The sequence below is a fragment of the Mauremys reevesii genome, unplaced genomic scaffold (assembly GCF_016161935.1).
Source record: "Mauremys reevesii isolate NIE-2019 unplaced genomic scaffold, ASM1616193v1 Contig15, whole genome shotgun sequence".
NCBI classification, from domain to species: domain Eukaryota; kingdom Metazoa; phylum Chordata; order Testudines; family Geoemydidae; genus Mauremys; species Mauremys reevesii.
The window spans coordinates 612,212-683,173 of NW_024100771.1; the positions used below are offsets into that span (position 1 = coordinate 612,212).

At 51.9% G+C, this 70,962-nt stretch overlaps 1 protein-coding gene and 1 pseudogene across 1 annotated transcript; both read left to right on the forward strand.

The window, feature by feature from the left end:
- The first annotated feature begins 8,549 nt into the window (after positions 1-8,549).
- LOC120393124 lies at positions 8,550-20,476 on the forward strand (annotated as a pseudogene).
- Positions 20,477-25,218: 4,742 nt separating this feature from the next.
- Positions 25,219-49,757, forward strand: LOC120393125 (E3 ubiquitin-protein ligase TRIM39-like). The gene is made up of 6 exons (XM_039517722.1): positions 25,219-25,692; positions 27,713-27,808; positions 39,732-39,962; positions 40,482-40,504; positions 40,604-40,707; positions 49,213-49,757. Exons 1-6 carry the CDS (start codon positions 25,276-25,278, stop codon positions 49,755-49,757), a joined length of 1,416 nt encoding a protein of 471 aa, XP_039373656.1. The 5' UTR covers positions 25,219-25,275.
- The last annotated feature ends 21,205 nt before the right edge of the window (positions 49,758-70,962 follow it).

The following is a 70,962-nucleotide window of genomic DNA, read 5'->3' on the forward strand; positions in this document are numbered from 1 at the left end:
CCTGGAGCTGGTGTGGGTGGGGCAGGAAGGTCCCTAGCTCACAGGTTCTCTCTCGCTATACCCCACTCTTGGTGGGTACAGGATGAGGGGCAGCAGCTCAGGTTCCTGCAGGGCATCTACCTCGCGTGTCTTGCTGGGCAGGACAGAGGGCAGGACACACTGGAGCTGCGCTGCTGCAAAGTGGTTGTGATGGAGAGGATTGTGGTGAGTGAGACACATCTTCTGGCAGCTGGAGGGAGGAGAGAGACATAGGATTGGCAGGGCTATCGCCGGGCTAATGGGTGGGGGCTGGGTGGTGTTGGAGGGGGCAGCAGAGGGCAGGGATTGCTGGGGCTGAAGGCTGGGGAGAAAGAAGGGAGAAATTGTGAGATTGGGCAGTGGGGGAATTGTGGGGCTGGAGGGCAGCTGAGACTGGGGGACAAAGAATCACATGGTCTCAGCTTGGTAGTTGGGATGGTGCTGAATGGGGGCAGTTTTGACAGGGAGGAGGAAAGAAGGGGATTGGGACTGAGCTGGGCAGGAATCCTGGAAGGGGGACAAGTTTGATGGGCAGGAAGAAATGGGAGGAGCAGGAGGTAGTGGGGGATCCTGCTGGCCATGTGGGGCACTGGCTGTGTAATTTCCTCATTGGGAGGTGTCAGTAGGACCCGAATCTCTCACGCTCCTTTGTCTCCTTCGCGTCTCTCAGGAGCTCACTGAGGAGCTTCCTAAAGACTCTCCACCCAGCGCCATCCTCGCCAACTCCCTGATTGCAGTGGGCAACCTCAGGTACCGAGACAGGCTCCCCCTCCCCCGCTGGCTCCCCTAACCCCAGTGCTGCTCAGGCCCAAGCCTGGGAGACACTGTCCCTCCCACTCCCAGGTCAGTCACCTCCCAGGAGTGGCTCCTCTGGCAGAGCTGGTGGCATGGGAAGGTTCACTCTCTCCTGGCTGGGCCATTCTTTTCACTGTAATAACATTCCAGGGGCCTTGGGGAGGGGCTCACTCCCGGGCTCAGATACAGGAGGGGCAGCAGGCTCCAGGGAACAGGCGCTATTCCTGTCCTGCCACTGTCTGTCTGTGACACCTTGGCCTTGTCATTCCCTAGCTCAGTGCCTCAGTTTCCATTCTTGCCAGCCTGTGCCTACATCCCTGTGGTTTTGTGTCCGTGTTGGCGACAGTCCCACCCCTGTTACTGCACAGTATAATACCAGCACCATGAAACCAGCCCAGAAGGACACCATCAACATCCAGGTACATGCTCATCCTCTTCCTCTTCCAGAGTGGTCCTTGGTCCCTGCTCCCTTGATTCGCTGGAGCTCTAGATTTAGGGGTGGGGTAAGCAGAGATGGAACAAGCTGCAGGGTTGGATCCTTCCCTCCAGAGGATTACCCCTCCCTGGGGGATTTTCTTTCTTTCTTTCTTTCTTTCTTTCATATGCCGTGTTTTGCCCAGCAGCCCAGCTTCCATCCATAGCAACTTGGCTGTTTCATACTCTTCCGTCTACAAGGCCCTCTGCAGAGACCTGCTAAGCTCATGGATCAAAGATCCAGGTGTCATCAATCCTTGCTAATTGCCTGCAGTGGGATGTGAATGAGAGAGGCCAGGATATGTGTTTGGGAGTCTCACCAGTGCTTCCCAGAGACCCCTCTTCCCATCCTGTGGCAGGGGTAGGCCTAGTTTCCCTAACTCTGACCCATGCTTTGCAGGCTCTGCACAAAGTCATGCTAGAGCTCCTGGATGCCATGCTGGGGAGCCTGCTGGCAGAGTCCCCAGACCCAGACAGGCTCCACTACATCTTAGAGGTGAGCCCCATAAGGAGACGTGGGAACCAATTTTACCTTAACTCTTTGGGGGACAGGTAAGGAGAGACTGGGAGATCCATTTTTTACTCTGTCCTCCTAGCTGGGTCCCCAGTGGGTGTCCTTGGTTGGGGAGGTCAGTGCAATGTAGTGTCTGGTCCAGATTTCTTGAGGGACAGAGGAAGGAGCTGGGACTTCAAGCCAGAGCTCTGCCTGCTTCTGTTGAGCACTAACCACATGGCCCCTGGCTGTCTTGGGGAGTAAGAGTCTCAAACCTCCCCTCCCCACCCAAGACACACACCCCATGAGATTCCGGAGCTGGTTCTCAGAGAAGAGGCACACGCTCCTTCCTAGAGAAACAGGAGGACCCCAGGGAATCAGCCCTTCTCTCTGATATGCTCTGAAATTCCTGGGGGGATTGTGCTCTCAGTGACTCCCTACATCCCACCAAGGATTTTAGTAGCAGGGAAGGGCGAAGGTTCAATCTCCTTTCTGGTGAACTGTTGAGGAATCAGGAGTTCTGGGAGGATGGGACCAGCCCCGACACCGAACCTTCTCCCAATCTAGAGAGACCGTGACAAGTTGTGACCTGCAGGATACAAGCTGCGTCCTGGGGGAAAGAATCCCCTTCTAAAGCTCTGTGATCAATGACTCAGCTATTCCCCCCCTGTGCATAATGTCTCAGGCCCCTGGGGCTGGGGGGGTGGGGCTCTTTGCAAAGCACCACCTGCCCATTGATCCTGATCTGCCTCCTTTCCCCACAGCATGTCAACCTCTGGATTGTGTCCAGAGTGTCCATTAGGAGCAGCATGGCCCTGCTCAGATATGCAGTCACCCTCCCTGAGTTTGACGTAAGTGATCTCTGACCCCAGCTTCCTGACTCCAGGCGTAGGCGGGCTGGCTTCAATGGGCTGTAGGATCTGCAGCTGCAGGGGCTGTGGGTTCAGAGTGTTCCTCTTGGGGAGGCAGAGTCAGAGCAGGTAATGAGAGAAGCTTGAGTCAAGTTCTTCTTGTCCTGGTTAACTGTTGTCCCTGGGCCTTTAAGGGGACCATGCTCCAGCCCCTGCTTGGCATCCAAAAGCAGCTCCTGGCTCCCTTGGCAGCAGAACAAATGAAGGGTCTATCTCAGGCTCTTCTCCCCCAGCATCTCCTGCAGAGGGGCTTAGGGGAAGGAACCTTCTGGCCCAGGGGGGACAGGGAGCTGACAGGAAAATGCTGATGGAGTCCCCTCTCCTCTCCCTTCCATTAGATCTCAGCAGAGTTCCCTAGGATGGGTCACCACGTGGCACAGCTGGCTCTGTTTGTCAGTGACCCAGACAAGGACATCAGCTGGCAGGCCAGGGAGGGGACTTACCGGCTCTACCAGCTGCTGCTCCCAGCGGGTTCCTTACCCCTCTGTTGGACACGGAACCCAATAGGGGACTGAGAGTGACCCCAGGTGGATAATGGGACCTCAGACAATTTCTCTCAGCCTGACCCCAACTGGAGGACAAGTCTCTCTCTGCCCTGTTCTTCTCCACTCCACTGTGGAGCCACCAATGGGATTGGAAGGATACAGAAACTGTAACCAGAATGATCAAGGTCTCTCTCTTTCTCTCTTCCAGGCCTGACCATACATAAGGCAGAAGATCTGTGGTGCCACGACTGGCACCAGGAGAGCTCCTGGACTATAAGAACACAGCCAGGGTGGGGGAGGTAAGGACACTATGGCAGGGCATGACACAGCTCAGGGTGTGGAGCTGGCTGGGGTCCCTGCAGTGGATGCCTCCTGGAGACAGGAGAAGAGCCCACTCCTTATTTCCAGCTCAGAATTCCTCATCCAGCTCCCAGTGGGACAGGCTGGTGCTAAAGGTCCCACATCGGAACCTCGCTAGTTGCCGTGATTTGAGTGTCTTACATGGAGCCATTGCTATGTGGCATGAGGAGAATCCCCAGGTGGGTGAGTTAATAGAGGATTATGGCTCTGGGTGTCTCTCTGCTCCTTGTCCCCTTGGCTGATCCCCAAGTGTCTGAGAGGAGAGCACTGGGTCAGTCAGTCACTATTGCTTGATCAGACCCTTGTTTAATTCCCTGCACTCTGTAGAAGCAGAGAAAGGAGGTGGGGTTTGCCCAATTCCATTGCCAGTCAAGAAGCAGAATGCCCCAACCTGGGAACAGAGTAGAGGACACAGTGAGCTCCAGAGCTAATATGGACCACATGCGCCCCCCTCATGTCTCCAGACCCGGCCAGGGAATGGCAGAGTATCTGGACCTCAGCCACTGTTCCACAGAAGCACATTGTCACTGCTGCACAAGTAGAAAATCAAAGACACTCCCCCCACCCCCTGTCTCACAACTGTGGTGAAAACATCGAAACCTTGGAACACACCATAACCCAGTGCCCCGAGATTGTAGTTAAAGGTGAAATGGGTGATTTCCACAACATCACAGAGGAGGCCTTGGAATGGCTCCTGGATCTACAAGTGCATCTACAGAATGCTGCTCTATAGACACCACATGAGAGAGACTGTGTGAGCTTGTCCTGCCTCTCACAAGCTGAATTGCTGCAGCAGAAGGAAAGTTTCTTAGGAGTGTCCATGGTGGGGACAGGGACATGAGTCTCCTTATCCTGGTCAGGTTGCAGATTGGATTCCCTTTGGAAGAAACCAAGGAGCTGCAGAGGCCTTACCCAGCTACTAGAGAAATCACTAATTTGGGGGGAATAGACCTTTGGTCTGTCAGCCCCAACCCCCTTCCGCCCATGCACACTCCTCTAGCCACTGAGGTGCAGGAGATCTCTCTGCTGGAAGCAATACATGGTCCCCTATCATCTCTGGGCGCTGAACAGCAGAGTGGGCCCTGGTCACCCACATTAGAGATCCATTTCCAGCCCATCATGACCCCTGCAATAAATTGTCCTCCAGAAAGAGCCACTGGAGGCGTTGATCCCTAAGCAGCTGCCACCTTTTAATAAAGGGGCTTCCCTGAGCCATGGGACCCTGAAAGCCTCCTGGGGAATGAACTGCCTTGGCTACAGCAGCTCTCTCACCCTCCCTTTGAGTAAGGCGCTGAGGCCATTCTATCTCCAGGACTTGGAGGCTGGCTCTGGGCAATCTGCTACAGCCTCGTGACCTGTTGGTTTTAGATCTTTGGAAAATTCTTCTCTAAGAAGCAGAGAAAATACTTCCTCCAGACAGCAATGCTGGCGATCCATGACCCCCTGCTGCATGTCAGCCAGGCTGGGCTGCTCCTCACATACTCCATCCTGGGGGGAAGCCCAGCAGCTGCTGGGGGACAAGGTGAGCAGCTGCATTAGACTCAGGAGCTTGGGGCAGGGCCCAGGCCTCATTCCCATCCTATCACCATTGACTGGCCTGGGAGCAAGGAGCCTAGTGGGGACTTCTGGATTTCATGGACTTGTGTTCTTCGGATGTGATGCTCTGCTATCACTCCTGGGAAGGGCAGGAGAGTCCCCTAAGTGCTCTCTGTGAACGTTTCCTGCCTCACAGAGCTGCACCCATTTCCCCATGACCTAGTGTCCATGTCACCCCAGCCACCACCCGGAGTTACTCCCAACACTGGCCACCTGGGAGGCCAAGGACTGATGGGTGATGGTGATTGGCCAGGCAGTTCTGAGGCACATGGGTGGGGGAAGCTTGTCCTGCTGCTGGCAGGGCTGGACCCTCTCTCGAGAGAGAACGGGAGGATTCAGTCAGCAGGGGCTGCTGACTTGCCCCATTCACCAGGGCTGCCATCCTGTGGCTTCAGCATTTGTCAGTGGAGTGACTTGGGGAAAGGTCTCAACCTCCCCGCATCCCACCTCACTGCTGCCAGAATCCCTCTTGCCCCCCATCCCTGCCCTACCTGGGTGGGGATGGAGGTCGGGGTGGAGAAGAGGGTTCTACGAACTTGAGCAGTGTCCCCAGGTGGGTTGGAGGTGGAACAGCTCTCAGGGGCACTGAGGGGAGGTGGCAGGAGCTAACCCTACAAGGAGGGTGGTTGGCACTGGAGGTCACTAGAGAGGACAAGAAGCCTCCATCCTGGGGATCAGGAGGGTGAATCCACCACTCAGACATGAGCAGCTGCTGGGTGGAAATGGTGCTGGTTCCAGGTGCCCTTAATCCTCCCTGATTCCTGGGCAGTGTCTCGGTCTCTGACATGTTCTCATTCCCCTGCAGCTGGAGGATGTCACAGCCAAGGTGATGTGCCAGCTCCGCATCATCAAGCACTTGCACCAGGTGCCTGAGGCGCTACAAGGGCTGCGCCTCATCTGATGCCCTTAAAGGTTCCCCTCCTATGTTCAGCAACTCCCACTCCCTGCTGCAGGTACTGCTCTGTCTCACTGTAAATGGGGGGCTAGTGGAAGGGGAAATGGAGGCCCCTGTCACTGACAAAAACCCTCTCCCCTCTCTGTAGACCAGGTTCCTTCCCTCTGACCCCAAGTTTCCTTCATCTGGGGCATGAGCTCTTCCCCTCACTCCCATACCCCTCCCCTCTTTCCTTGCTCTGACCCCCATCCCATTCCCTGTGCTCCCAGGCAGAGATCTCCCTGCCCCATATGGTGCAGAAGGACCTTTGTGTCAGGGCTACAGACTGTCTGCCCAACTGAAGCTCAGGAAGCTCCACATTTGGGGAGGTGAGGATGGGACAGAGGCTCAGGGCCTGCTTCACCTTCTGCTCTTTATTCTTCCTTTGGCCCTTCTATGGGCTCTCAGAGGGTAACATGAATAGGAACCTCCTCCCCACCTGTCTGCTAGGCCCTGGGGGGTGTGACAGCCTCCCAGATGGGTGCAGTCAGCAGCTGAGCCACCTCAGGGAGCAGTGGGGACAGGTCACCTTGTCCTATGAAACCAAGCAGGGCTAGTTCCCAAAGAGGCTGAGAGGGAAAACCCTGCTCCCCCATGGAGGTAAGAGCCATTTACTTCTTTGGGCATATGGGTCTCCTGGGAGAGAAATGGAAACCAAGCCCCTCTGGAAACCAGGTCTGAACTGGAGAGGTCTGAACTCATGGACTCCTAGACTTTAAGGTCAGAAGGGACCATTATGATCCTCTAGTCTGACCACCTGCACAATGCAGGCCACAGAATCTCACCCACCCACTCTTGTAATAAACCCCTAACCTATGTCTGGACTATTGAAGTTCTCAAATAATGCTTTAAAGACTTTAAGGTGCAGAGAATCCTCCAGCAAGTGAACCACATGTGCCCTATACTGCAGAGGAAGGTGAAAACCCCCAGGGACTCTGCCAATGTGCCCTGGAGGAAAAATTCTTCCCGAGCCCAAATATGGTGATCAGCTAAACCCTGAGCATGTGGGCAAGACTCACCTCAACCCCATAAGAGCAGGACTGGGCAGTGCAGGTCTGTAACAGGGAAAGGAGAGTGCTTTCCCCTGGGCTGCAGAGCCTGGGGCTTAGCCAAACTGATTACAGAATGAGTCCTACCTCAGAGGGACCATGTACTGGCCCTGAAAGAACCAGACTTCAGCAGTGATAAAGCCCAGCTGGGCTATGAACTGGAATGAGAACTAGGTAGGAAGTTGAAAGCAACAAGGAAAGCCTAGAAGGGAACTTGAGAAGAGAGGTAGGATGTGCCCAGGGAAACCTGCAGCAAAGAGAAAAGAGCAGCCCTAGCTGTTGAGTACAGAGCCCTGGGCTGCTACCAGTGTCAGAGTGGGACCGTGTTCCTCTACTGGCCCCAAAGTAGGGGACATACACACACCCAGAGAGGGTTACCAAGCCCAGCAAGCGAGCGGCAGGCTGAGCCAGAGACCCAGCCAGAGCAGAAGAACTTTTTTCTCTGGGAAGACCTCTTTGGACTGTCAGTGTGTGACAAGCTGAGCCTCAGAATCATGAACTAAAGGTGGTGAGCCGGCCAGAGGGCCGAATTACCAGGCAGAGAGACTGCCATGGTGCTGCAGTGACCATCGATGGAGGACCAGAGGGCACCTAACAATGAGTAGATTCATTGATTATTGGCATAGTCAGCAGGACTGAATACCCCCCGTCATCTATGAGGGCTCATGGAAGTCGTGGTTACTGAAAGGAAGGTCTGTCCCCCCCAAGTGGGATTTCCCATTTGAGTTCCAGGAACTCGTTAAGCAGCCAAAGCAGGGCTCGGGTTTCTCCAGCAGCTCCTAGAAACCCAACAGAAGCAGAAGGACGTGCAGGCAGATCTACAGATGAAGCTGGTAATCTTGAGGGAGCAGCAACAATACCTGTGAGAGATCCTGCAAAGGGAAATCAACCTGCTATGCCCACGGACAAAATGAGCCGACTCGGAGAGCATTCTGGGGCTGTGCTGAGAAGGTTAGCCCTGGAAAGCAGGGCACAAGAAAGTGTACAAGCATAGCATGGCAAGATGGGAACAAAAGTTCTTTGGTTTGGGTGCAGAGAAGCAGGACATATCGAAAGACCCGGCCTGCATAGGAAATTCCTGAGTGGCAAACGGAGGGGCCAGGGCCCCAAGAAGGTAGAAAGAAAGGAGAAAGCGTCCTCTTGGACAAACACACATGAGGCAGGCTAGGTGGAGATGGCAGGGATGGCCATGGAGCTTGCAGACCCTCCTCCAACACACCTGTTGGGTGCTGCAGGGAGGTGAAGGATTAAATGGTTGGCACAGAGATGAATCAGGCACAAGAGTTGAGCAGTGGTGTGTGCTCAGACCCTGATGGAAAAGGTTTTGGGGGATGCAGTGGGAGTAGAAAAAAGGCTACAGAAGAAGCTAGTGGCTTCAGAACAAGGCTCTGCAAGCAGTTGTTAATGAGAATGAGTGGCTGCAGGAAGAGAAGGATGGCCTCTGAGTTCTGGTGAGTACGAGGCTGTACGAGTGCATAGCTGGTGACAGCGATGAGATGGTGAGGGATGAAAATTGGGCAAGAGTAGAACTTGCCCCCGGGATGGGCCGGATTTTAAGGAGAAGGGTATTTCACAGGGTGGCTTGGCCTGTGGCTGCAAAGCCTGGAACTAGGCCAAATTGATGACCAAGTGAGCCCCATCTGAGAGGAAACAAGGGAAAACAGCAGCAAAAGTACAGAAGCAGCCCTAGCTGTTCAGTATACGGCCTTGGGCCAAAACCTAGAGTCCAGGGCAGGACTGGGTTCTCCCACCGTCCCTAAGGAAGGGGACATAGAAGACCATAGAAACCCAAGAAAGGCAGATCAAGCCGAAATCAGGCTGAGGAAGAGCTCCCCACGAGGGTGGAAGGCCTTGTTTCTGTTCAAGACATTTTTGGACTTTGTTTGGAAGGAGTGTGACCCAGGAAGGAGTGGACTAAAGGACAGTCCCCTGGCTGGAGGGCTGAGTTCCCAGCCAACAAACTGCAAGAGTGACTATCAACAGGGTTGCTAGCCCAGCTAGAAAGCTGTGAGACGAGGGCTGGCCAGGATCTAGCGGTGAGTGAACTCTGGTACAAAGCTGCTTCCATTATGGAAACAGCCTGGTATTGGAGCGTGGGTGGGGACACCAGGGAGATGGGAGGGGTTACTGAGGCTGGGGTGGGGAAGAAGCTGTGGGGTTGGGAGGGGAAGGACATGGCCCAGCTTGTGGGAGGGATCCTGCTGGCTGTGTCTGGAGCACTGTGTAGCCTCTTCTTTGGGAAGTTCCCATGGGTCAGTGGGGCCTGAATCTCTCCTGCTCCTTTGTTCTCTTTGGGCTTCACAGGAGATGTCTGGTGACCTGCCCGTCGACTCTGTGCCCAGCACCACTCACAAATTATTCGCTACCTTCAAAGAAAAAGGGCACAGCTCAGCCTGTTAGGTAGGCTGGAGACTCACACTTCACTCAAACATACAACACTGAGGTGCTTTGGGAAGCATAGTAACAAAGAAGAGATTTAAGTGATACTAAGCAAGAGAGAGACAAATTTCAAACAGACAAAGAAAACAAAACACACTTTTAGTGCCTAAAACTGAATCTTAAGAGTCACAATCTTGGCCTTAGCAGTTTCCAGACTAACATCTCAGCTTTCCTAACAGACCTTATTTGATGTCCCTGTACGGTACAAAAATTCTCTGTCGAATCCGCCGCTTTGATTGCTTTGCCATTCGGTTTCAGACCCTCTGTTCTACTTCTGGGGTGCCTGGACCCTGATTTGTAACATCTCTCTTCCAGTCTCTGGCCCAGCCTCTTACACAGATGTATGCTGCAGCCAGCCCAGCTCAGAGAGCAGTGGGGAGAGATGATCTCATCCCGTCAAACCAAGCACCATGGGTCCCATTGAGGCTTAGATGGAAGATCCCATGCATCTCCTGGAGGTGAGAACCGTTTGCTCTTCTGGGCACTTGAGGCTATTGCAACAAAGAGGGGGCTCCTGTTACGTAGCCTAGTTGTCATCATGACTTTGTTTTTTTATTCTCAGAGCATGTATCCGGGATCCTGGAGACTGTTTCCTGCCGGAGGTTTGAGCGGGGAGAGATCAGTCACTGTCATGACCCATGGGTCATTAACCCAGGTCTGCAGGGTTCATGGGAGCAGCCACACTCCAGCAAGCCACCTGGAAACCTACTAAAAACTGCTTACCTAGGACTTACGAAGTCCAGACCCAGTTTGAGGCTCCATTCCTGAGGCCTTATTGGCAGAGTCCCAGAGCAGCTAATCAGCCCCCGGGACCTCCTTAAACCAACAGCAGGAACGAGAAGCTGTCTGAACACCCGAGCTCCCCTGTCTTCTGGACCATGTGTTAGCTGTTCCTGCTCCCACTCCCCAGGCTTGATTTCCTGGCATCCTGACTTGCTGTGACTCATCTGATTTGAGGGTCTGAACACAATTTGGTCTTTTGCTTCTGCTCTTCCAGTATCCTGACCCAGCTGACTCTCGACTCCTGCCTTCTGAGTGTGGATTCTGCCTCTGACCACTAGTCTGGCTGCCCATGACCCGGCAGCATGGTAAGGAGGCCGGCAGGTTGGAGAAGGGGCATGGGGTCCCAAGGGACAGTCTGGGGACAGGGAGCAGGGTAGATTGGATAGGTCAGGGGCTGTGGAGGGAGCCTGTCAGGGGGCAAGGGTATGGAGAGGGGTCGGGGGGTGGTTGGATGGGGTGGAGGTTCAGGAGGGTAATCAGGGACAGGGAGTAGGTGGGGTTAGATCTGTTGGGGGTTCTGTGGGGGCAGTCAGGGGACAGGGCGCGGTTGGATAGGTGTGGGAGTCCTGGGGGTCTGTTGGGGGCAGGGGTGTGGATAGGGGTTGGGGCAGTCAGGGGACAGGTAGGGGGTAGAGTTCTAGGGGGGGCAGTTAGGGTGGGGGGGTCTAAGGAGGGGGGAGTCAGGGACAAGGAGAAGGGAAGCTTAGATAGGAGGTGGGGTCCCGGGGGGGCGGTTAGGCGCAGGGGTCCTGGGAGGGGGCGATCAGGGGACAAGGAGCAGGATGAGGGGTTGGATGGTTTGGGGGTTCTGTGGGGGGCAATCAGGGGGCGGGAAGTGGGAGGGTGTGGATAGGGGGCAGGACTACCACTCCCCCCACCCCATGAATTGTCTTCTTTTTTGAAAGTTCAAATATGGTAACCCTGCCCTATGGGCCAAGCCTCCACTCCTGACAGCTCAGGCTAACCTCCCCCTGGCTGCTTGGCCTACCTGCCAAGACAGAGGACTCAGGTATTTCCATCAGGCTGCTCAGTTGCAAATGCAGCACCCAAAGAAGTGAAGAATGGAAGTAAAAGAGCAAAGCTGGACCATCCGCTGAGCTGCTGCAATCAAGTGAGCAGAGCCTAGGAGAGAAGAGGGAAACCTCAAAGGTGGCTGGTGGCTGTAGGGAGCCTGGGGAGGAGAAATAAATAGTTAATGAGGAATCCTACCGGCTTTGTCTTGTGTAGTGAAGGGTTTCAAATGGGTCTATTTACTATCACATTAAACTTTAAAACAGCTGGGTATGACTGAAGGGCAGGTCTATAAAGGTAAGAGGTCACTCTAGGAGCTTCAAGTCTCAGATTCTGTCCCTATTGCCTGCTTCGACCAGCTGATCTCAACCCAACACATCCCTCAGGTGGGAGCAGTGGGGAGCTCTTTTTCTGGATTAGACACCAGAATACGGACAAGATATATGTGGCCAAGGAACTCGAGAGGCCTGGGGGTCACTTGCAGAGTTGCCTGTTAATGCAGCTCTTATGGGGGAGCACGGTAGGGCACTGTGCACTCAGGGGCACCATTTCAAATGGTGGTGGTGGCGGGGAGGGTAATTTAACCATGATTCCAGGGGCTATTTCAGCACCTGAAAACTCTAGTGTTTTGGCAGATAATTTAGCAATTAGCTGACAGGAGCCCTGTATCTAATTCCTTTATAAAAGAAAGAAAATTAAATCAGTATTAGACCCACTGCGCTGTAATACTAACGTGGTCTGACATCTTGTGGAAAATCACTTTAGGGACACCGCTTACAATGTTAATGTATATTCTTACTTTGTTACTAACTCTGTAGAGAGAGAGAGAGAGACCCTGCCAGGACTCCTGGGTTCTATCCCAGCTCTAGGAGGGGAATGGGGTCTCATGGGTTACAGTGGGGGGCAGATACAGCTCGGTTATATATAAGAACATCAGAGTGGTCAGATCAATGGTCCGTATAGTCCAGTATCCTGTCTTCAAACAGTACCAATACTGGGTGCTTCAGAGGGAATGAACAAAACACGCAATCACCAAGGGTATGTCTACACTACAAGACTATTTCGAATCAACTTAAGTCGAATTTGTGGAATCGACCTTATGAAGTCGAATTTGTGTATCCACACTAAAAACACTAATTCGACTGTGTGAGTCCACAGTAATGGGGCCAGCGTCGAATTTGGAAGCAGTGCACTGTGGGAAGCTATCCCACAGTTCCCGCACTCCCCGCTGCCCATTGGAATTCTGGGATTTCCCCCCAATGCCTGCTGGGGGAAAAAATGTGTCGAGGGTGGTTTTGGGTAACTGTCATCATTGAACCGTCAATCACGCCCTCCCTCCCTCCCAGAAAGCGCCTGCAGGCAATCTGTTCGTGCACTTTTCTGCTCAGTGACAGCACGGGCACCACAGCAGTGCGAGCACGGAGCCCGCGGCAGTTATGGTCGTTGTCAACTCCTCGCACTTTATCGTCCACCTCTTCCACAGTCAGCTGCTGAGATATCGGGCTACTTTTCAATGGTGCTGCAAGCACTGGTGGACCATGGGGGATGTTTTACCAACATCAACGTCGGGTGGCCAGGCAAAGTTCATGACGCGCGTGTTTTCAGGAACTCTGCTCTGTTTAGACGCTTGCAGGAAGGTAGTTTCTTCCCAGACCACAAAATAACTCTTGGGGATGTGCAAATGTCTATAGTGATCCTCGGGGACCCAGCCTACCCGCTAATGCCCTGCCTCGTGAAGCCCTATGCAGGCGCCTTGCACAGCGACAAGGAACTCTTCAAGTACCAGCGAGCAGCGTGACCTGTGACTGTTCAGTTTCTTTACAGAGAAGCTGAACCTGCCCCTGTTTCTTTACCAAGTTACTGTTGACCAGCATCTGCAGTTACATACCCCGTCCACCCCGCTTCCCCAACTTTTAAAAATAAAATACATGTTCCACTGTAACTTTACAAAGGTTTCTTTATTGATGACTTTGCATTAAAGGGTTGAAACTGGGACACAGACTGTGCTGGGTAGGGTGTGCAGTGATGTAAAGACCACCTCTAAACTCGAGGAATGACAGGCTCCTGCTCCCAGAGCGGTCTGCAGTGCTGGACTGATTGTTTCAACGGAGCCTGCCATCCCTCCTTTTTGGGACTCTGTGTGCGGGGGCTATGTGGCCTTGTGGCGGGGGAGGACGGATACAGATTCCTCTGCTGTGAGGCTCTGTGGTCCAGGACAGGGACCGTTGAATGAGATCTGTAACCCCCCTCCCCCGCTACAAAGTCACGTACCCCCCCACCCACACAGAACCTGCAAACCACCTCCCATACCGACCAGGGTGCCTACTGACTGCAGTGTGTGTGTGACCTGTTGCTGATCCTCCCCCATGTCTGTAGCCTGGTAAAGGTGACTGTCCTATGCAATACCCTACCCCCTTCCCCACCCACCCCTTCAAACACAGCGTTGTGTAAAAAAGCATGAGGGAAACAGTAATTAACAGCAAAGTATTTTTAATAATTAACCAGACAGTCAGGGGATGAAACTGGGATTGGGGCTAGGGTGAGTCAGGAAGGGAAGGAATTCTCAAAAATTACGGTATGAGAGCTTTTGGTTACTTGAGCACTCTGCTGGGGTGCAGTGACCGTTTTCACGGCCCCTGGCGCCACTCCTTCTGATTACTTTGGGTGACGGGAGGTATGGGACTTTGTGGCGGGGGAGGGCGGTTGCAGATACACTGTAGGGGGGCTCTGTCCTCCTGGCTGCGGTCCTGCAGAACATCCACAAGGCACCGGAGTGTGTCCGTTTGCTCCCTCATTAGTCCAAGCAGCGTTTGAGTCGCCTGCTTGTCTTCCTCACGCCACCTCTCCTCCCGTTCGCTGTGTGAGCGCTGCTGCTGAGAGAGGGTCTCCCTCCACTGGCTCTGCTGGTCCGCCTCGGCTCGGAAGCACCCCATAACTTCAGCGATCATCTCGTCCCGTGTCTTTCTCTTTCGCCGCCTAATCTTTGCCAGCCTCTGTGAGGGGGATGCTGTGGCAGGTCTGGAGACAGTCGAAGCTGTGTGATGGGAAAGAGGGAGTGAATTCCTTGCAAAGATACATTTCTGTGAACAATGAACACAGTCTAGTCTGTGTCTGTGAACAAGACCATCCACAGCACCTATCTCGTCCGCACTCCTGCAGCAGGCAATCTGGAAAGCATAAACTCTGCCCCTGTTCTACCCCATCGCAGTGTCCCCCGACCCTTGCACTTCTGGGTTGAGATCCCAGTGCGTGATGGTGCAAATTTCATTGTCGCAGGTGGTTCTGGGTAAATGTAGTCAGTCATTCCTTCCTCCGGGAAAGCAATGCCAGACAATCATTTCAAGCCCGTTTTCCCTGGATTGCCCTGGCATACGCCATAGCGTGGCAACCATGGAGCCTGTTTTGCCTTTTGTCACTGTCACCGTATGTGTACTAGACGCCACGGACAGAGGCGATTCAGCAGCGCTACACAGCAGCATTCATTTGCTTTTGCATGACAGCAGAGATGGTTATCAGCCATATTGCACCATCAACCATGCCAATGTAAATTGGCAAGGTGATGACGGGTAGTTGTCCTATTGCACTACACCTTCTGCTGCTGTCATAGGTACCCCTGGCCAAGATCGGCCGGGGGCGCAAAAGACAAAACTGGGAATGACTCCCCGAGTCAATCCCTCCTTTATGGTATCTAAAAATAGTAACAGTCCTGCCTAGAATATGGGGCAACTGTACTAGGGTTTATAGTGTATCAGAGAACTACAGAGCACAGCCGCTCTGTGTCAGATCCCACAGGAATGATGAGCTGCGTGCCATTCACAGGGGGTGCCCCTGCAACAACCCTACCTGTTGCTTCCCTTCTCCTCCAGCCTTCCTGGGCTACTGTTGTAGTGTCCCCCCATTTGTATGCTGAAGTAATAAGGAATGCAGGAATAAGAAACAGTGACTTGTTAGGGAAATGAAATGAGGGTAAGGCAGCCTCCAGCTGCTATGATAGTCCAGGCATTACAGAATCTTTTCTTTACACATAAAGGGCGGGGGCTGATGGAGCTCAGCCACCTGTTGCTATGATGAAGACGGTTAGCAGGCCATCTACTTATGGGCTGATGATGAGAACAGGTAGCAGTCCTATTGCACTACATCATCTACCGCAAGGCTGATGATGAGAACGGGTACTAGTCATTTGCACCATCAGTCACCCATGAGCCAGGGGAGGGGGGGGGCGAGGATGCTACCGTAGTGTGCCGCAGCATCGCGTCTACCAGCAGCATTCAGTACACATAGGGTGACATTTACAAGAGTCAAGACACGATTTCTTTCCCTTTTCCTTCTGGGGGTGGGGGGTGGCTGTACATTGATGAGCTATGCCCTGAACCACCGCGGACCCTGTGTTTGACCCTAGAAGCATTTGGAGCTCAGCCAAGAATGCAAATGATTTTCGGACACAGCGGGAACTGTGGGATAGCTTGCGTCCTCAGCCCCCGCCCCCCTCCTTCCCTCCATGAGCGTCCATTTGATTCTTTGGCTTCCCATTACGCTTGTGACGCAGCAGCGTGCTGACTCTCTGCTACGCCGTCTGTCCGGAGATTTTCTTAAAATACTTTGGACCGGCGTAACATTATGGTAATTTTCCTAATTAGATGCAGGAGTCACCAAGCGAGATCGCCCTGAGGAGGGTCACTGAAGGAGATAGAGAGCGCATGCTGCGTGAAAGCCAGCACAAACCAGGGGCCTATGCAGCCATGCTCGGGGAGGCAATGCTCCCTGAGTACCTCATGAAAGCCAGGCGCGGAAAAGTGTGCTACCACGGAGCACCCAATAAGGCAGCTCTCCCCAGGAACCTCCTGCGGAGGCTTTTCAATTACCTCCAGGAGAGCTTCGTGGAGATCTCCCAGGAGGATTTCTGATTTATCCCCATATATATAGAGACCTCCTTTTCACATACTTCAGATTCCTGTTATATTAAGAATAAAAGTTTACATGTTTAAAGCACTTACCAAGTGATCCTTCCCCTGATTCAGGGTCTGGGTTAACGGCCGGGGAGGGTTGGTAGGGGCTCTCCGTGAGGGTGATGAAGAGATCCTGGCTGTCAGGGAAACCAGCGTTGTAAGCGCTGTCGCCTGCCTCGTCCTCCACAAACCCTTCCTCATCTTCCCCGTCCGCGAACATCGCCGAGGAACTGGCCGTCGACACTGTCCCATCGTCAGAGTCCATGGTCACTGGTGGGGCAGTGGTGGCAGGCTCCGTAGCGTCCGTTTGCCGCTTTGATTTTTTGGTAGCCTTGTCTGGGGTCCTTGATTTTCACGCGGCGCTGCGTTGCATCCCGCCTGTATCCTCTGTCTCTCATGGCTTTGGAGACCTTCTCGTAGGTCTTTGCATTCCGTTTTTTGGAGCGCAGCTCCGAAAGCACAGACTCCTCGCCCCACACACCGATCAGATCCAAGACTTCCTGGTCAGTCCATGTTGGGGCCCTCTTTCTATTCAGAGATTACATGGACTCCTCTGCTGGAGAGCTCTGCATTGCTGCCGGTGCTGCTGAGCTCGCCCCGATGTCCAACCACGAAATGAGATTCAAACTGTCCAGACAGGAAAAGGAATTCAAATTTTCTCAGGGCTTTTCCTGTGTGGCTGGTCAGAACATCGAAGCTCAGACTGCTGTCCAGAGCGTCAACAGAGTGGTGCAGTGTGGGATAGCTCCCGGAGCTACTAAGTTCGATTTGCATCCACACCTAGCCTAATTCGACATAGCCATGTCGAATTTAGCGCTACTCCCCTCGTCGGGGAGGAGTACAGAATTCGAACTAAAGAGCCCTCTATGTCGAATTAAATGGCTTCCTGGTGTGGACGGGTGCACGGTTAATTCGAATTAACGCTGCTAAATTCGAATTAAAGTCCTAGTGTAGACCAGGCCCAAGTTGTCCAATCCTAGCTTCTGGCAAACAGAGGCGAGGGACATGCAGGACATGGTGTTCCATCCCTGCCCATCCTGGCTAATAGCCATTGAGGGACCTATTCTCCAGGAATTTCTCTATTTCTTTGAACCCTCTTACAGTTTGGGCCTTCACAACATCCCCTGGCAAAGAGTATCATGGCTTGATTGTGAGGAAATACCTTCTTTTGCTTGTTTTAAATCTGCTGCCTATTAATTTCATTGGGTCACCCTTAGTTCTTCTCTTATATGAATAACTAACATTTCCTAATTACTTTCTCCACACAATTCATGATTTCACAGACCTCTATCATATCCCCCCTTAGTCATATCTTTTCCAATATGAAAAGTCCCAGTCTTTTTAATCTCTCCTCATACAGAAGCTATTCCATACGCCTAATCATTTCTGTTGCCCTTCTCTGTACTTTTTTGACATAGGGTGACCAGATCTTCACGCAGTATTCAAGATGTGGGTGTACCATGGATTTATAGAGGGACAATGTGGTATTTTCTGACTTATTATCTATCCCTTTCCTAATAATTCCCAACATGTTGTTCAGGTTTTTTATTACCACTGCACATTAAGCAGGTGTTTTCACAGAACTATCCAAAATGACTCCAAGATCCCTTTCTTGGTGGCTAACAGCTAATTTAGATCCTGTCATTTTGTATGTATAATTGGGATTATATTTTGCCATTTGCATGACTTCGTATTTATCAACACTGAATTTCATTGGCCATTGTGTTGCCCAGTCACACATTTTTGTGAGATCCCTTTGTAACTCTTTGCAGTCAGTTTTGGACTTTATCTTGTGTAATTTCATATCATCTGCAAGTATTGCCACCTCACTCTTTATCCCTTTTCCAGATCATTGCTGAATATGCTGAACAGCAGCGGTTCCAGTACAGACCTTTGGGAGACAATACTATTTACCTCTCTCCATTCTGAAAACAGACTATTTATTCCTACCCTTTGTTTCTTATCTTTTAACTGGTGTGCCTGGCAATGCTTTCAGGATCAGCCAATGATCCTTAATGTAACTGAATGACAAGCCTTTTGTTATCTTAATCCCCCTGCCTCTGTTTATAAACAAACTCCCAGGCTCAAAAGGGGAAGCTGGGAGCAGCACAGACAGAACTTATCACATTCCACACTCAAGCTGTGCTGAAGCTAGGAGCTTCATCTGGGCCCAGGGCATGCGCTGTGAGCAGACCTCTGGTCCAAAACACGGAGGGGAGCAAGAGCCCTCTCCTGCTCCCCCCCCCCCAAACAGTGCCCCTATGTGGAGTAGGCAGGAGCCACATGTCTCCTAACCTGTACATCCTGAGGATCCAGAGACCTCTCTCCAGATCTCAGAGCTTCCAAAGAGGCAGATGGCCTCTCTCCCTCCACCTCTTGCCAGGTCTACCCACAAGTGAGCTTTCCTGTTCCCTTTTAAATCCTCCCCCCAGTCTGCTTCCCCTGCCCCCAGGTGTGCTGGGGTGGGGCCATCTGAGGCCAGAGCAGCTCCTTAACCCCTTGTTGCCCTGTTACAAGAGGTAAGAAATAAGGTCCTGACTTTCCCAACTGCTCGGGGGAATCCTCTCAGAGCAATCAGTGTAGGGCTTTGTGCCTCCCTACAAACTGATCACTTTACATGGTGTGTCAAGAAGCTGCACACCCTTTGGCAGCTTTGTTTAGAGCAACATTAACTGCCACAGAGATTTCTGCTCTCAATGCATCAGCCCTAGGGTGACCAGATAGCAACTGTGAAAAAACGGGATGGGGGTGGGGGTAATTGGCGCCTATATAAGAAGAAGTCCCCAAAACGGGACTGTCCCTATAAAAACAGGGACAGGGACATCTGGTCACCCTAGCCAGCCCTGAGGGAAGGATTCTGTGGAAAACGGGAGTTTCCTTTGCTCTAATCTGGGCTCTGCAGTTCTGATGCTGCAAAGCTGATATGGAAGGCTGGAGGGTTCCTGGAGAACACGCTGCAGCACCAGCAATCCCATGCGGCCATGGCCATGGGGACAGGGGTAGCAAGTTGTATGGGCCCGTGATATCTGGGCTCCAGTAATCTTGAGGGCCTGGGGTCCAGGATCCCGCAATGTTTGGGGCCGGGTCTCTCTCTTGGCCCTGCCTGCTGCCCCCATGTGCCTCCCCTGGCCCCCACTTGCTGCCCCCACACACCTCCCCTGAGTGTCCCCTGACCCCCACTTGCTGCTTCTGCGCACCTCCCCCTGGGCCAGAGCATCCCTGTCTCTCTCATGAAGCTCCATGCTGCTTTCCTGCATCAACTGCCACCGCAGGGTCCTAGTGCCCCCCAGTTCACTACTGCCATGGCAGACTGACCCTGAGCCTGCCCTTCCCTCTCAGCCTCTTTCATTTTCTGGCGGGACACTCCCCCAGCACAGGGGACCCCCCCACCCCACCTGCAGTCACCGCTTTTGCCCCACACTGGCAATACAATTAATAGAGTCTCTGTTTCCTTCCATTGTAAATGGAATTGGATTTTTAATTAAGATCACCGGTGAGGCTTCTCCCCCTCCATGACACCCACCACGGGGGAGATAGACCTGGGCTACCCAGCGGCTGGATTAGAACTGACACCCCTGGAGAGGAAAGGCCCCATGCCCCATTCCTTACCCCACTGAGCCAACCATTGTCCCTCCCTGGGGCTGGATTGCAGCCAGTGCCCCCTAGAGGGGATAGGCCCTGTGCTCCTTTCCCTCTCCTGAGCCAGCCAGTCCCCTCCAGCTTGGGCTGGAGGGGAGCTGTGCCACAGGCTGTGCCCTCCCTTTATGGCTCTGTGTCTCCAGCTGTTCCCAGGGCCAGGCCCGGGTGCTGATGCTGAAGGGGAAGGATCTGAACATCACACTTGACTACGGGCCCCAGGCTGAGGAGCTGCTGGCCAAGGCTGTGAAGCTAGACCCAGCGGTGATGAGGCCTGGAACCAGCTGGGCGAGCTGAGGGGGCTGAACTGAAGGCAGAAGAGGTGTGGGTGGGGAGGCAGAAGGTCAGGCTGAGGTGCTGACCCTGGCTCCATGTCTTCCCCCACAGTGGAAGAACAAGGTCTCGCTGCAGAACCTGTCCATGGTTCTGCGGCAGCTGCAAGCCGAGAGCGCAGAGCAGCATGCCCAGAAGGTCATGGACAGCCTCCAGCAGGCCAAGCTGGCTGTCCAGATGGACATGCGGGACAGCCACTCATGGTGTGAGTGACAGCCCCTTTCCCTTCCCTAGGCAACACTCCCGCCCACTCCCTGCCCCAAGGGACACTGGGACCCCACGTGGTGCCACCAGGGAAGGTCTCAGGCTTCCCAGCATGCTCTGCAACTTCCTGACCTTCACCTGGGTCTGGGGGGAGGCAGACACAGAGCCAGGGTCAGCACCTCAGCCTGACCTTCTGCCTCCCCACCCAGACCTCTTCTGCCCTCAGTTCAGGCACAGGGTTTTCCGGAAAGGCAGACGTGGAGTTCTGAGTAAGGAAACTGCCGACTGCTGTTTGTTTGTACCGTGTTCAGGGCACAGGAATGTCTGGACATTGTTTGTAACTAATAAAGATTGCACCAGATAAATACCTGACTCCTATAATCAATTTCTCCTGCCAATGGAAGAACCTAGCAAGGCCCCAAACACCGGCTAACTGTTGAGGTCAAAGGAGCAATGGTACAACCCGAGTCAGAATCTAGACCTGTGGCGGCAAATGCATTGGTGGGAAAGATTTGTGGGGAGCTCCAGCAGCAAAGAGCCCGTGCAGAGGAGCAGATTACTGCTAACTGTGGACTTCAGCATGTCCAGCTTTGTGTGCCGAGCAGTCCCCATTGTCCCTTCTCTCAGGCCTGACACTCCTCTGCTCAGAGTCAGACAAAGCCCAAACTGGCTCGTATTTCCCCTCAGCAGAACCGGTCCACACAGTGATTATGGGGTCAGTATTGGGCCAAGGAGAAAGACCACATCGAGGACTGGTGACATCACCATTATCACCTGACATTGCAGAGACTGGCCTAGGGAGTGTGGGGAGGGTCAGTGATGATTATCAGACAAATTCTGTGTCTGGGCGTGTCCATCCGTCTCCTTATCCTCTTTTCCCTGGTTCTGGCTGAAGAGGGAAAGGTTTGCCCAGTAGCGAAGGTGCTAAGTTACCCTGAGCAAACCCAGGTTCTGTTCCCTGCCCTGTGTGAAGTCAGGTAAGTCACTTATTCTGTCTGGGCCTGAATTTCCCCTCTTCTAAAATGCAGAAAACAGCCCTTCCCCATCTCACAGCAGAAGAAGCAGTGTGTGTGTGTGGTGGGGGGGAGGCACATGGGGTCATGTGTCCCCCAGATTTAATGCTTGGTTTGTAATAACCATGTTCACACAGACTGAGTATGTTTAGCAACATCAGCTGAAGGTGCAGCCCTCACTCTGCGCCCCCCCCCCCACACCATTGGCAGGTCTGGGTTGTCTCTGCACAGCAGTATGACGATGCTAAGGCCATTGGCGTTTGCGAGGTGCTCAGACAGTTCAGTGATGGGTGCCCGATAAGGACCTGCAATCGCTAGAAGTGAAGCTGTTTCCTGTCACATCAACTCACAAAAACATCACATTGGGGTTGCCACAAACTTTCCTGATTTCACACTGACTCCTTCACTAGCTGGTGTTTCTCTTAACACCCCAGCTCCTGGAATCCTGCGATTAACTGACAATCTCAGCTCTCACTTTAACAAAGGTCAGTTTCTTGCTCTCATGGCTGAGAAGAAAAAGTTGAGCACTTGGCAGCTCAGAAACAAACAAAAAATCCAGAATGTAATTTTTTAGAAGAAAACCCTCGTGTTTCCTTCAGCCAACCTCAAGATTTTGGATGACGTTGTGCTGACTGTACTGCCTTTGCAGTGATCAGTTTGTTTTCAGGCCTCTTGTCTCCAGCAAAGGCTCTAAGGACCTTCATATAAAAATGAACATTCTAATTTATCTCTTTACTTCACCCCTAATCCAGGGGTTCTGTGCTCATGTCATAAACAGATAGTTAAGGGTTAAGGTCTCTTTTACCTGGAAAGGGTTAACAAGCTCAGTAACCTGACGAACACCTGACCAGAGGACCAATCAAGGGACAAGATAATTTCAAATCTCTGTGGAGGGAAGTCTTTGTCTGTGTTCTTTGTTGGGTCTTTTGTTCTCTCTTTGGATCTAAGAGTGGCCAGACGCATTTCCAGGCTATCCAAGTTTCCTGAAGTATTTTCTTCTATTCAGTATAGTGAGTATTAGAAAGGCGGATTAGTCTTATAATTAATTTCTACATTTGCAATTGTGTGTTTGCTGGAGAAATATCTTTATTTCTGTTTGCTGTTACTTTGATTATTCTGAGAAAAGGAGGGGTGGGGGGAAGTCTCTCCAGTTTTATAAATTAGACCCTGTAATTTTTTCCATCCTGGTGTTACAGAGATAGTGTACTTTCTTTCTTTCTTTTAATAAAATCTTTTCTTTTTTAGAACCTAATTGATTTCTTCCCTTGTTTGGAATCTCAGGGGAAGAGAGGGGGGAAAGGGAATCCCTCTTTGTTTGATTCAAGGAGTTTGAATCAAGGTATCTCTCCCAACGACTAGGGGAGGGGGAAGAAGGTGTGGGGGGGAATGGATTATTTCCCTTTGTGTTAAGATCCAAGGAAGTTGGGATCTGTGTTCCCCAGGGAAAGTTTGGGGGAACAGGAAGTGTGCTAGACACTGGAATTTCTAGCTGGTGGCAGTGTACCATATCTGAACTAGGATTTAAGTTTAGAGGAGTCCATGCAGGTCCCCATCTTGTGGACTCTAAAGTTCAAAGTGGGGAATAAACCTATGACAGCTCATTTGATGCTTGGGCCACAGCCCAGCTCCATGTGCATTCCCACACCTTGCCTTCTCTGTCTACTTTCCTTTCTAGTAACTCTGCTGTTTTAAATAAATGATGGCACTAAATTAAGGGGCTCTCCAGGGGTAGCAGATAGAGATTTAAGGCCTGAGTTCTCAGTGGCACAGGATTGCCAACCCCAAACATTGGAAAATCATGAGTCAGGACCCCCAAAATGATGCAACTGCCTTTTATGAGACATAAAAATAAAAAAGATAATATATGTTGAGTTCTTTTGATTTGCCTTCTGGCTTCTCAGCCCTTTAGGCTGCACTGAGACCTTTTTATAGTTTTTCTCTGTAACCAAGAAACTTCCTTTGTTTAGGAAACAAAAGCCAAGTGTCTCACCTCGTCACATGCTTCCAGGAGCTGGGGCTTTAACAAACACACCAAATATCAGGCAAAACCATGCTCTGAAGTGTCCCTAGCCTTTGTTTGCCAGAAGCTGGGAATGGGTGACAGGGGATGGATCACTTAATGATTCCCTGTTCTGTTCATTCCCTCTGAAACACCTGGCATTGGCCACTGTCAGAAGACAGGATACTGGGCTAGATGGACTATTGGTCTGATCCAGTATGGCCGTTCTTATGTTCATGAGACTCATTATAAAATCCTGAATGTTGGCAACGCTTTTGATACTGCGTCTCCTTTACACTGAGGAAGAGCTGCCTTAGCATATGTCAGAATCAGGCCTTTGAAACATTGATTCCAGTTTAACCAAGTTTTTGGCCTGTGAATTGAATATCTCCAGACTCGGAAGGATTAGATTTTATCAGTAGATGTCATAGAATCTCAGGGTTGGAAGGGACCTCAGGAGGTCATCTAGTCCAACCCCCTGCTCAAAGCAGGACCAAACCCAACTAAATCATCCCAGCCAGGGCTTTGTCAAGCCTGACCTTAAAAAGCTCTAAGGAAGGAGATTCCACCACCTCCCTAGGTAACCCATTCCAGTGCTTCACCACCCTACTAGTGAAAAACTTTTTCCTAATGTCCAACCTAAACCTCCCCCTCTGCAACTTGAGACCATTACTCCTTGTTCTGTCATCTTCTACCACTGAGAACAGTCTAGATCCATCCTCTTTGGAACCCCCTTTCAGGTAGTTGAAAGCAGCTATCAAATCCTCCCTCATTCTTCTCTTCTGCAGGCTAAACAATCCCAGTTCCCTCAGCCTCTCCTCATAAGTCATGTGCTCCAGCCCCCTAATCATTTTTGTTGCCCTCCGCTGGACTCTCTCCAATTTATCCACATCCTTCTTGTAGTGTGGGGCCCAAAACTGGACACAGTACTCCAAATGAGGCCTCACCAGTGCTGAATAGAGGGGAATGATCACATCCCTCGATCTGCTGGAAATGCCCCTACTTATACAACCCAAAATGCCATTAGCCTTCTTGGCAACAAGGGCACACTGTTGACTCATATTCAGCTTTTCGTCAGTATATGTTGATTTAACTTTGCGCAAACAAACTGATGAAAAAATATTTCCATTGATAAGAACTGAAATTGACAAATAGGAACAGTAAGAAAAATGCTGCTTGAGAACTTACTAGAGTGTAATTTAAGGATATTTACTTCACATGTTTTGACAGGAGATGTTGACAATTTGTGTTTTAACAGTTACACTTTTAAACTTTTTGAATTTCTGTGTCTACTGTCCTAAAATAATTATTGTCTGACTAAAATATTGTCTGATCCCCCCGCAAATTTCCCACAACTGTGAACAATAATATTGATAAAAACTGAAACTTTGAACGTTTAAATGGATAAATACAAAAAAAATCTTACAAATAAATATTAATCTTAACTGTCAAAATTACATATTAAATCAAATGTATTCAGCCGAGCCTAAATATCATTCCTTAGACACGCAGTTCTGTCAGCTCATCAGGACAAGGGGAAGCTGATGTCCATGTGAAGCCCCAGTGACCCCCCCACACACCAGCAGAGGGGGCTGATTGCAGGATCAGAGCCTTGTTGCTACATTTCTCACCCAAGCCTCCAGGGCTGGAATGTTACCAGTGCTCTGGCTCCAGCTCAGCAAACAGCCTGAGTCAGTTCCAGGAAGGGAAACGCCCAATTGCTGCTGCTGCAGGCGGGGCATATTTCTGAGCTCAGGAAAGTGAAACTAACCCTGTGACACTGTCCGGAGGGAGCCATGGCCACAGACAACCCAGTGGAAAGTCTCCAGGAGGAAGCTACATGCCCCATCTGTCTGGAGTATTTTAAGGACCCGGTGATTATAGACTGTGGGCACAATTTCTGCCGAGCCTGCATCGCCCAGTGCTGGGAGGGATCGAATACAGACGTCTCCTGCCCTCAGTGCAGAGAAACTGTGCAACAGGGAAACCTCAGGCCGAACAGGCGGCTGGGAAATGTTGTAGAAATAGCCAAACGGCTGAGTTTACAGGCAGCAAAGGGAGCAGGAGAGGAGAGGGTGTGTGGGGAACACCAGGAGACTCTGAAACTGTTCTGTGAAAAGGATCAAACTTCTGTCTGTGTGGTTTGCCATCTGTCCCGGGATCACAGAGATCACAGGGTGGTTCCCATAAAGGAGGCTGCCCAGGAGTACAAGGTAGGGAATTGCTGTCAAGTTTAATGGGTAATAACTTTGGATTTTAATTACAGGCTGATTTCACTGGAAGTTGCCTGTCATGGGTGTGATGCATCATTCAGCTCTGTAAAGCCTTCATTCTACGGGAGATGCTATCACAAAATGAATGACCTGGCACTGTGGTGACAGAATCAGAATATCAAGTCTTAAAAGATACCTGATGTGGGAAACTTTTCTCTGAGATTCTGAATGTTTTTAAAATCCAGCTTCCACGGCTGAAATAAAGGAACTTTTTACACCATGGGGAGTGTTAACAATCAGTGAGGTTTAAATCACAAGAACTGCAGGCCAGTCTAGGTGAGTGTGTTACTTTCAGACTGGAGAACGGATCATTTCAATATCAACACTGTTAATTATTTTGTTCCTCTGCGAGAGCGGAGAGGAAGAATTACAGCTCAGCACCATTTATTGTCAGTGCTGCCTCCTTCCAGCGCCACAAGCGGGTGATGTTTGGGAGATGCCCCCAGTAAAGGGGGACCAGGCCCAGAGAGCGCAGCGGAGCCAGGGATACATTCTCGCCCCATGAGGGGAGTCTGGCCCCAGGATCCCCTTGGAGCCAATCAGCAACTCCACCCTATTTTGAAGATTGCACCATCTACTGTGAACAGATCATGGTGTCTCCTTTTGGTGACTCACGTGGGTGGAGCTTATTTTGTGGGTGGAGCTTCAGAGAATCCAGCCACCTTTGTTCCCACCCCACTTCTGATCCTGGCTCATTGATGAAGCTGTTTTGCTGTCTGCAAAGGCTGCTTTTCACCTCCTTTCTCTCACTAGCCCCTGCTGGCTCCATCGCTCACTGCTTCCCTGCAGCAGCACCACAGGGGTGTCACGGAACAGCAGCTGCAGCCTGGGCCCTTGGGCAGAGAGGAGGAGGGAACTCGAGGGCCAGGGCCGGCTCCAGACCCCAGCGCGGCAAGCACGCGCGTGGGGCGGCATTTGCCGGCAGGGGCGGCAGGCGGGTCCGGCGGACCTCCCGCAGTCATGCCTGCGGGAGGTCCACCGGAACCCCGGGAGCAGCGGACCTGCCACAGGCATGACTGCAGACGGTTCGCTGGTCGCGCGGCTCGGCTGGACCTCCCGCAGGCACGTCTGCGGAAGCTCCACTGGAGCCGCGGGACCAGTGAACCCTCCGCAGCTGCGGGAGGTCCAGCCGAGCCGCGGACCCTCCGCAGTCATGCCCACGGGAGGTCCGCTGCTCCCGGGGTTCCGGTGCACCTCCCGCGCATGACTGCTAGGGGCGGCCAAATTCGTAGAGCCGCCCCTGTCGAGGGCTCAGAGAAAAGAGAGAGTGAAATGGGGAAATTTCTGGGGGGGCTCTGGAGGACTGCCATGGGTGTTGCACAGAGCGGGGCCGACAGGGCAGGAGCACGTTGCTGTGCTGTGTGAGTGAATCACACGCTGTCAAAGGGGAAGAGAGCCCTGGGTTGTTACAGCTCTGGAGCAGTTATAATTATGGGTGGCACATTCCCCCAGACCGACTGTTCCCTGTTCCTCACTGACCTTCTGCCACATCACAGCTTCACCCTGTGCTGTTAATGGGACTGCGCTGGCTCAGGTGCTTGGCTGCTGCCTGAGGGAGGCCACATGGGAGCCTGGACAGACGAGAGCACAGTGGGGTCTTGTTCCTGGCCTGGGTCTGGGTACAGTGCAGCGAGGTGCTGCCCCAACCTCTTCACTGGCACTGGCAGGAGGGTTCAGTCAGAACCTTCCCAGCTGTTTCCCCTCTGGCCTGTGCTCAGTGATGTGAAGCTTTAGCTCAGACACAGGCTCTGAGAAGTCCTGAGTGTCTGCAGGGAGCAGAGCCTCTGCTCTGAGACTGGCGTCTCTGCTCCCATGAGGCCTTTGGGGCCAGCAGAGCCGAGTCTGCTGCCTCCTTCCAGGATATTTTACTGCTCATGTGTGAAATGCCAATGTGGACAGTACTGTCCACCCATCGGACAGGCAGACTAATGGCTGTTTATCACACACGATGTCCCTGCAGGAGAAACTCCAGGGAGTCCTGGGCCCTCTGAGGAAGGAGCTGGAGGAGGCCCTGGCTCTGAGGTCTAAAGAGGAGGAGAAAATCACAGAGTGGCAGGTGGGCATCCGGTTTTATTCCTCCCTGAGCCCTTCCCCCTGCTGCGTTCCCAAGAATGACGGGGTCATAAAGCTCCAGGAGGAGGTTATGAACCTGCTCTGATTGTTTGCTCTGTTTCACAGGCTTGGTGCCGGCCATGGGCAGCGCATGCCTCCGGCATTTGGGGAGGCTGGGCGTGAGTGCAGGAAACTCCCCGGCACCCAGATCATTGCCCTGCAAATTGCTCCATCCCCATTTGTCCTCCTCTCCCCGAGGCCCTGCCCATGTGCCTCTCCTGCTCTGCCCCATGCCCGGCTCCCACTCAGCCCCCTCCCCAGAGGCTCCCTGCTCACCCTTCAGTTTTTCAGCTTGCTCCTCTCCCCCACCCCTCCCCCAAGGCCCCCTCGCCTGCCGCTTGCTGCTTTCTGCCCCCTCCTGCCTTAAGAGTGAGTGATGGGGGGGAGGGACTGAGAGGAGCAAGTGAGAGGGCCCCACACACAGCTGACAGGCAGCAAGCGGCGGGTGCTGCGGGCTTTGGGGGAAGAGCTGGAGCGAGGACTCTGGGTGGAGCGCAGGCAGCACTCCAAAGGCAGCAGGTCTGCAGCATCCTCCAAAGGGAAGGGCGCTGCATCCTGTTTGGGGAAGCTCAGCCTCCCCTGGCCAGGGCCGGCTCCAGAGCCCAATGCACCAAGCGTGCGCTTGGGGCGGCATTTTACCGGGAGGGCGGCAGGCGGCTCCGGCGGACCTTCCGCAGTCATGCCTGCAGGAGGTCCACCGGAGCCTCGGGAGCAGCGGACCCTCCGCAGGAACGTCTGCAAGAGGTCCTCCGGAGCCGCGGGACTGGTGACCGGCAGCGCGACCCGCGCGGCGCCCTGCTTGGGGCAGCGGAATTCCTAGAGCCGCCCCTGCCCCTGGCCTATGATACCTGCCATCCAGGGTGCTGGCAGCATCAGGCTGTGTCTCTGGTGGGGATCTCACTGCAGCTGTAGGCAGGAGGAGGAGGGGCAATTCCTGGCCCTTGTACAGTGGTGCAGACCCACCCCTGAGATCTCTGATAGGGGCAAATTCTCAATATTGGGTGCAGTGTTTTCACTGTTACAGGGCCCCTGTTTCCCTCCTGCAGATGGGGAGGGTGTGTCGGCTGCTACAGCCATCGGTTTTCAGTGGCTTCCATGACAAAGCTCTGCAGCTTCTCTGCAGCCTGGAGGAAACAGATTGTTCCTTCGCGCTCTGCACCCACCATCCCTGCAGTGAATCTGCCCAGTGCCTGGGCCAGACACTGGAGCTGGGAGGATGATTTGTCCCCCTGGGTGAGGTTCAGAGTCACTCAGCTGGCTGGGCTGGGGCCATCCTGGGAGATGAGCTCTTCTGTACATCGAACCCAGTTGCGGGTGTGGAGCTCTGTGGAAAATCTGACCCCAGGGTGCATCTACATGGCCCCAACAGCCAGCTGCAGGCTAGTCACTGAGTAACACCCAGGGGTCTGGGTGGGTGTGTACAGCCCGTGCTGCTGCTGCGGCTTCATAGCTACGAGTACCCGAGCTAGCCACATCAAAGCTAGCCCGGGTGTGTCTACACATGGTGCTGTCACACCTTCATTGCAGTGGGGACACCCCCTGAGTGAGCAGAGCCAGGGGCAGGTCAGTGTCAAGCCAGGCAGCGCTCGGCCACTTCACAGCCTCTGTTGCCATCACGTGGCCACTTCATCCCAGTCACCTGCTACTGTCACTGTGGCTTCACCTGTGCTTGTCTGTGGCCAGGTGATGAACCCATGGGAAAAAAAGTCTGTTCAGATTCACCTGCCTCTTACAGTGAAATCCTTGCAGAGACCGTGGGGGGTGTGAGGAAGATGCCAGCAGCAGGGATGAGAGGAGAAGTAGGTGTCCCACTAGTCAGATAAAAATGGCCATTTAGAAGAGCTGAAGTGCTCAGAGCTGGGTGCCTCTGGTTCTGCATCTGAAGCCGTATTTAGAGCCCGGCAGAAGTGGGCGGGTTTCCAGAGGACAGAACTGCAGCAGCTCCCACTGCCCGCACTGGAAGCAGTTGGTGCTCAGTTCCTCAGACAATAGGGATTTAGGTGCATAACAATTAACAGCCAGGTTTGAATGTGTCCGGAAAAGTTTCCAGAGAGCAGGTGGGGACAGAGCTGGCATCAGCCAACCCGCTGCTCTGTGAGCCTAGTGGGCTCCCTAAAGGCTGCGATCCCAGGGCACTGGGCACATGGGCATGGGGCACTTGGCCAGGCTGGGTGAGGCCAAAGCCAGCCCTGACAATGGCCTGGGCGCCCAACACCCATGTGAGCCCCAGGATGGCACCCAAAGGACTATTAGCACCAGCCCTAGGTCCTGAACTTTGCAGCCCTGGAAGCAGGTTATCAAAGAAGGAGCATTGCCCACATCCCGCTGTGACGGCTCCCCTGGGTGTCTGAGTGCCCAGCACTGGGCATCCCAATGCCCCCATGGACACCTTGTGTGGCCCCCTGTAAATCTCTCCTGCTCCCCCAATTTCTCCCCACTCCACTGTGTCCGTCTCATGCCACCTGCAATAACATACGGCGTCTTTACAAAGCACCCTAGACAACCCTGCTATGGAACTGGCCATATTAACTCTCGTACATTTCCCAAAGAAGTAAATCTCCTTCCATACCTGATACTGATCTAATCCTCTGCTTCATGGACAGAGGCCCAGTCTGTGTAACTCAACATAGAATCATAGAATCATAGATCAGAAGGGACCAATATGATCATCTAGTCTGACCGCCTGCAAGATGCAGGCCACATTAGCCGATCTCCCCACTCCATTAGCAAGCGACCCCTGCCCCATGCTTCGGAGGAAGGCGAAAAACCTCCAGGGCCACAGCCAATCTACCCTGGAGGAAAATTCCTTCCCGACCCCAAATATGGCGGTCAGCTGAACCCCGAGCATGCGGGCAAGACTCTCCAGCCATACCCTCTGGAAAAAGGTTAAGAATAACATATCATTGACCCATTGTACTATTTACCAGTGTGGCACTTAATTAACCTATTGACTAAGCCCGGTATCCTATCATACCATCTCCTCCATAAACTTATCTAGCTTAGTCTTAAAGTCATGGAGGTCCTTCGCCCCACTGTTTCCTCGGTAGGCTGTTCCAGTATTGCACTCCCTGATAGTTAGAAACCTTCGTCTAATTTCTAGCCTAAATTTCCTAACTGACAATTTATATCCGTTTGTCCTCGTGTCCACATTAGCACTGAGCTGAAATAATTCCTCTCCTTCCCTGGTATTTATCCCTCTGATATATTTAAAGAGTGTAATCATATCTCCTCTTATCCTTCTTTTGGTTAAGGAAAACAAACCGAGCTCCTCAAGTCTCCTTTCATATGACAGCCCTTCCATTCCTCGGACCATTCTAGTGGCCCTTCTTTGTACCTGTTCCAGTTTGAATTCATCCTTCTTAAACATGGGAGACCAAAACTGCACACAATACTCCAAATGAGGTCTCACCAATGCCTTATATAACGGGACTAGCACTTCCTTATCCCTACTAGAAATACCTCGCCTAATGCATCCCAATACCGCATTTGCTTTCTTAACGGCCACATCACATTGCCTGCTCATGGTCATCCTACGATCAACCAGGACTCCTAGGTCCTTCTCCTCCTCCGTTACTTGCAACTGGTGCGTCTAGCTTATAACTAAAATTCTTGTTAGTCATCCCTAAATGCATAACCTTACACTTCTCACTATTGAATTTCATCCTGTTACTAATACTCCAGCTTACAAGGTCATCCAAATCTCCCTGGAGGATATCCCGATCCTTTTCCGAATTGGCAATACCTCCCAACTTGGTGTCGTCCGCAAACTTTATCAGCCCACTCCTACTCTTGGTTCCCAGGTCAGCAATAAATAGATTGAATAAAATTGGACCCAAAACCGAACCTTGAGGAACTCCACTAGGGACCCCCCTCCAACCTGACAGTTCCCCCTTCAATACTACCCTCTGCAGTCTCCCCTTTAACCAGCTCCTTATCCACCTCTGGATTTTCATTTCAATCCCCATCCTTTCCAATTTAACCAGTAATTCCTCATGCGGTACCGTATCAAACGCCTTACTGAAATCTAGATATATTAGATCCACTGCATTTCCCTTGTCTAAAAATCTGTTACTTTCTCAAAGAAGGAGATCAGGTTGGTTTGGCACGATCTACCTTTCGTAAATCCATGCTGTAAACTATCCCAGTTGCCATCGGCCTCCTGCTCCGTAACCACTCTCTCTTTTAAAATTTTTTCCATGACTTTGCATACTACAGATGTTAAACTAACAGGCCTGTAGTTACCCGGGTCACTTTTTTTCCCCTTCTTGAATATAGGAACTACATTAGCTAATCTCCAGTCCAATGGTACAATCCCCGAATTTAGAGATTTATTAAAAATCATCGCTAACGGGCTAGCAATATCACTCGCTAGTTCCCTTAATATTCTAGGATGAAGATTATCCGGGCCCCCCGATTTACTTCCGTTAAGCTGTTCAAGTTTGGCTTTCACCTCCGATACCATAATGTCTACCCCCATATCCTCATTCCCATCGGTCCCTGTATCACTATTCCTTAGCCCTTCATTAGCCTCATTGAAGACCGAGGCAAAATATTCGTTCAGATATTGTGCCATTCCAAGATTATCCCTAATCTCCACTCCGTTCAAAGTTTTAAGCGGTCCCACTTCTTTCTTGGTTTTCTTCCTATTTATATGGCTAAAAAACCTTTTGCTATTGGTTTTAATCCCCTTCGCTAGATCCATCTCCACCCGTCGTTTTGCCTTTCTCACTGCTTCCCTACACCCTCTGACCTCAATAAGGTAGGTTTCTTTGCTGATCCCTCCCATTTTCCAGTCCTTGTACGCTTTCTGTTTTTTCTTAATGACCCCTCTGAGACGCTTGCTCATCCAGCTCGGTCTAAAACTGCTACCTACGAGCCGTTTTCCCTTTCTTGGGATACATGCCTCTGACATCTCCTGCAACTTCAACCTGAAGTAACCCCAGGCGTCATCTGCCCTTAGATCCCTAAATATGTTAGGCCAGTCTACTTCCCTAACTAGTCGCCTTAGTTTAGTAAAGTTAGCCCTTTTGAAATCATAAACCCTAGTCTCAGATGCACTATTGATTATCCTCTCATTTATTTTGAAACGAATTAGCTCATGATCACTTGAGCCAAGGTTGTCCCCTACAACTATTTCCTCAACAAGGTCCTCGTTGCTCACCAAAACCAGATCTAAAATGGCATCCCCCCTCGTCGGTTCAGCAATCACTTGATGAAGGAATTCATCAGCTATCACGTCTAGGAAAAGCTGAGCCCTATTATTGTTACTAGCATTTGTTTCCCAATCTATATCCGGGAAGTTAAAATCCCCCATGATCAAGCAGTTCCTATTAGTGTTTACCTCCTTAAAAACATTAAAGAGCTCTCTATCCGTCTCTAGGTAGATCCCGGCGGTCTATAGCACACCCCAATCACTATCCCGGGTGAGGCTCTAGTAGTTTTCTTCCCCAATGTGACCATTGCCCAGACAGACTCCGTATTATCCATTGCATTGCTAGTTATTTCATTACATTTCACCTCATTATTGATATACAATGCTACTCCCCCCCCTTTACCTTTGCATCGGTCTTTCCTAAACAGCACATACCCTTCCATACCTGTACTCCAGTCATGGCTACCGTTCCACCATGTTTCGGTTATTCCTACGATATCCGGCTTCAATTCTCGGACCAAGAGCTCCAGTTCCTCCATTTTATTACCTAAGCTTCTTGCATTGGTGAACAAACATCCTAATTTTTGCTGTTGGGCTCCTCTCACTCTTTTCACCCAACTTGGTAGGGACACAGTACTACCAGCATGACCTGTAGATCTAGTATCCGTCCCCCCCTCTTCCTTACACCTGCCTGCCCCCCTCTGGCTATATCTGTTGTTATCTTGTTGTTCTCGCTCCCAATGTATAAATTTGGCGTGGAGAGCACCAGGACCTCTCCCAACCGTCTCCCCTCAGTGTCTAGTTTAAAGCTCTTTTAATCAGGTGAGCCAGCCTCCTCCTAGAAGTCTACTTCCTTCCCTACTTAGGTGGAGCCCATCCCGTGAGAACAGTTGTCTGTCCCCAAAGCCTCCCAGTGCCCATACATCCCAAAGCCCTCCTTGTAACACCACTCCCTCAGCCAACTGTTAATCGTCACTATCCTCTCACCCCTTTGGCGCCCTTCCCTAGGAACAGGTAGGACCCCACTGAAGATCACCTGAGCCTCAATTTCCTTGAGCGTCTTACCCAACCTGGCATAGTCTCCCTTGATACTGTCTAGCGAGAATCTAGCAGTATCATTCGTTCCCACATGAAGGATGATCAAAGGGTTCTTACCTGCTCCTCTTAGGATCCTTTTCAACCTCAGGTCCACATCCCGTATTTTAGCGCCCGGTAGACAGCACACCCTTCTGTTTTCCGGATCGGCCCTGGTCACAGGCCTATCCACCCTTCTCAGTATGGAATCCCCAATCACGTAGACCTGCCTTTGCCTGGGGACAGTGCGGTCTGCTAACCTATCCCCTGTCCCCCCTCGTCGCACGCTCCTTCCATTCCTATCGTCCCTTATGGTTCCCCTTAAGCCATCCTGTAACCTCCCTGGGCCCAAACTTGGTGCTGTCTCCATAGACTCCTCCCCTCTTTCTATGGGACTGGCCGCTCGTCTCTTTTTCCTTGGCCTCCCACCATCAGCTACCACCTGCTGTACCCCTTCCTCATTCTCCAAACCTTCATACCTGTTCCTTAGCTCTATTTCCCCCTCACTGGCTCTCCTTTTCCTCTGCCTGCTTCTCACGGTCACATGCTTCCACCGCCCATCTTCCTTGTCTGGTGGTCCCCCCTCGTTGGCCTTAGCCCCTGCTTCCCCCTTTGCCCCTGGGCATTCCCCCTCAGTTACTGCTTGCCATTGCTCCATCAGCTGCTCGAACCCCCTTCTATTCTCTATCAGAGTTTCTACCTGCAGCTCTAGGCCCTGGATCTTTTCCTCCAGCAGCTCTATTAGGCGGCACTTCATGCATACATAGTACTGCTCTGGGTCCCCCGCTAGGACCAGGTACATACCGCAGCTGCTGCATGCTCTCATCCTCGGTGTGTCCTCCACGGCTTGGCTCATGCTGTCCCGGCCTCGCTTGGTGCTTGTACCTGGGGGGACACAGGGGACACTGCGCCGCCCCCTTCCACCTCCCCCTGCGAACTCCCACTCAAAACTCCCCTGTTAGCCGCCCTGTTGGCCGGCTCCTGGGCCGCTGCGATCAGCTGTGCCGCTGCCTGGCTGGGCGGCCGCTTTTATAGGCCCCCTCCTCCGCCTAGCTCCGCCCCCTAATCAGGGCTCAGCAGTCTGCCCCGACCGAGAGAGACACAAGCACCCCAAAGACAGACGCAAACACAAAATACCTGGCTCCTCCAATGGGAACTCCCACTCAAAACTCCCCTGTTAGCCGCCCTGTTGGCCGGCTCCTGGGCCGCTGCGATCAGCTGTGCCGCTGCCTGGCTGGGCGGCCGCTTTTATAGGCCCTCCTCCGCCTAGCTCCGCCCCTAATCAGGCTCAGCAGTCTGCCCCGACCGAGAGAGACACAAGCACCCCAAAGACAGACGCAAACACAAAATACCTGGCTCCACCAATGGGAACTCCCACTCAAAACTCCCTCTGTTAGCCGCCCTGTTGGCCGGCTCCTGGGCCGCTGCGATCAGCTGTGCCGCTGCCTGGCTGGGCGGCCGCTTTATAGGCCCTCCTCCGCCTAGCTCCGCCCCTAATCAGGGCTCAGCAGTCTGCCCCGACCGAGAGACACAAGCACCCCAAAGACAGACGCAAACACAAAATACCTGGCTCCTCCAATGGGAACTCCCACTCAAAACTCCCTGTTAGCCGCCCTGCGGGCCGGCTCCTGGGCCGCTGCGCTCAGCTGTGCCGCTGCCTGGCGGGGCGGCCGCGATTATAGGCCCCTCCTCCGCCTAGCTCCGCCCCCTAATCAGGGCTCAGCAGTCTGCCCCGACCGAGAGAGACACAAGCACCCCAAAGACAGACGCAAACACGAAATACCTGGCTCCTCCAATGGGAACTCCCACTCAAAACTCCCTGTTAGCCGCCCTGTTGGCCGGCTCCTGGGCCGCTGCGATCAGCTGTGCCGCTGCCTGGCTGGGCGGCCGCTTATAGGCCCTCCTCCGCCTAGCTCCGCCCCTAATCAGGGCTCAGCAGTCTGCCCCGACCGAGAGACACAAGCACCCCAAAGACAGACGCAAACACAAAATACCTGGCTCCTCCAATGGGAACTCCCACTCAAAACTCCCCTGTTAGCCGCCCTGTTGGCCGGCTCCTGGGCCGGGCCGATCAGCTGTGCCGCTGCCTGGCTGGGCGGCCGCTTTATAGGCCCTCCTCCGCCTAGCTCCGCCCCTAATCAGGGCTCAGCAGTCTGCCCCGACCGAGAGACACAAGCACCCCAAAGACAGACGCAAACACAAAATACCTGGCTCCTCCAATGGGAACTCCCACTCAAAACTCCCTGTTAGCCGCCCTGTTGGCCGGCTCCTGGGCCGCTGCGATCAGCTGTGCCGCTGCCTGGCTGGGCGGCCGCTTATAGGCCCTCCTCCGCCTAGCTCCGCCCCTAATCAGGGCTCAGCAGTCTGCCCCGACCGAGAGACACAAGCACCCCAAAGACAGACGCAAACACAAAATACCTGGCTCCTCCAATGGGAACTCCCACTCAAAACTCCCTGTTAGCCGCCCTGTTGGCCGGCTCCTGGGCCGCTGCGATCAGCTGTGCCGCTGCCTGGCTGGGCGGCCGCTTTATAGGCCCCCTCCTCCGCCTAGCTCCGCCCCTAATCAGGGCTCAGCAGTCTGCCCGACCGAGAGAGACACAAGCACCCCAAAGACAGACGCAAACACAAAATACCTGGCTCCTCCAATGGGAACTCCCACTCAAAACTCCCTGTTAGCCGCCCTGTTGGCCGGCTCCTGGGCCGCTGCGATCAGCTGTGCCGCTGCCTGGCTGGGCGGCCGCTTATAGGCCCCTCCTCCGCCTAGCTCCGCCCCCTAATCAGGGCTCAGCAGTCTGCCCCGACCGAGAGAGACACAAGCACCCCAAAGACAGACGCAAACACAAAATACCTGGCTCCTCCAATGGGAACTCCCACTCAAAACTCCTGTTAGCCGCCCTGTTGGCCGGCTCCTGGGCCGCTGCGATCAGCGGGGCCGCGGCGTGGAGGGGCGGGGCCGTTTCAAGGCTCGCTCCACCGACTAGCTCCGCCCCCTAATCAGGGCTCAGCAGTCTGCCCCGACCGAGAGAGACACAAGCACCCCAAAGACAGACGCAAACACAAAATACCTGGCTCCTCCAATGGGAACTCCCACTCAAACTCCCCTGTTAGCCGCCCTGTTGGCCGGCTCCTGGGCCGCTGCGATCAGCTGTGCCGCTGCCTGGCTGGGCGGCCGCTTTTATAGGCCCCCTCCTCCGCCTAGCTCCGCCCCCTAATCAGGGCTCAGCAGTCTGCCCCGACCGAGAGACACAAGCACCCCAAAGACAGACGCAAACACAAAATACCTGGCTCCTCCAATGGGAACTCCCACTCAAAACTCCCTGTTAGCCGCCCTGTTGGCCGGCTCCTGGGCCGCTGCGATCAGCTGTGCCGCTGCCTGGCTGGGCGGCCGCTTTTATAGGCCCCCTCCTCCGCCTAGCTCCGCCCCCTAATCAGGGCTCAGCAGTCTGCCCCGACCGAGAGAGACACAAGCACCCCAAAGACAGACGCAAACACAAAATACCTGGCTCCTCCAATGGGAACTCCCACTCAAAACTCCCTGTTAGCCGCCCTGTTGGCCGGCTCCTGGGCCGCTGCGATCAGCTGTGCCGCTGCCTGGCTGGGCGGCCGCTTTATAGGCCCTCCTCCGCCTAGCTCCGCCCCTACTCAGGGTTCTGCAGACTGCCCCTACCTCGAGAGACACTAGCACCCCAAAGACAGACGCAAACACAAAATACCTGGCTCCTCCAATGGGAACTCCCACTCAAAACTCCCCTGTTAGCCGCCCTGTTGGCCGGCTCCTGGGCCGCTGCGATCAGCTGTGCCGCTGCCTGGCTGGGCGGCCGCTTTTATAGGACCTCCTCCGCCTAGCTCCGCCCCCTAATCAGGGCTCAGCAGTCTGCCCCGACCGAGAGAGACACAAGCACCCCAAAGACAGACGCAAACACAAAATACCTGGCTCCTCCAATGGGAACTCCCACTCAAAACTCCCCTGTTAGCCGCCCTGTTGGCCGGCTCCTGGGCCGCTGCGATCAGCTGTGCCGCTGCCTGGCTGGGCGGCCGCTTTATAGGCCCCCTCCTCCGCCTAGCTCCGCCCCTAATCAGGGCTCAGCAGTCTGCCCCGACCGAGAGACACAAGCACCCCAAAGACAGACGCAAACACAAAATACCTGGCTCCTCCAATGGGAACTCCCACTCAAAATCCCTGTTAGCCGCCCTGTTGGCCGGCTCCTGGGCCGCTGCGATCAGCTGTGCCGCTGCCTGGCTGGGCGGCCGCTTATAGGCCCCCTCCGCCTAGCTCCGCCCCCTAATCAGGGCTCAGCAGTCTGCCCCGACGAGAGAGACACAAGCACCCCAAAGACAGACGCCAACACAAGATACCAGGCTCCTACAATGGGAACTACCACACAAAACTCCCTGTTAGCCGCCCTGTTGGCCGGCTCCTGGGCCGCTGCGATCAGCTGTTCCGCAGCCTTGCTGGGCGGCCGCTTATAGGCCCCTCCTCCGCCTAGCTCCGCCCCTAATCAGGGCTCAGCAGTCTGCCCCGAGAGAGACACAAGCACCCCAAAGACAGACGCAAACACAAGATACCTGGCTCCTCCAATGGGAACTCCCACTCAAAACTCCCCTGTGAGCCGCCCTGTTGGCCGGCTCCTGGGCCGCTGCGCTCAGCTGTGCCGCTGCCTGGCTGGGCGGCCGCTTATAGGCCCTCCTCCGCCTAGCTCCGCCCCTAATCAGGGCTCAGCAGTCTGCCCCGACCGAGAGAGACACAAGCACCCCAAAGACAGACGCCAACACACCATCCCTGGCTCCTCCAATGGGAACTCCCACTCAAAACTCGCCGCCCTGTTGGCCGGCTCCTGGGCCGCTGCGATCAGCTGTGCCGCTGCCTGGCTGGGCGGCCGCTTTATAGGCCCTCCTCCGCCTAGCTCCGCCCCCTAATCAGGGCTCAGCAGTCTGCCCCGACCGAGAGAGACACAAGCACCCCAAAGACAGACGCAAACACAAGATACCTGGCTCCTCCAATGGGAACTCCCACTCAAAACTCCCGTTAGCCGCCCTGTTGGCCGGCTCCAGGGCCGCTGCGATCAGCTGTGCCGCTGCCTGGCTGGGCGGCCGCTTTTATAGGCCCCCTCCTCCGCCTAGCTCCGCCCCCTAATCAGGGCTCAGCAGTCTGCCCCGACCGAGAGAGACACAAGCACCCCAAAGACAGACGCAAACACAAAATACCTGGCTCCTCCAATGGGAACTCCCACTCAAAACTCCCCTGTTAGCCGCCCTGTTGGCCGGCTCCTGGGCCGCTGCGATCAGCTGTGCCGCTGCCTGGCTGGGCGGCCGCTTGTATAGGCCCCCTCCGCCTAGCTCCGCCCCCTAATCAGGGCTCAGCAGTCTGCCCCGACCGAGAGAGACACAAGCACCCCAAAGACAGACGCAAACACAAGATACCTGGCTCCTCCAATGGGAACTCCCACTCAAAACTCCCCTGTTAGCCGCCCTGTTGGCCGGCTCCTGGGCCGCTGCGATCAGCTGTGCCGCTGCCTGGCTGGGCGGCCGCTTTTATAGGCCCCCTCCTCCGCCTAGCTCCGCCCCCTAATCAGGGCTCAGCAGTCTGCCCCGACATCTGGCTCACGTTTTCTCTGTGCCTTTCCTATTTTTCTATCACCAGAGCAAAGTGAAGAACAAGAGAGAGACAATTGCAGGTGAATTTAACAAACTGCACACACTGCTGAGAGAGGAGGAGCAGCAGCTTCTGCAGAGCCTGGAGGAGGAGGAGAGGGAGACTCTGCAGAGACTAAGGGAAAATGTAACCAAACTCTCCCAGCAAAGCTCCTCTCTGCAGCAGCTGATCACAGAGATCGAGGAGAAGTGTCAGCAACCAGTTGTGGAGCTCCTAAAGGTGAGACGGCATCAAAATTCTCCACCCATCCAGAATTAGAACTCAGATCCCTGGGTCTGGATTCCAACAATTAGAGTAAATGTGTTCTGTGGTTTACTGACAAACAGAACATCCGGCTAAGGGCTCCATCAGTTCCAAAATATCCCAGTTCAAGTTAGAGGGGAATTCTCCTCATGGAGATCCAGTGAGGCCATGGGAGATTAAATGCATGATACAAGAATGATACTGAGCTGAACCCATCCCTGCTCTGACTCCAGAACATTGGACCCAGCACAGACGATAAACACAGATACTGATGGGCTGGGTCCCTAGAAGGGAGAATCCTTTAGCTAAATTCCTGTCTCTTCTACATAAATATGTGTTAATGTAAAATGGTGTATGAGATTTTACCACAAAAGAGTGAAGCCTGGGAGGGTTGATCTATTTTCTAGATCTATTTTCTTGATGCCCAGAGTGAGACTCACTCAGTTTTATGCACATTGTGTTAATACAGAACATTGATTCTCTTTTTCCTTCCAGGATGTGAAAAGCACATTGAGCAGGTGTGTTTCCTATGTTCATTGCTCTTATATTCTTGTTGGTGGTTCTGGGATGCTGTGTGTACAGAGCAGCTGAGTGATGATGGGACGTTTTCTTCACAGGAGTGAGAATGTGAAACTCCTTGAACCAGAAGCTGTTTCTATTGACCTGAAGAACGTGTATAAAATTTCCCTTGACATGAGGGAAGCGCTGCAGAGATTTGTAGGTGAGTGGATTCTTCTGGGACATTCAGCTGTATTGTGCTGGGGATCTGGACAGAGCCTGGACCCCAGGACACGCATGCACCCAGCTGACAGGCTTGGAGCTGTGATAACTGGAGGCTGATGTGCTCAGTGCTGGGCAGTTTGCCTGCTACTTACAGCCACCTGCTGGTACTTGCCCAGGTGTCTGACCAGGCCCCGTCACTCTGACATCCTGACCCCTCCATAGCTGAGTTACAGGGCGTCCTTGAACCAGGTGCTGTGAGGCCTGGACTGGGCCCATCGTGCTGGGAGCTGCACAGATAGGTAATGAGTGACGTGTCTGTGCCTCTCTCCTGGGACATGTGAGGGCTGCGTTGTGTGGCCATCACTCAGCAATGCCCCAGCCCCCATTAGCCAAGGCTGGCCCAGCTTTCTGAGGTGGAGAAGGGGCCGGTCTAGCTGCTGTGGTCTGACCTGAGCCGTGTGTTACTGGGTAACGAGCTGAATCCTACGGGCCTCTCATCTGCTCTGAGCACAGCCCAGTGTGAGGCTGGGTCAGTGGTTTGCTGCTCAGTGAGTGAGAGTCACTCACAAGAGTCTGACCCTGTCACAACAACTGAGTGTGAGCTGCCCCCGTCCAAACCCCTTCCCACAACCCCAGCATGGAGACCAGGGGCAAAGGCAGAAACCTGAATGCGAGGAGGGACAGAGAAGAAACTGAGGCAGAGGGGAGGGAGAGTGGGAAGGTTCAGTGAGCTCGGTCTGTGATTGTTGAACTGGCCCTTTCATCCTACCCCCGCCGCTCCTCTCTTCCCACCCACCCCCAGCAGGGGCAGTCGAAGGGGCCAATCTGGGTGTGTCGGTCCCGGCAGATGGAGGCTGCGCAGTCTGTGCTGGCTGCAGGGCCAGGATCTTAGGGCTCCGGGGAGAAGGAACCCCAGGCTTTGGGGGAAGCAGTTTCCTCTCTGTGAGGGGCTGGAGCCAGCACATCCCTGCTCCCCTCCCCATTCACTGCTCCCAGCCCAGCACAGTCTGTGCCCATGGGGTCCTGAACACGGCTGGGCTCTGGGCCATTTCCCAAGCCCCTGGATAGGTTCTAGTAGCAAGACAAGATAAACACAATAAACCAATGGTCTAAAGGATTACATAATTGCACCGCCCATGGTTCAAATTAACATATTGTTAACACACAGGTAATTACCCTTAAACTATTTCTATTAAAGTATATAGGTTAAATCCTAATTTTGGGGTCCAGGGGAATTAGGTAGCAACTCTCCTGGTTGACCAACAGGTACATTCCTGGAGATCTAAATGAAAAAGTCAGTAATTAGTATTTAACAATTGTTGTTTATAGGTTTACACTTGCATTTTTGTGAGCTGGGATTTGCATCCATCTCTGAGGGGAGGGTATCATTATCCATGTCAATCATGTTTGGCCTCCCCCAAGCTCTGTTCTGGCATCTGTACCAGGGAGTTAACATTGAGGCCTTTCTTAGTGCTGTTTGTGTCTATAACAGGGGTCGGCAATCTTTCAGCAGTGATGTGCCAAGTTTTCATTTATTCACTCTAATTTAAGGCTTTGTGTGCCGGTAATACATTTTAATGTTTTTTAGAAGGTCTTTCTATACGTCTATAATATATAACCAAGCTACTGTTATATGTAAAGTAAACAAGGTTTTCAAAATGTTTCAGAAGCTTTATTTAAAATTAAATTAAAATGTAGATCTTATCAGTTTAGTGTGATCCTTGCCCTTGCTTTTCCTTGCTGAGTTTTCCAGTGTCTGGCACGTATTTGGGTACTTTAAGCTGCACACAGGCTTCTGAGTGATCACTTATTAACCGAGAGGGACAGAGAACAGATTTCATGTGTGAAAGTACCTGTTCACACAGGTATGTGGATCCAAATGCTGAAAGCATTGCAAACGCAATTTTCTTCAAACAGTTAAATTTCACTGGCAGGGATATCCAGCAGGTCAGAATAGAAGCCCTGTGATCTCTCTCGGTAACTTCAAGTGCACTCCGCAGATCCACAAACTTTGATGTCCACAATTCTGAACTTTTTAACTGAATGAGTTGCATTTCAAAATCTTCAACACCCATCCACTGAAACAGACAAATCCAAGTCACTTTCGTTGAACTTTTCAGGTTTAATTAGAAAAGAAAGCATTGGGCCAAATCGCTGGAAATCTTGAAATCTGTCAGAAAATTCTGATTCCAGTTCTTGCATGTACTTTCCAATCTCATTGACATTGACAGTGCAACATGTTGATAGCTCTTTTAAGACTTGGAAATAGCGGAAAGTAGAAGTTTGAATATCCCTGGAAAAAACTGCTAGTTTCACAAAAAATGCTTTCCAGGCTTCATAATGATCCAGAACTGTTTGCCCTGCACCCTGGAGACAGAGGTTGAGTTCATTTAGGTGAGCGGTGATATCAGTTAGAAACATGAACTTACACAGCCATTTGTCATCATCCAGTTCAGGGTAGTTTTGTTCTTTTTCCAACAAAAAGGCCTTGATTGCATCAAAACTGTTTACAAAGCGCACTAAAACCTTGCCACGACTTAGCCACCGAATGTTGCTGTGAAGTGGGATGTCGTTATAAACACTGTCCATCTCTTCTAGCAGTGCTTGAAACTGTCTGTGAGTCAAAGCAGATCGAGCAAGAAGGAAATTCACAGTTCTCACCTCTGTATTCAGTACATTATTAAGCTCTGAATTCGAAATTTTACAAATCCCTTCTGTTTTCTGACCATGGCAGGAGCACCATCTGTCGTCACACAAAATATTTTTCTGATGTCAACTCTTCATTCTTCAAAATGGTTTACAAAACTTTCCAGTATATCTTCCCCCTTTGTTGTGCCATGCAGGGGTTTTAGGCAACAAAGTTCCTCTTGGATTTCATCAGAAGCACAGTATCTTGCAACAACTGCCAAATGTGGAATGTCGTTTATATCCACACTCATCAACTGCAACACTAAACACTACTGTGTCTTTCAATGCAGTCGTCTGCTTTTCCTTAATGTTTTCTGCCATTTCACTTATGCGTCTCTCAACTGTTCTGGCAGAGATGGGCAGTTTTATTCTAGATATGATTGTATCGTTATTTGGCAAATCATTGAACAAAATCTCTGAACTGCTGAGAAACTTTTTATATATTCCCCATCTGTAAACGGCTTTCCGTTTTTTGCAATGCACTGTGCAATCTTGTAACCTCCTTCTGTAGCTTGATTTTTACTTACACTTAAGTTTTTAAAAACACTACTTTGCTTCTCATACGCTGCTACTGCATTTTGATTCAGTCTTGTCTGCTTCGTCAAGAAAGGTTTTCTCCTGCTTCGTTTCAAAAAGTCAAACACTTGACGTGCAACAAACAATACTTTCATAACAGAAAGCACAAATAGCACGGTCCTTCTTTTCAATAAACCCAAATGCGTCTGTCCAAGCAGGCTGAAATAATCGGACATCTAGCTTCACTTTCTTAGGAGCTGCCATTTTGTCAAATGTTCCCTTCAACTCTCAGTGGGGAAAAAAATGGCGATAGAAGGCAGGCACAAGGTCAAATGCAGTGCAGTCTGAGATAAGCAATTTTAAGATGGAGGTGCTGAGCTGCATCCCCTCTTGCCTTGTGTGCAACCCTCACTGTCCCAGGCTGGGAACAGTGGGCCACAGCGGGGAGGCTGCAGAGGAGTGATCCAAGGTCAGGAGAAGAGCCCAGGGTGGCCTGCAGGGACTCCAGGCCAGAAAGCAGGCTGAGCAAGGCTGGAGATCTAGACTGGGGCTGACAGGAGGTCAGCAACTGGAACCCCAGATTGGCAGCTGAGGTGAGTGAGCCGGCCCCGGTAGGGCTGAGCAGGGCCTCGGGCCTGGACCCTGTCTGGAAGGGCGCCTGCGCAAGGTAAGCGGGGCTGCCGCAGGGGGAGACACCAGCTGTCAAAGAGCCAGCAGCGGGAACCCCAGAGTGGCTGCAGGCTGAGCGGCTCAGCCCACCGTTGCACTAGGGTTTCAGCTGCTGGTTTCTGCCAGCTGGGGTCTCAGCTCCCTGCCAGCCTGGGGTTCCTTCCCCCAGGCCGGCAGTGGGTACTGAGTGGGGCCGCAGCAGGGGGGCCCCAGCTGGCAGGAGCCCACGGCGGAAACCCCAGAGTGGTGGTGGGCTGAGCCGCTCAGCCTGGAGCCGCTCTGGGGTTTCCACCGTGGGCTCCTGTCAGCTGGGGTCTCAGCCCCCTGCCAGCCTGGGGTTCCTTCCCCCAGCCCTCATCCGGGCCTATATGAAAAGTTCTTAACAGAAACTGTAGTTAAGATTTTACATCCACATTAAGATGTCCCCTGAATTCACATAAATCTGCAGCTAGTCTCTTCCAAGGTCTCTTTCATTCAGACCAGCTCCTTGTTAGTGTCAGTAATTGCTATTGGCCATATCCCTTTCCCTGCAGACTTCAGTAAAAGTGCTACAGGAGCCCAAGGAGGAATTTTTCAACCAAGGGCAAATTTAACAGCAGCTCTGGAGCGTTTCATAGCTGATGTCCTGAGCCTGGCCTGCCCATACCTGTGCGTTTCTGGGGATGTTGACAGTCACTCACTGCAAGTCACTGGGATTTGGGCTTCTAAGTTGCTGGGACACCTTTGAAATAGAGCTGGGTGTAATTTGGGGGCAAATAGTTTATTTGCTGAAAAATTATATTTTGGGTCAACTGAAGCTATTCCTGAATCCATGTCAAGTTTGCTGAATAGTTTCAATGAACAGAAAAAGGTGCCACCCCTTCCCTTCCAGCCTTTAGGCCAGTGGCTGGGCCCTCAGCTGGGAGCCCCAGGTTCAATCCCCCCATGTGATGTGGGCCAGGAATTGGAATGTGGGCCTGCCCCGCCCCAGGTAAGGGCTGGAACTGCTGGGCTGTGGGTGTCTGATGTGGGGCTGCCTCGAACTCCTGCTGAAGACGCCCCCTGTGTCTAAACACTGCCATAGGCACTGTGCCACAGCGTGGGAGTGAGACTGACTGTGCAGACCAATAGGTTGGGCCCTACCTGGGACCCCAGCGTCCAGCTCCTCTGCTCCAATGACCCTGTAATTATTGATCCATAACCCCAAGGAGGGGAGAGGTTACAGCCCCTGGCACAGCAGTGTCTCAGCCATGTCAGTGCCCCACTGCAAACCCCGAGTTCAGATGCGCTGTGCGGGTGTGATGTGGTAGCTGGCCCTTGCTACAGCTTCTCCCAGATGGAGGGGAAGTGCCCCCTCCCTTCCCCACTGCATTATCAATGGGCCCTGTTCCACCCAGCACCCCTTAACCTCCCCTTCTCCCCACTACCTTGCCCCCTTCCAGCAAGCCCAGACACCCTGCCCATGCCCTAGCATGGAGAGTCCCAGCTGTGCCCCATGGGTCAGGGCTGCCACCCAGTGTGTGTGGAGACGGCACCAACCTGCTCTTAGCAACAAACCAGCCACACGCGGCCCCAGAGCAACAGAGATTCCCTGGGGCCTGCTCCCTTCACCTTCCCTCCTGCCCCTCTTCACCTCCCTCTATCCCCCTGGCACCTGCCCCTCCGTTACCCTTCCCTCACTCCTGTGCCTACCTGACCCCTGCCTCTATCCTGTCACCTCACCCCAAACTGCTGCTGCTCCCCTGCCCCTCTCCCCCTCACTTTGTCTCCCTGGTATGTGCCCCTGCCCTCCACCCACCTCTGCCCCCCGGCACCTTCCAATCTCCTCCCTTACCCCTGTGCCCAGCTGGCCCCTGCCTCTATCCTCACTCCTCCCCTTCTTCCCACCCCTTTTCTGCTCCCCTGGGCCCCTGCCCCTCTGCCCCCACTTTGCCGCCCTGGCATGTGCCCCTGCCCTCCACCCATCTCTGCCCCCTGGAACTTACCCCTCCTCCCCCTGCCATCCTGGCACCTGCCCCTCTCCCCCAAACATCTTTTGTACCCTGGAGCCCAGCCATCACTTCACCCTCCTGCTACCTCTTGGCATGAATCTCTCCCCTTTCCCCCTCTGCTGCCATGTCTCCCACTCCTCCCCTCACCCTCCACCTGTCCCCCTGGTGCCTGCCACTGCCCTCACCCCCTCTACCCCTTCATGCCCCCCACTCCTCATCCTCCTCTGCTGTCTTGGCTCCTGCTCTGAGCCCTGCCTGGTACCGTCCCTCTCCCCACCCACTCTGCCCCTGGCACCTGCCCCTTCCCTGGGCCCACCCCTCCTCTAGCCCCACTATAACCTTCTGGCTACTGCCCCTCCTCAATCTCCCCTCCTAACATCTCTCTCTACCCACCTGCCCTGCCTCTTTCCTTGCCCCTCTCTGCCTCCTGGTTCCCACCTCTCCAATTGCCCACCTCCCATTGCCTGGTGCCTGTCCCAGCCTCCTCTGCTCTCCCTGTGTCTGCCCTTTTGCTCAACCCCCTGGCACCTGCCCTTTCCCCTGCACCTTCCCTCACTCCCCCTGTCCCCCTGGCACCTGCCCTTCCTCTTGCCTCCTTCCTCCCGGGTGCCCACCCCCTCACACACTCTGCCCCCATCACCCATGACTTGACCCGTTCCCTCCCTTTCTCGTGACCACCCTTCCTTTTATCCCCCCTCTCCTGGCACACACTCCTCCCCATCCCCATCCTTTTGTCTGCCCCTTCCTTTTTCTCCTTTTGTCCCCCTGCTCCTGCCCCTCCCCCTGCCCCTCTGGTACCCACATTTTCCTTGCCCCCCTCTGCCCCCAATACTTCCTCTTCCCCTTATTGTCCCTGGTGCCTGCCCCATTCAATGTCCCACCACTGTCCCCCTGGCACTTGCCGCTCCTCCTGCCCCATTGCTGCCTGCCCAACTGCTCACCCTCTTGTGAGCCCCGGCTTTCACCCCGCCCCGCCTACCCCACTAGCCCCTGGAACCCACCCTTCCCTTGCCCTCCCACTCATTGGTGACCACATCTTCCCTCACCCCCTGCTCATTTGCCTCTTGTGTCTTCCCCATCCCATGTCCCACCACTATCCCCCTGGTATTTGTCTCTCCCCCACTCTGCCCCTGGTTCCTGCCCCTTCTTCCGCCTTGGCCCCACCTCTCCCCTCGGCACAAGCCCCTTCGCATGCCCCCACCCCCTGATGCCTGCCCCTTCCCTTGCACCCCGCCCCACCACCTTCCCCTTAGTTCTCCCCCATCCCCGCTGCCTCCCTGACACCTGCACCCCTCACCTCCCTCTAGTGCCCTGATACCAGCCCCTCTGTTCACTCCTCTGCCCCCCTGAGGCCCACATCTGATATTGCCCCCATCTGCCTCCATGGTGCCTGCACCTTCCTTTGCCCCCTCTGCCTGCCCGGTGCAAACTCCTTCCCTTGCTGCCATTTGGGCCACCTGTTGTCTGCCCCTCCCTTCACCCTCTCCTAATCTCAGGGTCCCACCCCTCTGCCTCCTAGGGACTGCCCTTCTCCACACCCCACTCTCTGCCCCCCGTGTGCCCTCCTCGTTCCCTTCCTTGCATCTATCCCTCTGCTCATCCCCCCCCCCCACCGATCCCGCCTGGTGACTACCCCTTCCTTCGGCCCACCTCTGTCTTCCTGGCACCCACCCCCAGGGATGCCCAGAGGATTCAGGGGGCCTGGGGCAAAGCAATTTCGGGGGCCCCTTCCATAAAAAAAAAGTTACAATACTATAGAATATTATATTCTTGTGGGGGGCCCTGCAGGACCCGGGGCCTGGGGCAAATTGACCCATTTGCCCCCCCCCGGGCAGCCCTGCCCATCCCTCATGTCCTTCTCCCCCTTTATGACTACCCTTTCCCTCACTGCACTGTTGCCCTTGGGGTCTGCCCCACCCCTTGTCCCCCATGTCCCTCTGACACCTGTCCTAATCCTCAGCCCTCTTTGTCTGTCTGTCACCTGTGCCTTCTCCCACCCCCTCCTTTTCCCCTGGTGCCAGCCCCTCCTTCTACTCCCCCTCTGCCTCCCTAGTGCCTGCCTCTCTGTTCACCCCTTGTGTCCCCTGGTGCAAGCCCCTTCCCTTCCCCCATCCCTCAGTGCCACCCATCCCTTCTCCAGCCCACCCTTTGGATCCCTGGCACCAGTCCCCCTGTTTGCCTCCCTCTGCCCCATTGGAGCCCCTATTCCTTCTGCCTCCTGATGCCCACCCCTTCCCTTGCTTCTCTGTGCCCCCTGGGATCCGTCCCCTTCTTCTGCCCTGGTGCCCACCCCTCCCCTCACACCCTGAATCCCCGTGAACCGGTCCTTCCCTTCACACCCCTCTGTCCTGCTGGTTCCTGCTCCTCTTTTCCCCCCATTGCCCTTGGGTCTGCCGCTCTCCTCTGCCCCTCCCCCCTCTGCTCCTGTCACCTGCCCCACCCATTTTCTCTCCCAGCATCAGCCTGTCCCCTCCTCTCCCCCCCACACTCCTTCTCATTTCCCCTCATTGTCTCCTCACAGGTAGAGGGGCCCTGATTCCCCTCACGCAACAACCACTCACCCACACACACACACCCTGCAGGACGCAGGTTAATTTCCCTTTGATCCCAGTGACCAGCCCCTGCCCCAGGCACTGACTCTGTGACTCTCTCCCCAGTGGACGTGACTCTGGATCCAGACATGGCTCATCCCCAAGTCATCCTGTCTGAGGATCGGAAACGTGTGAGACACGGAGACAAACGCCAGAATCTGCCCAACAACCCTGAGAGATCTGATCCTTGTGCCTGTGTTCTGGGCACTGAGGGGTTCGCGGGCGGGAGGCGTTACTGGGAGGTGGAGGTGGGAGACAAGACATGCTGGGACCTGGGGGTTTATAGGGAATCTCTGAGCAGGAAGGGGCAAGTCACAGCCACATTCTGGGTCGTGGGGCTGTGGAATGGGGAATACAAGGCCCTCACCTCCCCCCCGACCCTCCTCCCCATGAGCGTCAGGCCCAGCCGGGTGGGGATTTTCCTGGACTATGAGGCAGGCGAGGTCTCGTTTTACAATGTGACTGACAGGTCCCATCTCTTCACTTTCACTGGCACCTTCTCCGGGATGCTCCGCCCTTTCTTCTGTCCTGGTCTCAATGCTGGGGGTAAAAATGCAGCTCCCCTGATAATCTGCCCGGTCCCAGCTCAGGGCGGAGGGAATCTTGGTCCCTGACAGTGACCCCGCGGCACAGACTGACCCCTCCCAGCCTTGTTGCTCTCCCCAGTCACTGGTGGGGGCCACTTACTGCAGCAACTGGACTTTTTGTGCTGACCAGACGCTGCCCGTTTCCCTTTTCAACTGGAGGTTCCAGTCGGAAACCGAAAACCTGGGAACCTCCAGCCCCCACCTTTCCCATCCCCTGCCCCAGGGGTAGCAGATGGGGGTGGATGGGGTCATTCACTCCTGTCAGAATTTTCTACCCCTGTGAAATCTCAATGTAAATATGAGAGAAAAAGGGTTATTCTAATTTAGAAAATATTATTGTAACAAGGTGTAAATACAGGAATATTTTAATTTACATTTCAACAGTATTTCAAAAACAAGCATCTAATCATGCTGGTGGTGAAGCACTGGAATGGGTTACCTAGGGAGGTGGTGGAATCTCCTTCCTTAGAGGTTTTTAAGGTCAAGCTTGACAAAGACCTGGCTGGGATGATTTAGTTGGGAATTGGTCCTGCTTTGAGCAGGGGGTTGGACTAGATGACCTCCTGAGGTCCCTTCCAACCCTGATATTCTATGATTTTTAGAAATGGAATTATTTACATTTATTTTTTTATTTGACGTATAACTTCTCTAAATAACATCATTTGTATTTCAACTGTGGAATTTCAAGAAATCCAAAATATTTATCGTAACAAAACAAAGTATTAAATTGTCAGACTGGGTTGCTTAGTTACAATGTACATGTGTCATAAACATCACAACTACACACGTTCAGCTGCTCTCTCTCCCCCCTCCCCACACTCTCTTTATTGTCTTGACTGGTTCTCTCTGGAAGTCAGAGCACATACACCCACCTCCTGCACTACATCTTTGAAAATTAATAGGTGAAAAAATGATAGAATTAATTAAGCAATATATTTAAGTTAACTCACACAGGATTATATCATATTCTTTGAACTTCTGTCAGCATTAATTCATGTGATTTTTAATTTTCTAGCTACATATAATTGGTATTCAAGATATGAACCTTCCTTTCTTTTTCTCATATCAAGTAACAAAACAGGGTCCCCAACCTCAAATGCTATCTTCCTATAGATAGAAATCTCTTCTACAATCTCCATTTTGTAGTTTATTTTTCTTTAGACATATTATTTGAAGGCAATGGACTGTCAAGTGTCCATTGTTGATTTCAGTGTACCGCTGGGCTCTTTGTGTTCTTGTTTGTAAGGAAACAACAAATGTAGTTTGATAAAGAAATAGAGAAGGGTTGTATTCTTTTACTGAATCATCACAAATTAACTTAATTGTATTAAAGACACTGGCACTTAATGACACATAACATGAAATTTGGTGAAGCTTTATTGGGAAACCTTTCTTCTCGGTCATAAATCAGTCAAAAAGGTGATATTTTTGTTGTCATGTGAGGTTTAGAGTACAAAGAAAAGAAAGATGCTCCAGGAAATGCACCACAATTCCTCTGAGTTCTCTGTCCCCCATCTTCTGGAATGCTCTGTAAAAATAGTGACCGATTGATCTACTTCCTTGAAATTAGTGATTGAACCTAATTTCTTGAAGAGCTACTGAGCAGAGTGTGAGGGGAGGCACATCACATGGCATTGTTAGGACTCCTTTTTGTTTTAAACATGCTGTGTTATGACCATTTTCAATGTAATAATTCAGTTTTGAAGATTTATTCACAATATGCCATTCATGGCAGTGTGCCATAAATTTACTGTGATTATTTAACAATAAATACCCTAAAATTGTTGTGATGGATTCGTGTTTTTATCCTGTCTGCTGGTGTCTAGGTGGCATGGGCTGCTGAAGCTTTGTGTTTTCCCTAGTTTTTAACACAGGGAAATATTAATCTAAAAATAGATAATTTTCCCCTAAAATTTCCTTCTGACATATCTGCGTTCCTTTCTCTATTTCTCACTGAATTATGTGTAATTACTGTGTTCCCTTATCCAATATTATTGTGTTATTACATGGGAAAATATATGGGCAAATAGTAAAAACCATGTTGTATATTAACCTATCTGACAAGACATAAAAATGTGTTGTCACTCACAATTGATGGCTCCCCCATCAGTTCCTGCAACCGCTGCCTGGCAGATGTCTTTGTGAATTAGGCAGCATGCAGTCTGCCAGGGAACCTCCACCGAGTGTCTTTATGACTTTTTATGGTGCATCACAATATAGCAGCAGTTATGTGGCTGCCCCCTTCCTGCTCCCTGAATCAGACTTTTATACTGCTGCTTTCTTCTCAGCGCTGAGCTACTGACCTCATCGGGCTCCCTACAGGTGCAAGTGATCCCCTCTGCCCTTCCAAACCGAAACTAATCAGTCCCTCCTCCTCTAACTGCACCCGGTGCCCTGGGTGTGCTCAGTGACCAGGGTGCTGGCTTCCAAAGGGCTCCGTTTGTAGCTAACAGTCCCCTGTCACATGATTGTGTAATTGACCATAGAGTGAAAATAACACCAGATGTAAACTGTTACCTCATTATTCAATACAGAACCTAGATCTGCCAGTATCTGCTCTGGACAGCCATGTTGATACATAATTTTACATGTCGTCTTCTCCACCTCATGTGCTGTCGTTCTAGTGGAAATTCTTCTACATGTTTTGAAAAATCATCTGTAGCTATCTGTACATACTGGTATCACTTCTGTGGTACTGGATAGAGCCCGATTAAATCTGCTCCCAGCAGTTTCCAGGGTTTAACAACCTATGTGCAAGAACACAGGCTAGAGTTATCATTTGGATCTTCCCTATGATATTTTTATTATAATCCCATATACAGTAAGCAAAGTAAACATTATAATGTGGTTTCTATAATAGTAGATGTCTCCACACAGTCAGAGTCTAACTTTTGGTGTTTTTAAGAAGTAAATAAATACAAGCCAAACTTTTGCAACTGAAAACTTGCATAAATATGCTTTGCCAGCATGGTGTGAGCAATAGAGGTCATTGCTGCTGTTGGAATTTTGTGGTTCCCAATGAGTCTGATGCTGGGTAGAATCAAGGGACTTCTATTCGATGCGATTCGATACAATTCAATTCAACAAGGCTTTATTCAATGTGCAAAGGGAGAGCCCCTGGTACAAAAAAATCAGCCAGAGTCCCTCCAGCAAGGAGCCCCTCCCCTTGCTAGTTTATAGCACATGGCACTTACATAACAAGTTACATAACAAGTTACATAACATGAACTTCTAACCAATCAGAGCTAACCTTTCCATATATGGGTTTGTTTATCACATGCTCATAGTTCTCCATTCCACATGCTGAGCTCAACCCCCTCCCCTTGGCCTTCTCTAGAATGTTCCTAGGGTGGTGAGCCACAGCATGCTTCCCTATGCATAAGCACCCTGCAAACCACATTTTATCCTAAATGAACATAAGCATACCCTTCACTGCCCTGAGGTCCCTTCCAACCCTGATATTCTATGAGTAGTTCACAGGAGGGCTGATTAGAGGCTTTATTGTGAAGCAATAATCAATACAGATAATGATAAACAATTAGATTGGCTATTTTTAAAAAACACTCCAGATGTATTTAACATGGGGAAAGATGCAAAGTGTTTGATTTAACGGGGAGCCACCTGCTCAGGTCCACTTCATTGCAGGGGTTGTAAAGTTAAGTGCAATCCAAGCAGGACATTTGCCTGGCACGAGATCCTGTAGGAACTCCTGCAAAGCATATGACAGAGACAGCAGGGTGACCAGAACCTTCTGTACCTCCCTGGGTTCTCTGCTGTCTTTCCAGTGAAACCAGAGAACGTTACCCAGAGCACTCAAAGGTCTCCTTGGAGATCTAAGAGAGACCCAAACCAAGCAGGGGAAACAAAGTGCCTGATGGAACCAGCACAGGATCATTGAAAGGGCCTCAAGTGCTACAACTCTGGACAGTTTCTTGTCCCTGAAGAAGTCAAACCTATTTTAATCTACAGTCTGTGCACTGAGAATTTCTGACTTACCCAGCAAGGCAGAAATAGGACCCAGGTCTCCTGATTCTTAGTCCAGTGCCATAATCATTAGACCATTCTGACTCCCCTGGAACATGGTTTCTTTACACCCTCCACCATGTCTTCCATGTCTCTGATACTGTCACCATATCCCTCCATGCCCCTGGGACCATCACCCTTTCCACACCACTATCTCCTGTCTTCATGTCTCCACATACTTATCATATGTGACAGTGTTCTTGGGCAAAGAGGCCATCACTGCCATTGCTACACCCCTAGGCACGCAGGTGGCTGACTCCCTGCATGCGTTGCATTCATAGCTGAAGGCCACAGGATCATTGCATGGGAAGTGGAGAGGACATGTGCAGACAAATAACTGCTCTGAAGCTGCCTGGTGGCTGTCTCCCCGCTCCCCAGCAGGAATGGCGGCTTCCTGCAGTCAGGGAAGGTTTTGAGGTTCCCCAGTCCCGGCTACTCCTCTGCTCTGCCTTCCAGGACAGACCAGGTCTCTCTGCAGCTGAAGTTCCCACCCCCCACATTTCACATCCCCATTTCATCCAAGTCCTGGATTCCTAGGGCTTGAGACTCCTTTGCCAAACCATCGCATGGCTCCAAGTCTTCTCCATGTTGTCTTCAGAAACCCAGTAGCACTTTCCCTTGTGCCAGCAGGGCAGAGTCTGCACCTGGAGTCCCCTGGATGGAAAGACAGGAAGTGTCTCCCCATTTAGTTTCTCCAGAGGAGTGTTGGGGCCTGTTTTTACTCAAGCTCATTAACACGTTAATCAACATGTTAATCACCACAACTGTCAATGCTGGGCATTTGGTGCATATGCATTCACACCTATTTAACTAATAGTGTATTTTTAAGCCAATGTGATTAACTGCTCCCCTTAGGGTAGGTCGACCTTGGAGTCGACCTTGGAGCCGCGGACTTCGATCCCGCGGCATCTGGACGGGTGAGTAGCCCGAACTAAGGTACTTCGACTTCAGCTATGCTATTCACGTAGTTGAAGTCACGTACCTTAGTTCGACCCCCCCCCCCTTAGTGTAGACCAGGCCTTAGTGCAGACAGAGTTATACCTGTACAAAGGTGTTTATATCAGTGTAGCTGTTCCCTTATGGGGAGGTGAATAAGCTCTACCAAGAGGAGTCACTTTTATACTGATCTAAATGCAGCCGCGCTATGGTTTGTAGTGCTAGGACTATTTAGGTAGAAAGTCACACTTCTGACCAAAATAGTTATACTGGGACAAACACAGGCCTAAGAGGGGCTCACATTGATTTAGCTTAAGTAGATTTTTCACTGGTTTAAGCTAAACCAAAATAGGCCACTCTGGAGCAAGATAAGTGTGTCCATATTGGGTTTTACACTGGTTTAACTGAACTAGTGCAACTTTGAATCTAGGCAAGGCCTCAGGTCTTGTCTACATCACACAGTTGCACCAATTTCACTGAAATTGTGTTTTAAACCAATTTAATTAAACCAGAGCAAATCCCTGTGTGCATGCTCCCCTTATTGCATTTTAAAAACAGCTTAGTGCAGTTTAGATTAACCTGATTCCTAATTGACTTGAAATGAACCGAAATAAGCTTTGTTCAAACCAAAATCATGTATAGTTGTTCCATGTGTGAATGAGGTGTGTGTGTAGCAAATAAGAGATAGGATGTTAGTAGCAGATGGGCCTAATTACAGGAGAAAGAGTGAAGGAAACGGAAACGCCAGTATCACCCTTGCCTTGATGATCCAAAGAGAGCAAAGTGACGGCCCTGAAGCCCAAAGGCATCCGCCCCAAACTAAGAACAAAGTATAAAATAAGGAGCAGCGGTGTAAACATCCAGTACCCAGTTTGTGACTAAGGATCCAAACACTACTGATGGAAGGTGACTGTGAGAATGGCAAATTTGTAATTAACGAATCCCAGCTGACAGCAAAATCCATAGACTTACATGAGAGACAACTGCTATAAAGATGGGCGGGAACCAGGCAACTTTGGGTTTGTTCTGCACCAACAACAGAGCATCGGACACATCCGATGGAGGTCCCGCTCCCACTCATGTTCAGTCTAGCTGGCCACTAGGCTGACTCGAGCAACTATAAGGACTGATAACTATAACACCAGCTGCAGAACCTTTCTGGTGGGTGTATTTATGTTTGTTTGTGTGCATATACTGATTTTAATACTTGTTTAGCATTTTAAATAAATGTGGCGTATTGCCTTGTCCCCTGAAAAAGATTCTGTGAGTTTTTATAAGCATAACAGGTGCAGGGCGGCATACTCTGCAAAATGGTTTGCTCTGTACACTGACTTTCCACACATGGTGCCTGTGAAGTCATGATGGCAAGGGCAGGGTCAAGCCAGCGAGGGTAGGCCCATCCTGCTCCATTAGTTCTGGAATGTCCAGTACTCTGGGGATGTGTCAGTGGCCACCCTACTTGTCTACACGGGGGGGGGGGGGGAAACTGGATTAAGATGAGTTAATTTGATTTTAAAACATATATGTGCACACATACCACAATCCTTCCCAGCACACTGATTCTGCATTTATGTGTAAGTGGGGGAATGGTCCCGCTATTGTGGGGAACTTTCCTGGTTTCTGCACTACCCTGGTGAAGTGGGCTAACAAAAGGATCTGAGTCCTCGCTCCCACTTCCTTTACCCAGAGGCCTCCCTGCCCTAGAGGACTCCGCTTCCACTCTCCTGTCTGGCAGAGTCCTCGTAACCCCAACAAGGCTGGGCCCAGGATTTCCCAGGGTGCTCAAACCCCAACCCTGCTGTGGTCACCCAGGACAGGGGCTAGGGTGTCCCCACTCCGAGATACTCTCTCTGCACTGGGCACCTCCCTTACCCACTGATCACATCATACAATTTAAAGCAAATACAAGTTATTTAATTAACAATTAATTTTAAAAAAGAATAAGGAAAAATGGGAAAGGTTAAAGGAAAACACATTACGCTGCTCCATGGCAGGGAACATCACAAACAGTGTCTCTGGAATGTCACAGTCTGTTCCTTTTAGGTCCCAGGCCTCCTTCTCAGGCCCTGGCTGTGCTGCAGGGACGCTGAGGGTTGGACACTTGCTCTGGCGGTGGCCACACGCTCTCAGGCTCTGGGTGGCAGGACCCTTCTCCCCAGCGTCACCCCCGCCCTGTCAGGGTTACGATCCCCCTCCAAGTCTGGCCTGCAGGGCCTCTTGACTGAGGTATCTCCCTGCACTGGGCCCACTGTCTGGGGTCCCCCTCGCTCTCCCCAGCTGCTCATCGCACCCATCTCCAGACTGCTCCAGCCCCCTCTCCAGCTCCACTCTGCTTATGGCTATGGCTGCTACTGCTGCTGCTGCTCTGCCTTCAGCTCCCTGGGCTGCTTCTCTGGCTCCAGTTGCTACAGCTCTGCTCCCAGGGCAGGTCTGCTCTGCAGGCTGCTTCAGTTACAGCCTGAGCTACAGCTCAGGCTGTAACTCTGCTCTGAGCTCTCATCTGCTTCCTGGGCTGCTTGTCTGGCCCCTCTGGCTCTGGTTGCTGCAGCTCTTCTCCCAGGGCAGGTCTACTCTCTCTGGGCTGTGCTCTGGCTTTTTGGGCTGCAGCTCTGCTCCCATCAGCTTAGCTTGGGCCCCTGCTCTCTCCTTAGCTCGGCCCCACTCCATCTGACTCAGACAATTCCAGCTCACACGGAGGACGGGACCCCCCCGGCCTCCTGACTCCCTGATTAGCCTGCCAATCAGGCTGATCTGGAGCTTTGGCCTCTCCTCATTGTTCCTGGAGACTGTCAATCTCAAGCTCCTGATTTCCCATCGACCGCTCCCTTTTTAGTGCTGGGAGCTAGCAACCAAACACCCCCACTGAATGTTAGTAAGGGGGCAACAGTCCCTTTACATATGGTGAACTCTGGAGTCCCCTTGCAAAGTGGATACCCATGCTGTGAATAGAGTTCTGGCCATCTATTGATTGTGTGCACACAATCCTGCTACACACCACTTTGGCAGTCCTCCAATAGCTATCCCACACTGCTTTGCAGGCAACTGTTACTGACCTGTTTACCTGTGTGCCCTCTGGTGTCCAGTTCCCAGGATGACCCATCCCCTGTTTAAAACTTGGGGTGGGGACAAATTTTTCCCATGTGCTCCTGGGTTCTAGTGTGTCACTGTTGCTGCAATATTACCCCAGGAGCCCTACGACACACCTTGAGCAGCCTCTGGGAGGCGAGCTTAGACCTGGATCTCAGTGACACTGGGGAAGAAGCTTTGGTTCAGGAAGCTCCTGTAGCCAGTCACTGCACTAGAGATCTGACTCTGGACATTGCTAAGCTGGTGTCCGTGAGGGGTCATGACTGGGATGCTGACCAGGGCGTGATAAAGGAATTTACATCCCTGTTACACACAGTGACCAGCGCAAGAGACCTTTATCTGTGCTGATAGGGCCCCACTCAGTGTTATCTGGCGGGGCTGTGTCTGTGCAATAGGGGGAGGGGTAACTTGGGGAGGGGGTTTGGGTCATTCCCAGGTCCCCTCAGGGCCATTAACTGTGTTATCTGACTCAGAGATGGGAATATCCCAGCATTTCCTGCTCTGGGGGAGTCTCGGCCCATGGAGGGTGTTATATCCTTGGGGGCAGCCGGTTTAGGAATAAATCACTTGAGGCCAGACAGCAGACAGCTAACAAAACTGCCATTTTATTTACAGATACAGAGCTCACCCAATCAGCCAAAGCTGGCTGGGCTATCCCCTAATCAGGGGCGGCTCTACAAATTTGGCCGCCCCAAGCAATCATGCCCGGGAGGCGCCCCCGAGCCGCGGGAGCAGCGGAACTGCTGCGGGCATGACTGCGGAGGGTCCGCTGGTCGCGCGGCTCAGCTGGACCTCCCGCAGCTGCGGACGGTTCGCTGGTCCGGCGGCTCCGGTTGAGTTGCCGCAGTCATGCCTGCGGGAGGTCCAGCCGAGCCGCGGGACCAGCGAACCGTCCGCAGTCATGCCTGCGGGAGGTCCAGCCGAGCCGCGGGACCAGCGAACCGTCCGCAGTCATGCCTGCGGCAGGTCCGATCGTCCCCGGGCTCCGGTGGACCTCCCGCAGGCATGACTGCGGCAGGTCCACCGGCGCAGCCTGCCGCCCCCCTGGGAAAGGGCCGCCCCAGGCGGGTGCTTGCCCCGCAGGGCTCTAGAGCCGCCCCTGCCCCTAATAATCTAACTCAGTTGCCATAGGAACAAAAACCATGACAACCAAATACACAACATATTCCTCCCCCCCCAATAAGAACATCCCCTAAATAAAACACACACTAGACTAGAGAAGGAGGGTAGACTGCCTCCATTCCCAGCTAAACCCTGGGGATTATTTTGCCCCATAACCGTGGGTTTGCCCTAGCTAAAGATCCAGCCGATGGGGAGGCCTTCTGTCTCTAGGTGGATTACGGCGAACTTCTGGTGTTGTTACACCCGAAAGTACCATGGGCTCAGGGTCCGCAGCACGAACAGGTGAGGAGGTGGTATCAGCTCGTGCTGGGCAAAGGGGTATCTGAGCCACCGGCAGTAATGGAGGAGAACAGTCAGGAACAGGTGATTCGTGATTCGGTGTCTCACCAGAAGAGGTGAAGTCAGACCACTCAACTGCAGATGTGTCCTGAGGACTGGCATGACCTGGCAACAGCTAATCTACATGTCGCCGCCAGGTAAGATTTTCTGCAGTCCGGACTGTGTAGGAAACAGGTCCTGTTTGAGTGATGATTGTGGCAGGGACCCATTTAGCTCTGGAAGTATAATTCCGAGCCAAAACTGGCTGGCCCGGGCTAAAGGTTCGGTCTTTCGCTCTGGGTGCCCGTCTGATGACTTGATATTGCTGCTGATGTTGCACAATTTGTCGGGGTTCAGAAGGTTTCAGCAGATCAAAGCAAGTGTGCAGCTGTCGTCCCATCATTAGAAAGACCGGGGATGCCTGGGTCGTAGCATGAGGTATGTTTTTGTAGGAAAGTAAGAAGGTATCCAGATGCTTTTGAATGGAGTGTTGTCCCCTTGCTGATTTCAAAGCGTGTTTCATAGTCTGCACAAATCTTTCAGTTAATCCATTGGTGGATGGATGATATGTGCTGACGTGATGTGGTGTATCTCATTTGCCTTCATAAAATTTTGAAACTCCTGAGAGACGAATCACAGGCTTCAGTCCACTTCCAGGCCTTGTTCTGCCCAAGGAGCTCATGAAGTGCTTTTAGCAGTGTGGCTAACTGTGAGATGAACTTTCCATAATAGTTCAGTAGTCCTAGAAACGAGCGCAGCTGGCTTACATTTTGAGGTGGGGGAGCCTCCACAATAGCTTTAACTTTTGCAGGGGCCCTATGAAGACCTGCAGAATCAATGATGTGTCCCAAATATTCAACAGAGGGCTTGAAGAATTCACACTTGTCTTTGCGAACTCGTAGGCCATACTCTTTCAGTCTTTGTAGGGTAGCCTCTAAATTCTTTAAGTGATCCTCTTCATTTCTTCCAGTGACCAGGATATCATCCAGATAGCACTGAACTCCTGACAAGCCACACAAGATCTGGTCCATAGCCCTCTGGAACAGGGCAGGAGCAGACGTTATTCCGAAGGGTAGGCGACAGTATCGATAAAGCCCCTTATGAGTCACAATAGTCAACAGCTCTTGGGACTTTTCATCAATGTGCATCTGTAAATATGCTTGACTCAGATCAATCTTACTGAACTTTTGTCCCCCAGCCAGGCCTGCGAAGAGGTCATTGATGTGGGGAAGCGGGTATTGCTTTGCACACAACACTGGGTTGACAGTGACTTTAAAATCACCGCAAATCCAGACAGAGCCATCTTTCTTCACTATTGGAACGATAGGAGTGGCCCATGAGCTATGGGTAACTGGTATTAGGACTCCATTGGTGACCAGGCGCTCCAGGTCTGCTTCAACTTTTGGCCTGATGGCATATGGCACAGTTCGGGCTTTCAGATATTTTGGTGGACTGTCAGGTTTAATGTTCAATGTCACAGTGATTCCCTTCATACTTCCCAAATCATCTCCAAAAACAGCAGCATGTTTCCTTAGAATAGGGGTTAGACTGGTTTCTTCTTTAGTCATCCAGTGCACTTCTGCCCAGTTCTGTTGAATGTTCCCAAGGCAAGACCTAACCATTAAGGCTGGGTAGTTACCTCTCACCACAAACAGTGGCAATTTAGCAGCCTGTCCATTGAGCTCCACCTGAACATCAATAGTGCCCAACATGGGCACAGCTTCTCCCGTATACGTCTTCAGAATAGTTTTTGTTGCCTTAAGCGGAAGATGCTGTAGCTTTTCTTTATACACAGTCTCGGAGACCAGCGAGACGGTTGCACCGGTGTCCAGTTCCATGCGTATAGGTTTGCCATCCAACAACGGGGTTACCCAGTATTCATGTGAGCCCACTGCCAAAGACAAAACATGCAGTGGCACTTCCTCTTGCGATGAGGTGTCACCTTGATCATCCTGGGTGTGCTCTAGGTTCCTCTTTTTGTCGGCCAGACCACAGGCCTCTTTTTCTTTTGTTTACAGGCACACTCAATGTGTCCCTTTTTTGCCACAGTGTCGACACACCAGGTCCTTACACCAGCGTTCTGATGCCTGGTGACCCAGCTTACCACTGCGGTAACATTCTTGACTCTGCACAGTTTTGTGGGTCGGTTCTTGTGAGACTGTCTGCACCCTAGGGGATGCACCGATGTATTGCGCCTCCCTTGTAGCCAGTTCCATGGAGACAGCAATATCAACAGCCTTCTGTAATGTAAGCTGAGCCTCTGTTAGTAGTTGCTTCCATATAGCTTCACTGTAGAGGCCACACACTAATCTGTCACGCAGGGCATCATTTAACATCTCTTTAAATTCACAGTGTTCTGCTAGCTTTTTTTAAATTGCTACAAATTGTACAACTCTTTTATCTTCCTTTTGGTCTCTTTTGTGGAACTATATCTTTCAGCAATTACCAGTGGTTTGGGGGAAAAATGGGACCCCAGGATTTCCACAATGTCACTGTAAGATTTAGTCGCTGGCTTAACAGGGTGTAGTAAGATGCGTAGCAGGGAGTAGGTTTTAGCCCCTACAACACTTAAGAATATTGGCACCTTCTTCGCTTCTGTAATGTCATTTGCAATAACAAAAAGCTCAAAACGCTCAGTATACAAATGCCACTGCTCTATATTCTCATCAAAAGGTTCCAGTGGCCTGGTCAGAGTAGCCATGATTTTTAGTTTCAATTTCACAGTCAGTGCAAACAAGCAGTTTTGTTTGTTTGTTTGTTCTTTACCTTGACTTCTACTTCCTTCTGTTACTGGAGCAGCACCGGAATCCCATCCATCGTCGCCACTTGTTATATCCTTGGGAGCAGCCGGTTTAGGAAGAAATCACTTGAGGCCAGACAGCAGACAGCTAACAAAACTACCATTTTATTTACAGACACAGAGCTCACCCATCCGGCTGAAGCTGGCTGGGCTATCCCCTAATAATCTAACTCAGTTGCCATAGGAACAAAAACCATGACAACCAAATACACAACAGAGGGGTGTGAAACAGCCCCAGGGGCCAGCCCAGATGCAGGAGTGAGAGCGCTGGGCCCTGCTGTACAGGCCGCTCTGCACTACAGACTCAGCTGTGTGGGGAAGCTGGTCCCAGTGCGATGGGGGGGTGGGGTGAGCTGGGGAAGGGGATTTGGTGGCTGGGCCAAGGGAAGGGGAGTGAGACCCCAGCCCCAGGACTGTGTGAGTGATGGGCCCAGGCTGGGTAAATGGGACCCGCTCACAGGCAGGAGCCCAGGCAGTTTGTCTCCCATTCTCACCACAAGTTCACCCGACCACACGACTCCTTCTCAACTCCACATCCTTCACCTGGGCACCTTCCTGTACAACCACACCCCCCTAACCCCTCCTTGCTCTGCTCTGTCTCCAGCAGCCCCCTCCCTCGGTGCCGTTTGTGGCAAGGGAACTGGTGAGCCTGAGCTGGGTGAGTGTTGTGCTGAGGTCAGACAGGGAAGGCTGGAAGCAGGTTTTCTTTGCAGTGTTAAAAGGGTTCATTGTACACGCCTAATGACGTGGCTGACTTAGCAGCCCACACACACTATGGGAGTCAGGAAATCCTCACAGACATTCACTTTCCTTTGTGTTTCTCTCTCTGTATCCCCGCTGCTATAACACAGCCACGCACCAGCACAGCTCCCTTGTGCGCTGAGATGCTGATGCTGGGTGTGATATTAACCCCTGTCATTTCACAGACCCAATAGAGATGTCACTGGGATCCATGGTACTTTATTCTTGTTTTCACGGCTTTAGTTTCTGGCCTGGCTGCCTGACAATGAGCAGAATTGGGAATCAGGACCATGCAGGGGCAGAGCTGATTGTGCTGACCCCTCCACTACCATTTCCCATGGCCCCGGGGGAAAGCCAGCAGCAGAGAGGTCAGTGCAGAGCAGGGACATGTGCTGGGAAGGTGCTGTTGAGGGGAAGCCCAGGATGGAGTCATAGCCATGAAGAGGGAGCGGGGTTCCACTCCCTGCACTGACAAAGCTGCTGATCAGGATCTGCCAGGCTGCCGAGGAGCCGCTCCCAGACTGTGGGACAAACTCCCGCAGGAGATGAGAACAACCCAAACATCCCCATTCTGGGTTCCCAGTGCCAGGGGACGTGTCAGACTTGCCTCCAGTCACCAGCGCACAGAGCATGGCAGGCACCACATCCATCAACGGATGAACAGATTGAAAGTTCCTGTCCCTGGGGAGAGAAGGGAGCAGCAGAGAATCCCAAGGGATGAATGCGAGTCGTATGGCTGGTGCCCGGCTAGACAGTGCTGGGACCCTGGGGGATGAGGGGCCGTGAGAACTGAACAGAACAGAACAGAACATGGGGGAGCAGCATCACCCGGCTGCTAACAGGCCAGTGGGCTGCACCCCTTAAACTCCCAGCTACTCATTAAATATTGATGTAATATCCTCTGCAGACTTTGCCCTGTTCCCCCGCATTACTTATAATTAACCAAACCCAGCCCCCAACCACCAACAGTCAATCACCTGCCCCTCCTCTGCTGCTGCCCCTCACCCCAAGTGCCATGGGATCTGCCGGCTCCATCCCCCACCCTGCCCGTTAATGCAGCATCACCCAGGGCTCCCTGCTGCCTGTGTCAGTGGCAGGGCTGGGTGTGTGAGTGGGGTGGGGAGGGGAATTAAGTTTAGATTTGTGACCACTCTGGGCACTGCCTGCGGGGAGGAAGGATCCAGTCACACACCAAGTGACCTTTCCGTGACTCCTTGTGTTTTGCCCACACTTCTGCAGTGAAATTTACTAAAAATTCCCATGGCCCAATCATGGCCTTACTGAGAATTACAGGGACAGGAGGGAAATCTGAGGGAATTCTAGTATCACTATTTGACTATGGAAAAAAGCATCATAATTCAGGAGATTTAATATGAATATTCAATAATTAAAGGGGAAAACTCAATTCTGACGGAGCAACAGCAGCTTGGCCTGGGCTCCTGGTTCACAATGGCAGCTGCAGCAGCATCTGCCCCGGGAAAGGAGCCAGCACAGCCTCCCTCCCTGAGTAATAGCCAGAGCCCTCTGGTGGTGGCAGCTGGAGAAACAAACAAACCAGAGACAGAGACCCAGAGAAACGAGGCCCCTGCTGCCATTCAGGGCCCTACAACACCCTCCCTGGGGCAAACTTCCCATCAGCCCTGGTGGGCCTTTATTTTGGCGACTCCCAAAACAATCACAGGTCCCTCTTGACTCCCCCCTCCTGGGGTGTCCTCATTTTGGCCCCCACCAACTGCGTCTGAGGATGGGGGAGGCCAATGCTAATATGGCTGCATCCTCCAGACTTTCCAGAGTCCCCCATCCTAGCTGGGCAGGAGGGAAGGGGAGAGGCTGCATGAGGGGATTTGCCCATCCCAGCTGTGGAGGGACCCATCCAGACATGCAGGACTGTGGTCAGCGGTATGTCTGAGAACAGGAGGTCTCATGGGCAGTCTGAGATGTGGATGGGAGAACTGGTCCTAGGGTCAGTATTTTCTGTGGCCATGTGAGGGTTAACGCCCCTTGTTGCAAGGTAGTACGGCCTAGTGGCCAGAGTCCATAGAATTGCCCCATGTCTCAGGGCAGCACGGCCCAGTGGCCGTAGTCCATAGGATTGCCCCTGGTTACCGTGCCACAGGGCCCTGACACTGGCTCAGTGGGGAAGATCCTACCAAAACATGCTGAAGCTTACAGGGGCAAGGTACCAGTCTGTCACCCCCCCCCACCGAGTAGCTTCCTCGATTCTCCAGGTTCTCTGGGTCTGTCACCTCCTCAGGATCCTCCTGTAGCAGGGCTTCAAGCTGGCCAGGGGAAGCTTCAGATCCTAGCGAGTTCAAGGGTGGTGGCTGATCCGCCACAGGAGCTTTCCAGGTAGGTCCTCCCCCTGCAGCCGCCAGCCCAGAGTGAGCTGAATTCCCTCCTTTTATAGTCCCAGAGCACTTGGAGCATACCCAGTATGAACGGGGTGGGACTTCCTCCGTCAGAGCTACTAGTCTGATGCTGCTGGGGCTAGTGCGGGGCGGGGTTGCCCCGCCACAGGCCACCATCTGGGGGGTTCTATTGTTTCTGGTTCTGTTTTGAACATAAAGAATTTAGGGGCAAAAGCATCAGGGGGGATGGGGAGAAATTATCAAAGGGAAAGTGAGGCTGAGTCTCCGCGGAATTGCCATCCACCGTCACGGCAGGGTGTGTGGAGGCCTCCGGCAAAATCCCTGCCCTGTTCACCAGAACCAAACTGGCTGGGGCAGGGGCTTCCCCATGAGGAATTATTGTCCCTCCCATTGCTGTAGGTGGCTTCTCAGTAGACCACAGAGAGGATTAAAGGTGCAGTTACCCCCAACTCTGTCATCAAAGGCCCCTATTTGCCCAACCCACCCAGTGCCAGGACCCCAAGTGTCTCTCATTTCCTGCTTCCAGATTTCTGACACAATCAGTGCAGTTCTGCCCGCTGATTCCTAGAACATTCACTGAAGTGTTGGAATTGATCAGATGCATCATTGAAACACTATTGTGTTACAGACAGAGAGATTAAATGCATTGTTTTAAATGTAAGGCCTCTGTACCTCAAAGCAGCACCCGGGAACCCCCATATTCACCACTGTCAGATAATTATGATATGTTTTGTACACAGGTTTCAGAGTAGCAGCCATGTTAGACTGTATCAGCAAAAAGAACAGGAGTACCTGTGGCACCTTAGAAACTAACAAATTTATTTGAGCATAAGCTTTCGTGGGCTACAGCCCACTTCTTCAGATGTATAGAATGGAACATATATTGAGGAGATATATATACACATACAGAGAGCATGAAAAGGTAGGAGTTGTCTTACCAACTCTGAGAGGCCAATTAAGTAAGTGAAAAAAACTTTTGAAGTGATAATCAAGATAGCCCAGTACAGACAGTTTGATAAGAAGTGTGAGAATATCAATTCCAGCTCAGCAGTTTCTCCTTGGACACACCACACGATCCATTGTCTACAACCAAGCTCTAAGGGTACGTCTACACTACGGGATTATTCCGATTTTACATAAACCGGTTTAGCAAAACAGATTGTATAAAATCGAGTGCGCGCGGCCACACTAAACACATTAAATCGGTGGTGTGCGTCCACGGTCCGAGGCTAGAGTCGATTTCTGGAGCGTTGCACTGTGGGTAGCTATTCCGTAGCTATCCCATAGTTCCCGTAGCCTCCCCCGCCCCTTGGAATTTCCGGGTTGAGATCCCAGTGCCTGATGGGGCAAAAATCATTGTCGCTGGTGGTTCTGGGTAAATGTCATCAGTCACTCCTTCTTCTGGGAAAGCAACGGCAGACAAGCATTTCGCGCCTTTTTTCCCTGGATTGCCCTGGCAGATGCCATAGCATGGCAACCATGGAGCCTGTTTTGCCTTTTGTGACTGTCACCGTATGTGTACTAGATGCCGCTGACAGAGGCGATTCAGCAGCGCTACACAGCAGCATGCTTTTGCTTTTGCATGATAGCAGAGATGGTTACCAGCCATACTGCACCATCTACCATACCATAAATTGGTAATAAGATGATCATGGTTACCAGTCCTTTTGCACTGCACCATTTGCTGCTGTCATAAGTGCCCCTGGCTGAGATCAGCCAGGGGCGCAAAAGCCAAAATTGGGAATGACTCCCAGAGTCAATCCCTCCTTTTTGGTATCTAAAAATAGAATCAGTCCTGCCTAGAATATGGGCAAGTGTACTAGAGAACCACTGTATCCTAGAACCAGAGAGCACAGCTGCTCTGTGTCAGATCCTGCAGAAATTGTGAGCTGTATGCTATTCACAGGGGGTGCTCCTGCAACAACCCCACCTGTTGATTCGGTTCTTCCCCCAGCCTTCCTGGGCTACGGTAGCATTGTCCCCCCACTTGTGTGATGAAGTAATAAAGAATGCAGGAATAAGACACAGTGACTTGTTAGTGAGAAATGAGTGGAAGGCAGCCTTCAGCTGCTATGATAGTCCAGACAGGACATTAAGCAGTGTGGAGGAGAGGAGCCCAGCATCCCGCTGCTAGTCCAGGGGCAATTGAATCTTTTCTTTACACATGAAGGGTGGGGGCTGATGGAGCTCAGCCTCCTGTTGCTATGACGAAGACGGTTACCAGCCATACTGCACCATCTACCAGGAAAAATAAGGGGCAGGCGCCCTTGATTGACCTAACTGATGCTAGTCGGCATGGTTACCAGTCCTTTTGCACTGCCCCATGTGCCAATAGGCTGCTGATGATGATGGATATCAGCCATATTGCACCATCAGCCACCCATGGTGGGGGGGGAGCAAGGATGTCGGTGTTGAGTGCTGCAGCATTGCGTCTATCTGCAGCATTCAGTAAGATAGGGTGACATGTAAAAGAGTCAAGAGAGGATTGTTTTCCCTTTCACTTCTGGCTGTGGGTGGGGGGGTGCGTAAATTGCCAAGCTATGCCCTGACCCACCGCGGACACTGTGTTTGACCCTAGAAGCATTTGGAGCTCAGCCAAGAATGCAAATGCTTTTCGGAGACTGCAGAAACTGTGGGATAGCTTGAGTCCTCCAGTCCATGAGTGTCCATTTGATTCTTTGGCTTTCCGTTACACTTGTCACGCAGCAGTGCACTGAGTCCCTGCTATGGCGTCTGTGTGGAGATTTTTTAAAAATGATTTTGAATTTCGTCTTCTGTAACGGAGCGCTGATAGAACAGATTTGCCTGCCCTTACTGTGATCACATCTGCATGGTCCATGCTGGAGCTCTTTTTTTATTTTGATTTGGGACTGCATCGCCACCCGTGCTGATCGGAGCTCCACGCTGGGCAAACAGGAAATATTCAAAAGTTCGCGGGGCTTTTCCTGTCTACCTGGCCACTGCATCTGAGTTCAGATTCCTGTACAGAGCGGTCAGTGGTGCACTGTGGGATACCGCCCGGAGGCCAATACTGTCGATTTGCGGCCACACTAACCCTAATCCGATATGGTAATACCGATACTAGCGCTACTCCTCTCGTTAGGGAGGAGTACAGAAACCGGTTTAAAGAGCCCTTTATATTGATATAAAGGGCCTCTTAGTGTGGAAGGGTGTGGTGTTAAATCGGTTTTACGCTCCTTAAACCGGTTTAAATGCGTAGTGTAGACCAGGCCTAAGATACAACTGCATTTGCTCCAATCCCTCAGACAGAGACAAGCACCTACAAGATCTCTATCAAGCATTCTTAAAACTACAATACCCACCTGCTGAAGTGAAAAAAACAGATTGACAGAGCCAGACAAGTACCCAGAAGTCACCTCCTACAAGACAGGCCCAACAAACAAAATAACAGAACACCACTAGCTGTCACCTTCAGCCCCCAAGTAAAACCTCTCCAGCGCATCATCAAAGATCTACAACCTATCCTGAAAGATGATCCCTCACTCTCACAGATCTTGGGAGACAGACCTGTCCTCGCTTACAGACAGCCCCTCAACCTGAAGCAAATATTCACCAGCAACCACACATCACTGAACAGAAACACTAACCCAGGAACCTATCCTTGCAACAAAGCCCGATGCCATCTCTGTGCACATATCTATTCAAGTGACATCATCATAGGACCTAATCACATCAGCCATACCATCAGGGGCTCATTCACCTGCACATCTACCAATGTGATATATGCCATCATGTGCCAGCAATGCCCCTCTGCCATGTACATTGGCCAAACTGGACAGTCTCTATGCAAAAGAATTAATGGACACAAATTTGACATCAGGAATCATAACACTCAAAAACCAGTAGGAGAACACTTTAACCTGTCTGGCCATTCAATGACAGACCTGCGGGTGGCAATTTTGCAACAGAAAAGCTTCAAAAACAGACTCCAATGAGAAACTGCTGAGCTGGAATTGATATGCAAACTAGATACAATCAATTTAGGCTTAAATAGGGACTGGGAATGGCTGAGCCATTACAAACATTGAATCTATCTCCCCTTGTAAGTATTCTCACACTTTTTATCAAACTGTCTGTACTGGGCTATCTTGATTATCACTTCAAAAGTTTTTTTCTCTTACTTAATTGGCCTCTCAGAGTTGGTAAGACAACTCCCACCTTTTCATGCTCTCTGTATGTGTATATATATCTCCTCACTATATGTTCCATTCTATGCATCCGAAGAAGTGGGCTGTAGCCCATGAAAGCTTATGCTCAAATAAATTTGTTAGTCTCTAAGGTGCCACAAGTGCTCCTGTTCGTTTTGTACACAGTATGCCTTGTGAGGTATCAATTTAAAAGTCTTGATCTGTTGGATTGTGTGTGTTATGTATGTAAAGTTATGAATTATCGCTATATGTGTTACTAAAATATGTTGTCAGGCTGGGAACACCACAACTAGCCTTTCAGGTACAACAATGGAGTAGCCAGACAGCAGTTAATGGCTCATCAACACCCATCAAAGAAAGAATCCACTCTCCAGAGACTGCGTACAATGGAGACTGCTTGACCAATGGCAACTGACTGACCTCCACGTCACAGCAAAAGATCTTTCCAGCAAGCCGGAAGAAACTATAACAGAAGGGGGTCCCAGGCTGGAAAAGAGTCCCAGCCTGGGTATTGAGGAACTAGACCATCTGTCAGGGTGAGACACTGCTTGATTCAAATCCTATTTATTTGTAGAACTTAGCCTGCAAATTTATTTTAATTTCCTAGATAACCAGCTTTGATCTCTACATTTGCTACATATAACCTACGTATAAATCTATCTTTCTGTAGTCAATAAATCTGTTTGATATTTAATCTAAAACTGTGTGTTTTGGTTGAAGTGCTTGGAAAATCTCAGCTTGGTTTATGAAGGCTACTGCATGTCCTCTCCACATCAAGGGAGGGGGCGGTCTGGGTAATGAACTTACATTGGCCAGGCTTCTGACCAGGGCAGGACAATACAGTTCTGGGCTGCAAGGCTGGGGAGCTGGGGGGAATTGGCTGAAGCCTCCCTATTGATGGTTCATGTGTCTCTGGGAGATCATTCATGTCACTCAGTTGGGTGTGTCCCTACCTGTGGATGTCTGTGTAAGTGCAGCACCTGCCAGAGGTTTGTGGCTTGATGTCAGTATCACAGTGTGAGAGAGAGACCCCAGGCTGGAGGGACAGAGGGTTCAGTGATCTCACAGTCCAGGTTGCACCCCAGGGACACCATCACAGCCTCCCAAATTCAGCCAAATATGGAGGAAGGGCTGAACATGCCAAAGAGTGAAGCTCCTAAGTCCCTATTTTAGGCACTAAGTCCTGGTTTTGGCACCACCATGATGCTCAAAGCCTCTGTCAAACCTGTAGGTGCTTAAATTCACTTGGTCCCTAAGCTTTTTAAAGTAAAAATTCCCTTTGTATCTATGCTTGAGTCACTAGGCATGTGCAATGCTGCCTCCCTGGGGACATCTGGAGGCCTATCTCCTGCCTGAGTCCTAAAGCGATGCACAAACCAGTGGACGATAAGCTGAGGAACTTCTATGGGTCTAGCTGCAGCGCAACAAAAGACCTGAAGCAGCGAGTCTCAGAGCTTCAGTCTACAGACTTGGGCTTGTGATACAGCACTAAAAATAGCCCTGTCATAGGTTCCACTCAGGCTGGAGCTTGAGCTGTGAGACAAACTCCCTGGCTGAGTTTCAGCACCCAAGTGGGAACATGTACAGAGCTATTTGAGTGCCATAGTGTGAGCCTGAGTCTGTAGATCTGGGACTCAGTGCTGAGGGGGAGGGGGGATGTTTTTATT

Bases quoted from the DNA above. Each gene is read 5' to 3' on its own strand.
- LOC120393125 (XM_039517722.1), top strand. From the start codon at position 25,276: ATGGCCACAGACAACCCAGTGGAAAGTCTCCAGGAGGAAGCTACATGC. The intron at 39,963-40,481 runs GTGAGACGGCAT...TTTTCCTTCCAG, and splicing joins CAGTTGTGGAGCTCCTAAAG to GATGTGAAAAGCACATTGAG. The intron at 40,708-49,212 runs GTGAGTGGATTC...TCTCCCCAGTGG, and splicing joins AGCGCTGCAGAGATTTGTAG to ACGTGACTCTGGATCCAGAC.